The 72,089-nt window shown below is 45.2% G+C and overlaps 2 protein-coding genes across 3 annotated transcripts; one reads left to right on the top strand and one right to left on the bottom strand.

Annotated features, from left to right (window-relative positions):
- The first annotated feature begins 19,318 nt into the window (after positions 1–19,318).
- Positions 19,319–60,022, top strand: TSGA13 (testis specific 13). 2 transcript variants are annotated; one of them, XM_075342604.1, is made up of 7 exons: positions 36,310–36,646; positions 37,594–37,685; positions 37,952–38,040; positions 39,263–39,472; positions 40,318–40,388; positions 41,167–41,294; positions 59,447–60,022. In XM_075342604.1, the coding sequence occupies exons 3-7, from the start codon at positions 38,014–38,016 to the stop codon at positions 59,617–59,619; spliced, it is 609 nt and encodes a 202-aa protein (XP_075198719.1). In that variant the 5' UTR covers positions 36,310–36,646; positions 37,594–37,685; positions 37,952–38,013; the 3' UTR covers positions 59,620–60,022. The 2 variants fall into 2 exon arrangements, with proteins under 2 accessions (XP_075198718.1, XP_075198719.1); XM_075342603.1 differs by lacking the exons at positions 36,310–36,646; positions 37,594–37,685 and adding an exon at positions 19,319–19,491.
- Positions 60,023–60,176: 154 nt separating this feature from the next.
- On the bottom strand, positions 60,177–63,981 carry TUBAL3 (tubulin alpha like 3). Its single transcript, XM_075343514.1, has 4 exons — positions 63,934–63,981; positions 63,580–63,796; positions 63,215–63,363; positions 60,177–61,151 (listed from the first exon to the last, which is right to left on the bottom strand). Exons 1-4 carry the CDS (start codon positions 63,979–63,981, stop codon positions 60,177–60,179), a joined length of 1,389 nt encoding a protein of 462 aa, XP_075199629.1.
- Positions 63,982–72,089: the final 8,108 nt, after the last annotated feature.

Here is a 72,089-nt window from a genome sequence, read left to right as displayed (position 1 = left end):
AAAAAGCATGCTGGGGTTTTGTTTATGTCTGTCTAGTCTGCCTATGCCCATAGTCACTAATGCAGCTTCATACCAGGCTGTTGAACTGTGCACAGACAACAACCTGGATGGTTCCTCAGTCCTCAGGAAAAATCCTTAGTTTCCATAAAGAATTTCAAATTTTGATTCTTCTGACCACAGAACAGTTTTTCATTTTGTCTCAGTCCTTTTTAAATGAGTTTTGACCCAGAGAACACAGCAGTGTTTCTGGATTGTGTTGATATATGGTTTCTTCTTTGAATGATCATGTCACTCCCGTGGCTCATTTCAGTAATAATGCCCCTTATTCTGTGTGCCATCCTATAACACTTTCCGCGGTCCTGGACCCTTCCACTAATAGAACTGTGCTGCTAACTACAGACCAGTCTCTAATCTTCTCCTGGAACGCTTGGTCCACTGTCGGCTAATCCGCTATCTATCTGAAAACTCGCTTCTTGATCCCTCTCAATCTGGTTTCCGCTATTTACACTCCACCAAAACATCCCTCACCAAAGTCTCCAATGATCTATTAACAACAAAATCAAATGGTCACTATTCCCTATTGTTTCTCTTAGATCTCTCAGCTGCTTTTGATACTGTGGATCACCAACTCCTCCTCACCATGCTCCACTCTATTGGCCTTAAGGACACCGCTCTCACCTGGTTCTCCTATCTCTCCAACTGCTCCTTCACTGTTTCCTTTGCCGGTTCTTACTCTGCTCCTCTCCCCCTCACCTTCGGGGTTCCTCAAGGCTCAGTCTTGGGTCTCCTCCTCTTCTCTCTATACACCGCCCCTATTGGACAAACCATCAGCAGATTTGGTTTGCAGCATCATCTCTATGCTGATGACACTTAATTATACATCATTTCCAAACACATCACCCTTGCTTTATTACGAAATACCAGAGACTGTCTGTCTGCTGTCTCTCAAAGCATGTACTCTATCTGAAACTGAATCTCTCCAAAACTGAGTTTCTTGTGTTTCCTCCCTCTACCAACCAACCTACACCCGACATCTCAATTACCTTCGATGATTTAATCATTATTCCCAAACGGCATGCTCGCTGTCTTGGGGTTATATTTGACTCAGAACTTTCCGTCATTCCCCATATACAATCACTCACTCGCACATGTCACCTGCATCTAAAACCTCTCCAGAATCTGACCTTTTCTCACCTTCAAAACTGCAAAAACTCTTACTGTCGCACTTATTCATTCTTGTCTAGACTATTGCAACTCTTTACTGATCAGTCTCCCTCTGACCAAACTTTCTCCTCTCCAATCCAGCTTCAATGCAGCAGCTAGGGTCATATTCCTGTCCAGCCAATTCACTGATTTCTTCACCTTGTTCCTGTCACTACACTGGCTACCTATCAGCTACAGAATACAATACAAACTCATATTTCTCACCCACAAGCTCTCTACAGTTCTGCACCACTTTATATCTCATCCCTTATTTCTGTCTATTATCCTACCCACCCCCTCCATTCCTCAAATGATCTAAGACTAACATCCTCCATAATACAAACTTCACACCTCCCTCTCCAAGACTTTTCTTGTGCCGTGACAGTTTTCTGGAATGCACTACCCCAAAGAATGAGACTAATATCCAGCCCCCAAGTTTTTAAGCGTGCATTAAAAACACATCTCTTCAGACAAGCTTATTATCATAACTTACGAACGTAAAGCGGGCTTTACACGCAACGACATCCCTAACGAGATGTTGGGGTCACGGAATTCGTGACGCACTTCCAGCCTCGTTAGCAACGTCGTTCCGCGTGAAACGCAGGAACGACCGTTAACGATCAAAAATACTCACCATATCGTTGATTGTTGACACGTCGTTCTAATCCCAATTATCGTTGCTGTTGCAGGACGCAGGTTGTTCGTCATTCCTGCAGCAGCACACATCGCTATGCGTGACACCGCAGGAACGAGGAACATCACCGTACCTGTGGCCGCCTGCAATGAGGAAGGAAGAAGGTGGGCGGGATGTTTGGCCCGCTCATCTCCGCCCTTCCGCTTCTATTGGGTGGCCGCTTAGTGACGCCGCTGTGACGCTGAACGAACGGCTCCCTGAGAAAGGAGGCGGTTTGCTGGCCACAGCAAAGTCGCTATGCAGGTAAGTCCGTGTGCTGGGTGTTAGCGATGTTGTGCGCCACGGGCAGCGATTTGCCCATAACGCACAACCGACGGGGGCGAGTGCTTTCACCAGCGACATCGCTAGCGATGTTGCTGTGTGTAAAGCCCGCTTTACTCGTCCCTGTCCCGCTTTCTAAATGCTATTCTCAACCTTCTCCCTCCTATTTCTGTCCTCACATCCTCCATACAACCAATAGCACGTAAGTGCACCTAAAAGGTTACTGTCTAATGACCGGCTCATTAATCTCTACATGAAATCAATAAATTATCATAACGGTGGCCGGACCAGATACTACAAGTACGCTTTACCTTTTGTGTCCCTCTCTTTCCCCATAGATTCTGAGCTTTCGAGCAGGTCCCTTATTCCTACTGTAGCTGCTGAACTATGTGCTATTTTGTTTTGTTTTTGTCTGTACAAGCCCCCACCTGATTGTAAAGTGCTTCGGAATATGTTGGCACTATAAAAATAAACGCTAATATTATTATTATTATTATTATTATTATTATTATTATTAGTGCCCTCTGTTCTACTCTAGCACATTTAAAAAAAAGCCAAAACAATTCTTCTTACCTCCCCCTGCTCCTACGATGTGTCATTCTCTTCTATAGCCAGAGCAGAAGCCAACAGTTCACTTTGGCGTGCCTGCATGGGCAACACATGACATCCCTGCAACGCATCACATGTGACTAACAAGCTGACATCATCTCCTGGCCACTGATTGGCCAAGGGCATGTATTGTTGTGCAGAGCATTTGCGAGTCTCTGCATCATAACACATTTCAGCTTAATGTGGAGCATGGATGCACATTCAGGTGAAATAGGTGCTTGCCCCTCTCCCTGCATAGGCCCAGTCACACTCTGTGAGACTACGATTGTTACGCCTCTGGCTATAACATTTCCAGATCAATGAATTCTTGTTTTCTTTATATTTTACAGTGTCCGAACTTTTCTGGAATTTGAGTTATAAATCCAATGTTCTCATTTTATGAGAGGTGATTCTATTATTTCAACTATCCAATGTACAACCACAGAGCTTACATTCTTTGAAGAGTGCAGCATAGTGTAATTTAAAAAACAGAATGGATGAGAATAAAAATTATGGCCTTGATTTATGTCTAACTTTTTGCAACTTTTTAAACGCAAAAAGTTGCATATTTCACAAAAATTGTGCCAAAATATCTCGCATACATAAAATCACTTCAAGGGGATGCCGAAATATATTTGTGACAAATTTTGCCATTTTAAAAAATAATCGCAAATAATCAATGAGGTGAAATCATCTGAACCTTTGAAACCCTAAACTCAGCCCACAATAGCGATCAATAAATAAAAGTAAAAATACAGGCAAACACATAAAAAACACACGTGCGCTTCAAATCGCTGCAGAAAGAGTCCGTAATGAAAAGACAAAACAAGCCGATTCCATGTGCTATGACTGCAGCCCCTGCCGTAGACAGAGCAGGAGCTGCATGCAGAGCGCACGAAAGGAGTGACATGTCACTTCTTAGAACGCGCGCTTCGGGCAGCGCACGTCTCCTGCATAATCTTCATAGATTGTGCTGGGGACGCAGGACGCATGCAGTTACGCTGCGGTGCAGATCGCAGCGTAACTGCATTTAATTACGCAACGTGCGCACATAGCCTAACTCTCAAACATACCACAATTGAAAAATTGCAATAAATACGAGTCGATAATCATTATAAATCCCCAAAATACAAGAATTTTTCATTTCAGCTTGTTTTAATATTTCCTTTTGCAACTGCCAAATAAAAACCTCTCTCACTTTTTCAATGTCATTTTGATGTTTAGCACCACATAATTATATACAGTTGCTTATCCTTCTTATTTTTTTTACAGTAGTGTTATTGAAGAAATAAATGTTTTAATGGAGCTTTAACTTGTTGCTGGATCTCATTATGTACATTTTCCGATTCTTAATATATGTTCACACAGAGCTTTTATATGGTGTTTAAAGCAGAATCTGCTACAAAATCCACATGAAAACCCCCTTCTAATACTTTGGGTATTTTTAAGAGAATCCGCATAATCGATATCCAAAAACATAGATTGATCATGGCATTTGAATAACTTTCATTTCAAGGGGAAAACACAGCTATAGTGCACATGGACGCAACATGTCAATTCTTGAGGCGCTAGTGCTTGAAAACAACGCTCCATATTTTGAATTCTGGATTAACTGAAGCAGAAAATACTTCGTGCACAGAAACCAAACCAAGGGTATGTGTACAAGATGTCTGTTTCTAGCAGAAACCGCCCAAAATCCTTTCAGATAACGGTCAAGAGATTGAACTTATGCGGTTCTATAAAACAAGGACTTGCTGAACCAGATACCAGACCAGATACCAGAACAGACCAGACTTGCTGAAAAGATAATAACTGTAGCCTACCTAAGAGCCAGAAGCCGTGGCCTGTGCTAGGGGATAATAATAATAATAATAATATAATAATAATAAAGTTTTATTTCTATAGCGCCAACATATTCCGCATTGCTTTACAATTCAGAGGGGACATGTACAGACAATATGAGACAACAAAAAAAAAAACAAAAATTAAGATACCAGGAGGAGTGAGGGCCCTGCTCGTAAGCTTACAGTCTATGAGGAAATAGGGGAGGCACAAAAGGTGAATGGGGGAGAAAAGCTTGTTATATATGGTCCGGCCATCGATTTAAAAGGGTATGCAAAACCAGCTGCATGAACCCATCATTGGGATTTCTGCAAGCCTCCGGTCCACAGGTCACTCACTCTTCCCCAGTGGTCAGTCACTGGGCAGTGGTTAGGATACCCGGAGGCAGGAGACCCTTAGTTAGCCTAGTTGGGTGAGTCCCCTGTCTGCCGACGCCACCCGATGCTGCATCACGCACCGTGACCCGTGCAAATCCCATTGAAAGCTGCACACCTTGGCAAAGGGGTAATTCCTGCTCCTCTTTGGCTGCCAGTTGTTGCAAGTTCCTTCCACTCGGTCACCTCCTTCACCCCCCAGGAGGGCTGAGGACAAAATAAGTAGCCCAAGCATGAACTTTCTGCATTCTATAGGAGCCCTGGCTTGGCACTATTAAGAGGCACTGCTGTCCCACTGAGACACCTCCTTGATCGAGAATCACAGCCTGCATATTCTCCATCTCATAAGCCTCTTTCTCTAAACGGACAATAAGACTCTGCTGACATCTGGTGGATGGTAATTAAAATGTAGCCATTTTTCCTCCTCGTTGCCATGTGACTCATTAGTATTATAAGATCTCCGGTATCAAAGGTAAGCAACAGTGGTGTATCTAGACTTTCCAGCACCCATGGCAAGAATTTAGTTTGGCAACCACCACCAAGTGGTTTGGGTTGTCGTCATGTGACCAATCAGTCATATATGTTTTGCACACTTACCGTCACGTGATAACGAGCTGCTCTTAATAATTATCTCAATATTCAATGAGAAACGTAGGAAGAAAATCTAATTGTCACGTGCAAGTATAAAAATCACATATGAGTGGAGTGGCCATGTGGTCACTGCTGGAACCAAAGAGCAAAGCTGAATCCTGACAGGAAGTATATTACACGATGTTAGAACTGGGGATTCTACACTGCTTTCATTTTATAAGTAAAGGGCTTACCCAGGTTGGAGATGAAAGCCTGCAGTGACTCCAGGTGACTGCAGGCTTCTGAATTCTTGCAATGCACGCACTGCACATTTTCAGGATTCTCCAATGCCAGTGATGAGAGTGGACGGTCATGTGAACACAAATATGCGATCTGTTTATTTCTGGCCACATTCTGATTTGACGTGTCCGGCCCCAGTCAATTAATTTTTATTGGGCGAGGCCATGCATGTCTGTTCAGCACGTGACCACGTGTATGTAAATCGCATACTTTCAGCTTCATAACCTTCCACTTTCACCGCTGGCACCAGAGAATCATCACAGTGTGCAGTGTGCACACTGTGAGAATTCAGAAGTCTGCAGTCACAGAGTGATACAAAGAGTGACTGCAGACTCATCACTAACTTAGACAACCCCTTTAATGCTCCTAATGTGCCGCCCCTGCGACAGCCGACGGGCTGCTCGGATCCGGAGTGGCTCGAGGGGTCTCTGGACCCGAGGCAGGGTCGCGCGGCCGCTCGAAATGAAAAAGGGGGAAAAATATTTACAAACGTGGTGGAAAAATTGAGTAATGTTCGTGACGCCACCCACGGGTCGTGGTAAAAGTGGGATACCACCGCTGCTGCATTTGGGAGGGAGTGCCCGGGAGTGATGGAATGGCAGCTTGTGATGTTAACCCCTCCGTAGACAGGGGGAAGGTGTCCCGGGGCTCGGTGTTGGAAGGCTAGGGACCCATCGGGAGTAAAGGGGCACAATGTACTCACACAGTCCAGAGATGCTGACACCGACAACGGGTAAACCAAAGTCCTGAATGCACTGCAGCCTTTGTTTGAACACACTGGGTCCGTGCCCTTTTGGCGTTGCTGGTTGGTCTGAAGCTTTGTCCCTTTTCACTGTGTTTACTCTTTGTGGATCCCTTTTGCCTGAAACTACTCAGGTCCCGCTCACCCGCGTGGCTAGCAGAGTGAGCTTGCTCTCAGGGTTCACGCTTGGGATTTTCTGGACGGTTTTGGGAAGTCCTATCCCCCTCGTTGCGCTAGTACCCCAATTTTGGAGCGGGTGGAGAACGGCTCATGAAGACTCCGTCCTCGTCGGGTGAATTACTGGGCTGCATAAAGCTACTTCCCAGCCTAGGGTCCGCGTACCCCGTCGTGCCCTGGCCCCTGCCCAGTTGTAGCACAAGGCTGCCGAACTGCCCTCCGTGGCAGTACCGTGCCCCTTGTCACTACCCCCTGCGACCGGGGTTCCAGCTCCTTCCAGGCTAGGCCAACGTCTGGCACCTGGGACGGCTACAGGAGTCCAGCTCCGCAGCGTGACCTTTTCCTGTCACGGCTCACTGACTACTCTCTGACTACTCCTTGACACTTCTGGCCCTCCTTCTACCATCCCTCCATCTGGGTAGCCCTATTCCACTCAGGCCGCCCAATGGGTGTCTGGTGAGTGTGGTGCAGAGTGTTCCTCAGGATTTGTGTATACCTGTTCTTAGCAACACCAAAGGGACAGGACCCTAACCAAGGAGGAGCGGATACCTGTAACGCCTGCCTGGATCCACAGACTCAGATGGGCTGTAAAGGGGAGGCTAGAGGGAAGCCACTCACCAAGCAGGACCCCCAGAACCCTGAAACCCTTTAACCCCTCTACAGGGATTTGGAATTACACAGGGAACTGGAGATCACTACCTGTGGAAGGCTGCAGTCCGATGAGAGTAGTAGTCAGGCAGGGTCAAACCAGGAATTGTGGAACAGGGACAGAATCGGCAGGCAATGACGTAGTCAGCAAACGTAGCAGAGGTCAAATCCGGATCGGGCAGCGAGGTACAAAAACAGTAGGCAGGAGGGTAGTCAGAAAACACACAGAAGTCAACACACAGGAGTCACCAAACAGAATAGGACGTAACAGGAGCCAGGAAAATCAGAACTATCTCTGGCAGTGGTCATGTGACAGGAGGGGGAATAAGAAGGTTGTGGTGTCTTCCCGTTGGCTGTAGCTGAACGCTGGCAACTTCAGCTGAAAGACACATGCCACCCACAGTCAGCCAGCGGTACTGCAGATCCCAAGCTAACCCAGCCCAGTGGATGATCGGAGCCTGCGCCCACCGCTGGCATCGACTCCTCTCCCATCACCAGCACCATCTACGGCAGGAACATAGCGTCGCCTGGCGATCGGAGCAGAAGTCGCTGGAGCAGACTCCAGCGGTGACGTAACAATACCATGCAGAAGGGCAGATTACACGGCACCCTTGTGACGACCTGATAGGCCATAAACATAAACATAAAAATAAAAAAGCATAGTAACTAGGGATGCTCGAATTCCTCAAAAATTCGGCTTTGCAAATATTTTCCGAATAGGTCACCACTATTCGACTATTCGTGAATATTCGATGCGCAATGTAAGTCTATGAGAAACCCGAATAACAACTATTTGGAATTATTTGGGCTTCCCATAGACTTACATTGCGCATCTAATATTCACATAGCTGTGACCTATTTGGAAAATATTCGCGAAGCCGAGTATTTGAGGTATTCGATCATCCCTAATGGTAACCTTTAACTTGTCAGACAGCACAAGACTTTATTAAAGATATTGCCCACTACTTTAACATTGATGGCCTTTCCTTAGGATAGGTCACCAATGTCTGATTATAAACAAGCCAGGCACTCCAAATTGATGCAAAATGATGAGTTGGATCCTACCATCCTCTATCAGAAGTGCCGTGCCCTTTAACATTACCAATGTCTGATTAGCCAGGGTCCGACACCTGGCCAATCGCCTGTTCTAGGAGCCATGCTGGCCATGGCAGGTGGCCAGAAGTGCTCAGTCATCTGCTACGTCTTCTGATAGCAGCAGCAGCAGCCTCCTATTAAACTCAATGAGGCAGATCGGCAGCATCTGGCCGCGGACACTATCAGAGGATGGAGCAGATCCGGAAATAAGCATTTCCAGCCACCTGCACGAAGAACAGCTGATCAGCGGGGGTCCCATTGCTCTCACATCAGAAGTGATGCGCAAGTGGGACCGAGGCCTAATGATGATACATAGTCAGTATCACAAATAAACATTTACATTAAGGTACCTTATAGATGATGTTGCCTCTGATCAGAGTAATTTCTTTCTGTTCTTAATCTTGTCCTGATGCCATGATTACTTTTTACATTCACAGCTTGTCTCTGCAGATTTCCATCTTCTCTGGTCTTCTGCAGCACATCCCAACACGATTCCTTGAAAAATAGCAGAATTATTGGGATACTCCTATATAAAGATCTCTGTCCTTCACTATGCCCCAGAATATTTAAATAATGGCCCCTCACTGTGTTATCTGCAGAAAATATGACCCACACACTGTCCCTCTTATGGTACATGCTCTCCACACTGACCTCACACTGTCCCCTGATGCTATCCTCTCTCCATACTGCCCCCCTCCACTACCCAATCTCTGTTCTGTGCCCCTTCATATTTTTCTCATACCTTACTGTCTCCTCACTACCTCCTGTGTGTCCATATACTTTTCCCCCACTCCCCATACTGTGTCTGCACCCATCCTGCCCACTTGCTCCTCATACCATGTCGCTCTTTATTCTTTGTCCTCAAAATTTCTTTCCCCTTTTTACTCCTTATACTATGTCTGTATACATTCACCCAATCGCTCCACATACTATGTCTGTATACATTCCCCCCTCACCCTTGCTCCCTATACTATGTTTGTATAAATCACCCCCCCCACACTCTCTCCCCATACATCACCCCTTACCCTCACTCCCTATACTATGTCTGTATACATCAGCCCTCACCATCTCTCCCAATACATCATTCCATACCCTCTCTCCCCATACATCACCCTCTCACCCTCGCTCCCTATATTATGTCTGTATACATCCCCGTTCACCCTCTCTCCCCATACATCACCCCTTACCCTCAATCCCTATATTATGTCTGTATACATCACCCCTCACCCTCTCTCCCCATACACCATCCCATACCCTCTCTCCCCATACACCATCCCATACCCTCTCTCCTCATACATCACCCCTCACCCTCACCCCCTATATTATGTCTGTATACATCACCCCTCCACTCTCTTCCCATACATCATCCCTCACCCTCTCTCTCCCCATACATCACCCCTCTCCCTCCCTATACTATGTCTGTATACATCATCCCTCACCCTCTCACCCCATACTTCTTCCCTCCCCATCCTCTCTCCCCATACTGTGTCCAAAGATGCTTCACCCTCCCCATCCACTCTTCCCACCACAGTGTTCACAGATAATTCCCTCTCCTCATACTGTATCTATAGATACTGCCCCCTCCCCACCCTCTGTCCCCCCATTCTGTGTCCATAGATACTCCCTCTCCCCGCCATACTGTGTCTGTACATACTTCCCCACTCACCCCATACTATTCCTCTTTGGTGTCATCAGTTCCACTGGAGCACTTATCACCAGCGTTGTCAGTCGCCTATGCCAGGTTAAAGAGTGATGTGACCTGATCACACTACAGATGTTGCTCTAACCCGGAAGTCAGGGCCAGCGGTCACCGGTTCAATTGTCCTCACATCTGACAGACAATAGTACAATTGTACAAAAAGCAAAAAATAGTAAAATTGATCGCAGGGAGCCACACGCTGCACTTTCTCTAAGTCTCTACTGTCAGCTTGACAGCCAGGCTCAGAGAATGGTTGGCTCCCAGTACAGGGCGGAGAAACACAGCTGCCGGTGAGACTTTCACAGCGCCACACCAGGCGGCCGGCCCGATGGCGCCCCCTGACAGTTGCACCCAGAGTACATGCCCTGCCAGCCCCATCTAGATACGCCTCTGAGGAGCAGGTGTGTTAAATTTGGTGTTATCGCTCACACACTGTTATAATGGTCCCTATGCCATGGCATCTCATGGCAATGAATTCTATGAGGATCTTAAAAAAAGATTTGTTGCTCTACATAATGATGGCTTAGGCTGTAAAAAAAATTGCTAACACTCTGAAACTGAGCTGCAGTACCGTAGCCAAGACCATACAGCGGTTTGACATGATAGGTTCCACTAAGAACAGGCCTCGCCATGGTCGACCAAAGAAGTGGAGTGGAGATGCTTAGCATCATATCCAGAGGTTGTCTTTTTAAAATAGAAATATGAGTGCTACCCGAACCCATTAAATTCAATAGGAGGTAAAAGTGATGGCTGTAAAGAAAGAAAATAAAAAACGGTTAAAGCATTATAAACTTACCAAGTCCCCGCGGCTGCAGCGCTATGTCCGGGGCCGACAATTATCCCTCATTCATATTCACTGCTTTCCCCATCCACTGCCTTCTCTGACTGGTTGCCGTTGGACTACCCCCCACCCTCTGAGACAGCATCTGCGATTGGATGGAATCACACACAGACACTGTGTCCTTATACTGGTTATAAATAAAACAACTGGCATAGGGTCCCTCCTGTATTGATGCCAGCATAGATAAAGTCTACAGCTACAGACTGCAGCCCAGGCCGTGTGCTTAACTTGGCTGTGTATCAAAATAGGAGTCACTACATGCGGCTTTTCTTTTATTATATAAATAAATATTTTTAAAAAATGGCGTCCGGTCCCCCCCAATTTTGATACCCAGCCAAGATAAAGCCTGACAGCAGCTACGGGTTGGTATTCTCAGGCTGGGGAGATCATGCTTATTGGGTGCCCCAGCCTAAAAATAGCAGCCTGCAACCGCCCGGGTTTGTCGTATCCATTAAATGCGACAATCCCAGCACTTTACCAATTGCCTTGGTGTGGTAGCAATCGGGGTAATAAGGGGTTAATTGCAGCTCACAGATACCACTAAGCCCTGGATTAGTGATGAGTCGGGGTCTACGAGACCCCCCACTACTAATCTTATAAGTAAAAGAAATAAACACAAACACACAGGAAATACTTTGTTTAAATATACACCCTCTTTCACCAATTTATTAACCCCCAAAACATCCAGGTCCGATGTAATCCACATGAGGTCCCATGAAGACTCCAGCTCTGCTACATCTGAACTAACAGCTTGCAGCAATAGAACATGACTGAACGCTGTAAGCTTCAGGCAGAGAATGAATGAGCCGCTCGATCAACAGTGATGTCAACCAGGCTAGTTGCGGTCACAGCTGGAGGTTCCCATGGCCCTTCACCTATGGCTTCAGATAACCTGATCTCATTGGACCTCAATGAACTCTCATTGAGTTCACAGACCTGCATCTCCCGGCAGAAAACTGCATTTTTTTTGCCAAGAGATGCAGATTTGTTGCTAAAATTTTTACATGATATTTCTGCACCCAATCTACACCTCCTGGCAAAAAAATGCATCACTGCCGCATGCAGTATGATGTGGTAGTGATGCGATTTTTTTGTTAAGAGCTGTAGATTGGGTGCAGGAATATGGTGTAAAACTTTCAGCACCAAATCTGCATCTCTTGGCAAAATAATGCACAAAAATGGTTTTGACACTATTTTGGTGCAGTTTTCTCACAGGAGGTATAAATTTAGTGCTGAAATGTCTGCAGCAGATTTCAGCACCAAATTAGCACCTCGAGGATTTTTTTTTTTGCTTTACCTTTTACAGTGGCCAATCACAATTATGCCAATACTTGACATGGATGCAATGGGCAGGGAGAGGATGGTTATTGCCATCCGAACATTTACCGCTCCTTGACAAGACCACCGACTTTTGCCGTAAATGTTTGGATATCCAATCCCAATCTGGCTAAAGAACGTACAATTTTAACATGTTCCAATCTTTGCCGCTCAGGATCGCTCAGCTCTAGTATAGAGTCCCAACTCACTTATACTCAACTTTCCCTGAGGCCAGTCCCATGTGTTGGAGATGTGGAGATGAGGAAGGTGACCTGTTACATATTTTTTTAGTCCTGCAGATTTCTCACACCTTTTTAGGAAAAAGTACAAGTAATAAAACATACCTTACGTTGGACCTAAACCCTGCTCTTGTCCTTCTCCATCACTGCCACATTCCCCTAAAAATATATAGTCATTCTATACTGTGGAACGTAATTGCTACTGATCGAGCGTGCATCCCTCTGCTTTGGAAAAAAAATTCCAATCTCATTCTGACAATCTCCCTCTGGTTTTCCAAAGTGAATGAAGTAATGTTAATGGAGGAATTCACCTCCACCGTTAATAATTCCTATGACCGTTTTTACAAAACCTGGTTTTATTGGTTGGAATTTCGGACTTCTGCTGAATACCAAGCTCTTCTTGGGGATAACTGAGCCTATAAGCATAGGACCCCTGGCATGAATACCTTTCCTTCCTCTTCTCCTCCCTCGTCCCTCTTTTCCTTGTGCGTCCTAAGTTACGGTATTTTTCTTCTCCCTGCACTTTTTATTTCTTCTTATGGCTCTGATTTTTTATTCAGTTTGTGTTGTCATAGATTTTTTTTTTTGTTATTTTGTCTCTTTATTGTACAACTGATACTAATGCCTTGAACTGCCTTAATGATCCTAATGTTAAAGGGAACCTGTCAGCAGATTTGGGGCCTATAAGCTGCGGCCACCACCAGTGGGCTCTTATATAAAGCAGTCCAATATGCTGTATATAAAAACCCAGGCTGCTGTGTAGAATGAAAAATCACTTTATAATACTCACCAAAACGGTGCAGACTGGTCGGATGGGTGTCTCCGTTCTTTAGGTCCGGAACCTCCTATTCTGGCCATCTTTGTCCTCCTTCTTCTGAAGTCTGGGTGCATGACGCGTCCTACCGCATTGAGATCCTGTGCATGCGCGCTACAATACTTTGATCTGGACTCCTCAGGGCAGATCAAAGTGCGCCTGCGCAGGACCTCAATGCCAGCTTGTGTGCATGATGTAGAACACGTTATGCACCCAGGCTTCAGAAGAAGGAGGATAAAGATAGCTGAAAGAGGAGGCGCCGGAATCGGAGAACGGAGACACCCATCAAAACGGTCTGCACCGCTCCACCCATTAGGAGACTATTATAAAGTGATTTTTTTCGTTCTACACAGCGGCCTTGGCTCTTGTATACAGCATGTTAGAATGCTGTATCTAAGAGCCCACTGGTGGTGGCCGCAGCTTATAGTCACTAAATCTGGTGACATGTTCCCTTTAAAGACAATGCTCTCTACTCTTCATGATCGTTTACATTGATACTTTCTAGGGTTTTTTTGTTACTGCCTTTCAATTTCAGCACATTCCGTTCCTTATGTCTGTGTTATTTATTTTGCAATTTAAATAAATGATAAATTAAAAAAATGTAAAAAAAAAATTGAAAAAAAAAAACCCAGGTACACACCGACTGAAGAACTTTATAAAGTCAACATTACTTACAGACCACTTCAAGGAAGTCTGTCAGCAGGTTTTTTGCAATTTAATCTGAGAACAGCATAATAGGGCATAAGACCATGATTACAGAGATGATTCACTTACTAGGCTGTGTGCTGTAGTTTCAATAAAATCAGAATTTTATCAGCAGGATTTATCAGCAGATTATCACTACAGGACTACATCTTGTGTGCCAGATAGTCAGGCTAATCTGTGTAACTCCACTCCCACCACTGATTAGCAGCTTGCTAGCAATGTACAACATACACAGGAATCTGCCAGACAAAGGTGTGGTGGAGTTATACACAGCCCAGAAGTCTTAGCTCTGCTACATGTACATAAGAAAAACTACACCATTGCACTCAATGCTGGAATCAGGCTTTCTTGTCCTATATTATGCTGCTCTCAGATTATATAGCAAAAAACTGCTATTAAACAAAAAATTTCTAATTGTCAGTTTCACTAGATTACCAAATATCTCAGAAAATCGGATTAAAATACTGATTGAAATTTCTCACTCTTGTATATCAGAAAAATCACTGACAAATGAGTCTTTACTGAATTTTTAGGTAACCAGTAGAAATGTTGGAAATTGTGAGACCCATAATATCCCCAGTGTTTTTATTATGTTAAAGGGACTCTATCAGCAGGTTTCTGCAATGTAACCTGAAGACAGCATGCTGCAAGAGTTAAAACAGAGAATTCAGCCCTGACTCTCTTATCTCAGTCTGCCTTTTTTACCTGCAATGTTAGTATAAGCCTCTTAACTTTATCATTAGTGGGTCTGAGGAGCACATGAGCTCTAGTCAGACTCAGCCCCTCTGTGATTAGCAGGTTCTGTATATGGAAATGTACACTGAAAGCCTGGTGTGGGTGGGGGTAGCTCTCCCAGCACTGCTACATGCAAAATCTCAAATCTTTCACAGTGTCAGAATAACTGCAAGCACTAATCTAAGTGATACATTGTTGAACTCAGGGTCTCTTTTCCTACATCATGAAGCTCTTAGATGAGGTAGCAAAAACCTGCTGACAGATTCCATTTAAGAGGGTTGTCCCCTTTCATAAGGTTTTATGCTATAAACTGTGGTACTCATTAAAAAAAACCCCCATAAAAACCCCCTGAGTATTACCTACCCTCCTGGGGTCCGGGTCCAGGTTTGGCTTCCCACTGCTGCCTAGGCCTTTGTTGGTTGTCTACAGTGCTGAACCAATGTTTACAGCTCTGCAGCCAATCAGTGAGTTCAGCAGTTCATGCCGTCCACACAGGCAGGGTCACTAAACTCAGGGATTATCTTCAGCCCTATCGATGTGATGTCAGCGCTGCAGGCAAACAGTCTGGCAGTAGTGGAAAGCTGGCACTGGACCTGATGAGGGTAAGTAATACTCAATTTTTTATAACTAGTATAGCTTATAGCAGACATTTTTCTATAACGATACAACGCTCCTAATTGTAAAATCTGTTCTGAGTCAAGATGACTAATGAGGATTCTTGAGAAGTGTACACGATCACTGAATTGTGTACAGAGATATTAATAGAATAAAGACTGGCCGAATTGTTTACCCACACTTGGGTCCTATGTACGTTGCTACGAGGTCTGGGAGGTTACATTGTATATATGTCTGAAACCCCTTTAAGCCATAGTGTTACCAGATAATAGAGGAGCACAGGTGGCAGAGGATGTACCGGAATTATGAAATAAGCCACAAAGCCATCCTGATAACAAATGGAGTCAGAAAAGTGCTCTGAAGTTTATTCATGGTTGAGCAAATCAGGTCCAACTGCCAGTGGTATCAATGCGTGCCAGTTGTCATACCAACATTAAGTGGTCTAAAAGGCAGTAATATGGAGTGGGTAAACCAGGGCTCTCACTCGGACCCTCTATTTTTCCACACTCTGACTCCAGCTGTTTTCTGCTGGAGATTTTTATTAGAAGTTAATCTACAGTACTCAAAAGCAGCCACTAAGTAGTAGTGATTAGTTGGAGCCAGTAAATAGTATTGATTAGTCATTTGCGACCAATCAGCGACAAAGAATGGCTGCTGGTTGGGAACTATGGGAGCCAGCACCCCAGCGAGAGCCACTAAAGTCCCTTAATGGCCCTCACTGGGGAGGGAGGCTACAATGACAGTGCTAGGCAGATGAAACCCCACCCTCCTAAACCAATGCTCGCCAGCTCATTGATTTAGTTGGTTGACTGTAAGTAGGCAGGTTTTATAGCAACGGGTTTTATCTTAAATGTATAATCACCCGTGGTGAACATATTTAATAGGGATTAATTTAGGATTCAAAAGGGCAGTCTTTTTGGGGGGTGCAGCCAAGTGATTCAGATCACCAAAAAAAGCCTGACTACCCATCATTCCTAAATAGTGTGATGGCCGGGTGGTGTTCTGTTTCATACCTAGTTTACATCTGGTCTTTGATGACATGTATTGCAATACACACTGTTCTGCAATACACGCTGATAGCCAATCAGAGGCTGGCAGCTGATGCCAGCATGCCAGGCAATGGTGTCTCATGGCAGTGACATAATGTGTCACTATAGCAGGCATGCCAATGTCAGCTACTGGCCTGTGTTCCGGCTATAGAGGAGGACGCTATGCAATGTGGAATCACAGGAAGGGGAGTAGGTTTTTTTTTTAATGCTGTACACCAACAGAATGAGGGCCAAATATACCAAGAATGGACTCAGGATGGAGGACACATATATCAGGATAGAGGACGCATGTACCTGGAAGGGGCTCAGGATAGGGGACATATATACCTGGAGGGCGCCCAGGATGGCAGACATATATACCTGGAAGGGGCCCAGGATAGGGGACAAATATATCTGGAAGAGGCCCAGGATGGGGGACATATATACCAGGAAGGGGGACATATATACTAGGATGGGAGACATTATTACATAATAAATGGGGAGAGGGGGCAACATGTATGTCCTTAAAGGATTTAAAAAGCTAGAAGAGCCCATACATCTGACCAACATGCAGAAGGGGGAGAGAAGGGGGTAAGATCCAGAACTTGCTCTGAGGCCCATCAGACTCTAGTTACAGCACTGGTGGAAGAGGTCACCATCATCTATTGTAAATAGTGGTTCCTGTTTTATCGTCTGTATACAGAATTGCTCTCAGTCATTCTTCCTATGATGATAATGAGATGACTACTGAAAATGTAACTGTACAGAAGAGGAATTCTGAGGCTAATATTAGTGACAATTGTGAAAAATAAATATCAAATCTGGGCTTAAACAATAGGTCATTTTCTGGTGACAAATTCCATTTAAACATGGATATGAAAACCATCCACTGAACCTTAACCAGTAGAGCCACTAATTATGATTGTGTTCCTTCCCAGTCTTGTCAGGTTTAAAACAGGCTTACAGAGTATTGATCAAACTGTAATATATCTGGCAAAGTATAGAGTGAAGATTTATATATTTACATGTGACTTAAAATAAAGTGGCCTTAACACATGGCTATAAAGAGTGGAGATCTGATTTTGGAGGCCTATTCACTGAAGTTGCTATGTTGATGCATTTGTTTTACGGTTCAATAATTCACAACCTGGGCAAAGCACGAATGTCTTTGTATGCGTGGCACTTTTTGAGCAAACATTGGCAGGGCACTGACATCCATCCATCAATGACATTTTAGACTGCGCTTTTTATATTCCTGTGAGACACAAGGCTGGGATGTATTTCACTTACTGTGTTGCTATAAAGACAGCAATTAAATTTTCTTCGGAAGCTGACAGTAAGTATAGTTTTATTTCTCAATTATTACAAATAAGGCTAGTATAAAGATTAAATAGATGTGCTAGAAATTGCCTATAATATGAGATTTTAGAATCTTCTAGAACTTATCTGCATTTTTACAAACCTGCACTCCGAGGTGAGAGATCGCTGGCCCTCGGATTACAGATTGCAATGTCCGTAACCAATTAGTTTTAGTTATGTCATTTCTACAGTAATTGCTTTTGTATTGAAAAATGTTCTTCTCTGAAGTTTCAAAGCACTCTGATTAGAGCAATAGCTTATATAATTGAACTTTTGTACAGTACTTTGCATTATAATTGAAATCCCAAGTGCTGATCTTGAGGACCATGACTTGGAATTTTTTTACATAAATCAAGTTTATATAGAATTAAGAATATAAAGGTAAATGTAAATGGGAATAGTTTCTAAATGAGAACAGACAGCCTGTTAGGGGCTGAATTGAAATAACATATAGGGATGCAATCTGCAATCTATTCAACATTAAGGACTAGAATACAGGGGTCTAGGGCAATTCTCATAATACATATAGGGCAACAACTTCAAAAGAATATGAAAACACAAGAAAGATAAGAAGTCTTCGAAGAAGCGTAAGACGTGAAACACGTGTCGGGACGCTGGTCCCCACGTCCAACCCTGGTTTTTCACTACATTAGCATGGGTGAGTGTCCGTAGCAATGACTGATCGCTTTGATATGACTTTTTAGTGCATATTTTCTGCACCTACCTTTTACTCTATCTATGAATAGTTCAACTTACCCTGTTTATCTATAAATTATTACCCCGGGGAATGTGGGGTCCTTCCATTCCCCCTCTGCACTGTATCCATGTTTTTTTGTAACCAATTATTTGTTTTGTCCTGAAGCAATTGTCATAATAAATAATTATACAGCATATATTATTGGCTTCATGGGATGATTATGTTTTATTCCTTGGCAAAATTGAAAGACTTCTTATCTTTCTTGTGTTTTAATATACTCAACATTGTCTGAGCAAACGTTAGCAAATGTTTTGATACAGTTTTTAAAGCTATAAAGTCCTTTAGAAAAATCTGGTCCATATACAGTAGAGGAGAAGACCCTTCTGTGTTACTCAAAGTGGAGGGTTACTACGAAAGAACAGTATATGCTCTGGGGGAAGCAGTCAGCATTATCCATATGAGCAAATTATATTTCTCTAGGCGTTAACAGTTGTCTACCAGGGAATCAAGCAGCAATACCCATGGCAAAAAGTTGGTAGAGAAACCTGGTTGTATACCACCAGGCACAATGGAGGCGTGGTGTACAATATATATGCTTCAAGTGTGTACAAGGTCTGACACAGACTAAATTATTTTGTAGGTATTTTCATGTAATTCGAACCAAGTGCCATTAAGAGTGTTCATAGCCAAACGATTTAGCAATATAAAGTCGAGTGTTTGCACCTGAGGTATGACAGTGATGGGTAAATGCCCATTTTCTCCTAGGAAATCTTCAGTATTGACATTGGTAAAGAGGGATTCATCACACACGTTGGACAGCATGTTGGAAAAACAACAGGAACCACTTCTCTCAACTACTGAAGATGATGAATGGACAGTTCAAAGTGGAAGAGATGAAGTTGTCGAAGAGAAGCCAGCTTTAGAACCCCATGTTTTACTTTTACAAAAGTGAGTAAATGTTTTACAACTCATGTCTCATATCTCAAAGATGTTTTTGATGAAAAATCAGTATGAAAACAATAATTGTATAACTGTTATCTCTGCAGATGTAATGACATGAGAACCACATGTTAATACAAAGTGTCATTCAGACATATGACATTTTGAAGATTTTCTTTCAATACTGCTTATTTCTTCATGCCTTCTGCAGAATAGAATAATCAATAGATTGAATAGTGAATTGGATTTCTGTTGTGGTTCAGTCCAAACTTATGAATGCGATTTATGGAATGCATAGTCTAAACTTTGTCCAATTCTAACTTCTCATCATTTTCATTTCATGGCAATGGAATTTATAGTTCCTGAAAAGTTTATTTCACTGAGATTGATGTTATTCATCTTGTAACGGCCAGTGGTCCAGATCGTATGAAAGATCTCCCTCTTGGTTAATTGTCATTCTTTCCCTCTTGCTCTTCGATTACAAGTGCATCTTAATAAATTAGAATATCATCAAAAAGTTGATTTATTTCAGTAATTCATTACAAAAAGGAAAACACATATATTATATAAAGTCATTACAAACAAAGTGATCTATTTCAAATGTTTATTTCTGTTGATGTTGATGATTATGGCTTACAGCCAATGAAAACCCAGAAGCCATTATCTCAAAAAATTAGAATATTATATAAGACCAACTGAAAAAATGATTTTAAACTCAGAAATGTTGGCCTATGGAAAAGTATGTACAGTAAATGCACTCAATACTTGGTCAGGGCTCCTTTGGCATGAATTACTGCATCAATACAGCGTGGCATGGAGGCGATCAGCTTGTGGCACTGCTGAAGTGTTATGGAAGGCCAAGTTGCTTTGATAGCAGCCTTCAGTTTGTCTGCATTGATGGATCTGGTGGCCCTCATCTTTCATCTTGACAATACTCCATAGATTCTCTATGGGGTTTAGGTCAGGTGAGTTTGTTGGCCAATCAGGCACAGTGATACTGTGGCTATTAAACCAGGTATTGGTAATTTTGGAAGTAATCACAAGTACCAAGTCCTGCTGAAAAATGAAATTTCCATCTCCTAAAAGTTGTTGCCAGAGGGAAGCATGAAGTGCTCTAAAATTCCCTGGTAGATGGCTGGTCTTCTTAAAACACAGTGGACCTACACCATAAGATGACATGGCTCCCCACAACATCACTGATTGTGGAAACTTCACACTAGACCTCAAGCAGCTTGGATTGTGGCCTCTCCACTCTTCCTCCAGACTCTGGGACCTTGATTTCCAAATGAAATGCAAAATTTACTTTCATCTAAAAACAACACCTTGGACCACTGAGCAACAGTCCATTTCTTTTTCTCCTTGTCCCAGGTAAGACGCTTCTGTTGTTGTCTATTGGTCTTGAGTGGCTTGACACAAGGAATGTGACAGTTGTAGCCCATGTCTTGGATACGTCTGTGTGTGGTGGCTCCTGAAGCACTGACTCCTGCAGCAGTCCACTCATTGTGAATCTCTCCCCAAAGTTTTGAATGACATAATCAACATCAACAGTAATAAACATTTGAAATAGATCACTTTGTTTGTAATGACTATATATAATGTGTTTCCCTTTTTGTATTGAATTACTGAACTAAATTAACTTTTTGATGATATTCTAATTTACTGAGATGCACTTGTATGTGTATTATTTGGAAACAGACTATTAGATGTTTTCTACTCTGATTTACTACAAGTGTTAGTAAACTGGAATTGTATACAGTAAGTAGCAATTCCAGTCTGGATTTTTAGTGCTGGACCTTAACTCTATTATGAAAGATATTTTCTTCGTGGCGTTTCAACATTTGTGTGATGTACAATATAAAATTATATTGTGGTACTGTGTTAGCCAGAAAAATCAATATGGGGGCTGCCCCCATGCATCGGTGGATTCCGCGCCTGCAGTCCACACTACGTTCCTCCTCACATATGTGCTACTGCGGAAGGTCCAATTTTGGGCCGAAAACGTTCTTGTTGTCAAGCACATTAATAAATATATCTTTCATCACATTCTGGGAGTGCCTTGTTACTTCTTGTTTACATGGCCTTGGAACCTGAAGTGCACCCCAGCATCCTTTGAAATTATACGAAGGAAGTGCCATTTTCTTCTTTAATCACAGGGTGGGGCGCTGTCTGACAACAACTAATCAGAGACGCAAGGACTGCTGGTGGGTGGGTGAAGCAGTGCATATGCATGAAGAAAATGAGCTGCTGTGCTAAGACTGGTAAGTATCAGGGTGGATTGATTTAAATCACACCGATTTAAATCATGATTTAAATCACGATTTAAATCAAAAGATTTTTTTCTATTTAAATCGGATCGATTTAAATCATGATTTTAATCATGATTTAAATCACTGATTTAAATCAAAAGGTTTTTTTTTAATATAAATCACGATTAAAATGAGAAGTGAGAGCAGTGTGCATGTGCGCCCATAGTTACACGGACGAAACTAGGGGCAACGATCTAACGCCAGGGTGAGGGGGGGACCCCAAAGTAAGTAAAAATCTTTTTTGTTTTACTATATGGCAATAGGTAGGTGTTTAAAAGCAGCATGTCTTAATTGTATAAACTATTAATAGCCTCCACATTTTGTTCATACTGCCCCTTTAATTCCACACTTCTAGCTTGGTTTCAGTTTTGGTTTAGTTTCTTTTTCCCTGCATTCAGTTGACATGCCCAAACTTGTTGATAATAAATCTAGCTACTCAGCTACTGACTGCATCGGCTTCATCCGCAGGAGTAGAGAGATTGTTTTCTTCATTTGGTTTTGTGCACACAACAGTCCGAAACCGCTTAGGAACTGCTAAAGCAGGACAACTGGTTTTCCTATTAAAAGTCCTAAATAAACAGTAGGCTTAAAGGACTGATGTATTCACTGAAGATGTTTGCTTACTTCAAACGTTAGAGATAGGCTATTGTTAAAAAGTACTTACTCTCTGTAGTTCAATTCTGAGTGTTTAATAGTGCAAATAAAAATTATTAGGTTTCATAATCAACTGTTTTAATATTTTTATTTGTGTAAAACAATTAGATTTGCAAAAAGACAAAGTTTTGCTTGTGTACAACTTGATTAAAAAATCTGATTTAAATCAAATGATTTAAATCAAAAAAATCTGATTTAAATCAAAAAAATCTGATTTTTTTGATTTTTTTAAAAAAATCAAGATTTTTATCCACCCTGGTAAGTATGAAGCATTTGCTCCAATCCCCCTATCCCTTCTACCACCATTTTTAAGCGCCTGATTTGGGTCCCCATAGATTTATATGGGGACTGGCATCTGGCCAGATTTACAGGATCAATACTGGTCCTGAACCAGGTTTGTTTGTTTTTTTTAAACCCGGTTTTAACCCCTGATCCCGGGTATCTGCGAGTCCACCCATCACGAGTGGACAGTATTACTATATTCGGAGGGGACATTAATGTTGTATTTCAGCATAAAGGACATTACTGCTGTATGCAAGCACAACAACAAAATGTTACTATTGAATGGTACTCACATAAGAGAACATATGCATTAATACAGTTACGGAGCAACAGGGAGGAATATTTCTACATTGAGATTGTGACAAAAGGAGGCATTATTACTGTTAAACATTTTACTTTGTAGGATACTCAATGTGCAGAAAACCAGGGTGGCACTATGGCACTTCTCTTCTTTATCTGGTACAGGGTAGACATCATACCGGGGAGTGGCACTTTCACTCCCTGGGAAGAACTACAGAAGAGGGGGTCAGCACAGGTTTATTCCTTGATGGGTCTATCATAAAGGCCTCCAAAGATTCATGTCCTTTGTACATAGCAAGGGCATCTTCTATCCTTTCAGACAGGCCCTAACAGAAATGAATTCTAAGGGCATGGTCATTCAACTTTGTGTCAGAGGCCCATCTCTTAAGAAAATTCCTCTGTTGACCAGATTCCGTGCCGAAGCCTATGTAGCTTGGACTCAGTAAGGGAGACTCGGTCATGGTTATCATAAATGAGACCCAGGGCCACAAGAAACTAATTTACCGACCAAGAGGACTGAGAATCAGTTGGAAGGGAGAAGGCCCGGGACAGGGGATCTCCTTGCGGGAGAGGCAAAAATCCCCACTCACTGGTCCTCACTCTCTGAGGAGCAAGGGTGAAGCTTGAAATAGAGTTTACAAACATTCCCGATAACCACAAATTTATACCTCCCCCTAGAAAACCTGTCCGTGAAAGCTATCTTGGGCTTAGGTTGAGTCTGGTTGCAAGATGAGAGCAGCAGACTGGCAATCTGCTGCAACTGCTACATAACCTGTAACCGCAGATCCGTCACTTCCAGAGATAAAGTCGCATCTGCATTCATATTGAATCCTGTAAAATGTTTTTGACTGGTGATAATGTCACGCCGATGCGAGATAATGCCTGGCATGTGGCGCAACACAGAGGGAAAACCAGAGAAGATGCAGATGGAAGACCCAGGGATAGGAAGAGGGAAAAATGGGTCACCACCTCACATTCACCTGTGACTGATCCCTGAGCTTTCTAATGTCTCTAGACAGGTCTTTCCCCCCATTCAATGTCACATGCCTAGGCTCTCGCTGACCCTGAATTTACTCTGGCTAGTGAGTAGGCCAACGAGACACTAGTCCCACTATTACAATAAAACAACACAAGAAAGGAAAGACAAATGGGTGGTGAAAGACAACAAAAACACTCTTTGGCTTCCTAACCAGGAAACTTTACAGCTGCAGCTAAAACTATACCTCAGCTTCTCCAGAGAAAGGCTCCTCTAAAGTGAACCATATAGAAAATTTATCACTGGCATGGAGTAAAACCAGGAGTGGATATGGATTGCGGAAGCTCATGAGGACAAAATGCTGCAGCTGTGATTAAGGCTAAGAGTAATCTCAGCCAGCAAGGAAAGAGTCCCTGGTCCTTTTAGCATCAAATGAAAGTAAATCCACCACAATACAAGATGTCACCTGTGGTCGCAACACACCTATGACAGTAGAAGTGGGGGAAAAAGTGGGGAGGGTGCTTCAAAAGGCATTAGCTTTAGATCTCTGTGTTTCAGTTCACAGAGAAGGGTCATGGTTGGAAGAAGTATTAAACTGGGAGGAAAAGTCAGCTCACCCACTGTATAGTCCGGAGTCATTGGACAACTTGGTGCTACGAGGGTGAAGAGAGAAGAAACGTATATAAATGCAGCTTCCAGCGACATCCAATAAAATCCAAATTAATATTTCAGAATATTAAAAACAATCGCAGCTGCATCACCTGCATGGAAAAAGCAAATGAGTTTCAGATGGCCACGTTCTTAATCATTGCATAAAAAGATGGTGAAAAAAGAATGGCATTATATATAATTTCCTGTTTGATCACATAGGGAAAGAAACCTATCACAACTTGCATAGAATTACCAAGCACGAGTGAATGAATTGCATATGTTAATAAGCATCACAATATAAACAATAAAAAATACCAAGAAATAATTATACACAGTTGAAACCAGAAGTTTACATACACTATCTGAAAAGGCACATACACATATTTTTCTCACTATCTGACATGCAATCAGAATAAACTATTCCAGTTGAGGTCAATTAGGATTACCAAAATTATTTATATTTGCCAAATGCCAGAATAATGAGAGAGAATGTTTTAAGGCATTTTTATTACTTTTTGCAAAGTCAAAAGTATATATACCTTTCATTAGTATTTGGTACCATTGCCCTTAAATTTATGACTTGGGTCAAACTTTTGGATATCCTTCCACAAGCTTCTCACAATAGTTGGTAGGAATTTGAGCCCATTCCTCTTGATAGAACTGGTGTAACTAAGGGGTACTTCACACACAGCGAGATCGCTACTGAGATCGCTGCTGAGTCACGTTTTTTGTGACCTCATTAGCGATCTCGCTGTGTGTGACACTGAGCAGCGATCTGGCCCCTGCTGTGAAATCGCTGCTCGTTACACACAGTGCTGGTTCGTTTTTTTATTGTTGCTCTCCCGCTGATAAGCACACATCGCTGTGTGTGACAGCGAGAGAGCAACAATCCTGAATGTGAAGAGAGCAGGAGCCGGCGTCTGACAACATGCGGTAAGCTGTAACCAAGGTAAACATCGGGTAACCAAGGTGGTTACCCGATATTTACCTTCGTTACCAGCCTCCGCAGCTCTCACCTGCCAGTGCCGGCTCCTGCTCCCTGCACACACTAAGTTAAGCGGTGTGAGCTGGTAACTAAGGTAAACATCGGGTAACCATACCCGATGTTTACCTTAGTTACCAGTGTCCACAGCTTCCAGACGCCGGCTCCGTGCAAGCGCAGCGTCGCTTGCACGTTGCTGCTGGCTGTGGGTTGGTCACTGGTCGCTGGTGAGATCTTCCTGTTTGACAGCTCACCAGCGACCATGTAGCGATGCAGCAGCGATCCTGACCAGGTCAGATCGCTGGTCGGATCGTTGCTGCATCGCTAAAGTGTGAAGGTACCCTAAGCCATGCTTGTAGGTCGCCTTGCTCGCACCTGCCTTTTCAGCTTTGTCCATAAATTTTCAATAGTATTGACATCAGTGCTTTGTTATGGCCACTCCAAAACAATGACTTTGTTATCCATAAGCTACTTTGTAACCAGTTTAGTAGTGTGCTTCAGGTCATTATCTAACTGGAAGACCCATTTCCACCCAAGCTTTAAGTTACTGGCTTGAGATGTTGCTTCAGTATTGCCACATAATCATCTGTTCTCATGATGCCATCTATTTTGTGAAGTGCACTAGTCCCTCCTGCAGCAAAACAACCCCACAACATGATGCTGCCACCCCTGTGTTTCACAGTTGGGATGGTGTTCTTAGGCTTCAAAGCTTCTCCCTTTTTCCTCCAAACGTAATGATGGTCATTATGGCCAAACAGTTCAATTTTAGTTTCGTCAGACCACAGGTTATGTCTCCAAAAATTAAGGTCTTTGTTGTAGTGTGCATTTGCAAACAATATTCTGGCTTTTTTATGTTTCTTTTTTAGTAATGGCTTCTTTCTGGCAGAGTGGCCTTTCCGCCCATGTTGATACAGTAGTCATTTTACTGTGGATTATGACAAAATATTACCAGTTTCTGCCAATATCTTCACAAGGTCTCTTGCTTTTGTTCTTGGGTTGATATGCACATGTCTGACCAAAGCACGTTCATCTCTGGTACACAGAACCCATCTCCTTCCTGAGAGGTATGATGGCTGGACATTCACATCTGGTTTGTACTTGCATATAATTGTTTGTACAAATGAACAAGGCACCTTCCAGTATCTGGAAATTGCATCCAAGGATGAACCAGACTTTTGCAAGTCCACAATTCTTTTCCTGAGATCTTGGGTGAGTTCTTTTGACTTTCCCATGATGTTACACAAAGATGCAGTGTGATTCAGGTGTGCATTAAAATACATCCACAGGTGTGTCTCTAATTAACTCAGATGTTGCCAACAAATCTATCAGATGCTTCCAAAGACATGACATCATATGGGCTGTCCCATATTGTTTAAATTAGATGTAGAAATTTAGCACTCAAGATCAATGAGAATAGTGTTTTTTATTGTGAAGAACTTGTAGGACCAGCACAAGTACAGACATTTCGGTCAAAGGCCTTCATCAGTGTACGTGCAGAGGATCCTCAGAAAGTATAGCAACTTGGCAAACGGCGTAGCTGAGTATGACAGGGTGTCCACCGCTTGTTTGCCAAGTTGCTATACCTTCTGAGGACCCTCTTGCACACTGATGAAGGTCTTTGACTGAAACGTCTGTGCTTGTGCTGGTCCTACAAGTTCTTCACAATAAAAACCACTATTCACCTTGATCTTGAGTGCCAAGTTTCTACTTCTACTTGAGATGGTTTTGGACCCTATTTGAGCACCACCCTAGAAGTGCCGTGTGTATCAACCCATATTGTTTAAAGGCACAGTAATCTTAGGCGGGCTTTACATGTTGCGACATCGCAACCGATATATCATCGGGGTCACGTCGTTAGTGACGCACATCCGGCGACGGTACCGACATCGCAATGTGTAAATCCTAGGTGCGATGATGAACGAGCGCAAAAGCGTAGAAAATCGCTGATCTGTGTTACGTCGTTCATTTCCATAATGTCATTACTGCTGCAGATACAATATTGTTTGTCGTTCCTGCAGCACCACACATCGCTGTGTGTGAAACCGCAGGAACGACAAACATCTCCTTACCTGCGTCCACCGGCAATGCAGAAGGGAGAAGGTGATAGAACAAAATAGGGACGGCACCACCATTAAATATATATAGGTAATGGAAGTGTGCTTCAACCCATAAATAGAATCTGGAACACAACACTTACCCCTGATGAAGCCACATATGGTGGCGTAACGCGTGGGGCAGGCGCACCCATACCACCTCCCTCACTATTTACTTACCTGGTATTGTATTAGCTCTCTTTGATCTGTACCATATTTATGTGAATCCTACAATTGGTGACTATGTACTGCTGTATACTGTCCTTTGGTACTGCTATTTTGAGCTTGTATGCTTTATATTAATTCATGAGGTTTTGGTTGGTGATGTGCCAATTTGCTCATGGGTAGATCATTCTTTTGATCTTTCCCATTTTTAAATGGTCTTAACAATATTTCTCTGTGTTACTAATAAACTTTTTCACACTTTTTGCATGCAACAAGGGACTCCTCTTGCTTGATTCCATTATTCTGGATTTTCCAGTATATGTTTGGTGTAGTTGTGCTCACTCTTTCCCATGTGTTGTGTTCCAGAAGGGAGAAGGTGGGCGGGATGTTGTGTCCCGCTCATCTCCGCCCCTCCGCTTTTATTGGCCGGCCACTTAGTGATGTCGCGGTGACGACGCTGTGACGCCGAATGCACCTCCCCCTTGAAGGAGGGATTGTTCAGTGGTCACAGCAACGTCGCCGACCAAGTATGTGCGTGTGAAGCTGCCGTAGCGATAATGTTCGCTACGGCAGCAAGCACCAGATATCGCATGTACAACAGGGGCGGGTGCTATCGCGCTCGACATCGCTAGCAATTGCTAGCGATGTCGCAGCGTGTAAAGCCCGCCTTAGTGTATGTAAACTTTTGACTTTGCAGAAAGTAATAAAAAATGCCTTAAAACATTCTCTCTCATTATTTTAGCATTTGGCAAATGTAAATAATTTTAGCAATCCTAATTGCCCTAAAACGGGAAAGGTTTATTCTGATTTCATGTCAGATAGTGAGAAAAACATGCATATGTGTCTTTTTAGATAGTGTATGTAGACTTCTCATTTCAACTGTATAATGGTAGATTAAATTTTGTTTAAGACTCATGCCCCGTAGTACTCATGTTTGTAATAAGTAGGTCCACCTAAAACTCTTGATTTAACAATTTTTTCCTATGGTCACCTCCTCTAATGAGTTGGAAGAAGTCATAGCGGTATGCAGAAGATGAAGAAGAAAAGTGGACATGTATTACTTCAATTGTAGACATGACTAATTACCGTGATTTTCCAAAAATAAGATCTCCCCCAAATATAAGCCCTAGCAGGGATGTTCAGCATTTTATGTGCAAGGCTTAAATATAAGCCCTACCCCGAAAATAAGCCCTAGTCGTGGTTCAATTATGAAGTGTCCATGCAGCTAAAAAAGTTGAAGATACTGCAGGTTACTTCATTATAGAAAGCAGACACCCCGCAATCACACTGGACACCGAGAGGTAGGACCTGCAGCGCTTTTTGGGGGGCAAAAAAAAGTATAAGACAGTGTCTTATTTTTGGAAAACCACTGTAATAATTGGAGTTACCTATACACTCAAAATATATACTAATTACAGTGGTCTTCTGTGTGATGTCATTAATCTTAAAATTAGTGTTAGTACTGTGATTTTTATAATGATCAGTAGGTAGCATTATTCTCTTCCTATGTGGTGATCAAGTAGAATCTGGTTATGGTGTTGTTTTTTGTCCCTTGTATGTATTATTGGTGTATTGGTCTTGACAAAGTGGATTGTTTTCTATATGGATATTAATTGTTCTCTCTGTTAATCAATAAGGATAAGATTATTTCCATTAGATTAATACTTTACAGATGAACCCCTCCCTGTCTGGTACCATGCTATTACACAGTGGTAAAGACTGACTTAACTTGTTTTCACTGGACAACTCTTTTATCACCTATTCATTGGATATGTTGGTGGGGACCCGAGTTTTGGAAGCCACAGCAATTGGAAGGATGTAGTACTTTCATTGCCATAAGACTGGATCGGCATGTTTGACCACTACTACTTTCATTCTCGATGTGGCTATCAAGCTCTGCACTTGGCTTTTTCTGGTAACCCCATAGAGCAGGGGTGGGCAATTAATTTTCCCATAGGACCGCATGAGAAATTGGGATTGGTTTAGAGGGCCGGACTAATATAATTACCTCAGTTCTACCCAATATATTACATCACTACACCCCCTCCATATACTACACCTGTAATAAACTACACCACTACACCCCTATATACTACACCTGTAATATACTACACCACTACACCCCTATATACTACACCTGTATTATACTATACTCCCTCCATATACCTGTAATATACTACACCCCCATATACACCTGTATTATACTACACCACTATATAATACACCTCTGATATACTACATCATTGCACCCCTATATACTACACCTGTAATATACTACATCACTACACCCCATATACTACACCTGTAATATAGTACACCCCCATATAGTACACCTGTAATATACTACACCTCCATATAGCACACCTGTAATATACTACATCACTACACCCCATATACTACACCTGTAATATAGTACACCTCCATATAGCACACCTGTAATATACTACAACTCCACATAGTACACCTGTAATATACTACATCACTACACCCCTATATACACCTGTAATATACTACATCACTACACCCCATATACTACACCTGTAATATAGTACACCTCCATATAGCACACCTGTAATATACTACAACTCCATATAGTACACCTGTAATATACATCACTACACCCCTATATACACCTGTAATATACTACATCACTACACCCCATATACTACACCTGTAATATAGTACACCCCCATATAGCACACCTGTAATATACTACAACTCCATATAGTACACCTGTAATATACTACATCACTACACCCCTATATACACCTGTAATATACTACATCACTACACCCCTATATACACCTGTAATATACACCTCCATATAGCACACCTGTAATATACTACACCTCCATATAGTACACCTGTAATATACTACCCCTCCATATAGCACACCTGTAATATACTACAACTCCACATAGTACACCTGTAATATACTACATCACTACACCCCTATATACACCTGTAATATACTACATCACTACACCCCATATACTACACCTGTAATATAGTACAACTCCATATAGTACACCTGTAATATACTACATCACTACACCCCTATATACACCTGTAATATACTACATCACTACACCCCTATATACACCTGTAATATACACCTCCATATAGCACACCTGTAATATACTACCCCTCCATATAGTACACCTGTAATATACTACCCCTCCATATAGCACACCTGTAATATACTACCCCTCCATATAGTACACCTGTAATATACTACCCCTCCATATAGCACACCTGTAATATACTACCCCTCCATATAGCACACCTGTAATATACTACCCCTCCATATAGTACACCTGTAATATACTACCCCTCCATATAGCACACCTGTAATATACTACACCTCCATATAGTACACCTGTAATATACTACACCTCCATATAGTACACCTGTAATATACTACAACTCCATATAGTACACCTGTAATATACTACATCACTACACCCCATATACTACACTTGTAATATACTACACCTCCATATAGCACACCTGTAATATACTACACCTCCAGATAGCACACCTGTAATATACTACATCACTACACCCCCTATATAGCACACCTGTAATATACTACACCTCCATATAGCACACCTGTAATATACTACACCTCCATATAGCACACCTGTAATATACTACACCTCCATATAGTACACCTGTAATATACTACATCACTACACCCCCTATTTAGCACACCTGTATTATACTACACCCCCATATGTCACACACCCTGCTCCCCATACAGCCTGCACCCCCATATCACACACACTACACCCCCATATGTCACACACCCTGCCTGTACCCCAACTTACCCCTCTCAAACACTCTGCACCCCTTCACATCCTTCTGTCAGTCTGCAGCTCTCATATGCCACTCACCCTGCAACTCCATCTTCCCACATATGCCACTCACCCTGCAACTCCATCTTCCCACATATGCCACTCACCCTGCAACTCCATCTTCCCACATATGCCACTCACCCTGCAACTCCATCTTCCCTCATATGCCACTCACCCTGCAACTCCATCTTCCCTCATATGCACTCACCCTGCAACTCCATCTTCCCTCATATGCCACTCACCCTGCAACTCCATCTTCCCTCATATGCACTCACCCTGCAACTCCATCTTCCCACATATGCACTCACCCTGCAGCTCCATGTTCCCACATACAGGGCTGTGGAGTCGGAGTCGGAGTCGTGGAGTCGGAGTCGGAGTCGGAGCTCATTTTGGTGGAGTCGGAGTCGGTATAAAATGCACCGACTCCGACTCCTAAAATATATAATAAATTGGGGACAGGAGTGCAATGCAGAATGTGCTGAATATTTTACTAAATAACAACATTTAGTATAATGCTTATATTTAAGTGAAAAATTTATTGTAGTACAATGTGAACATCAGACATTTAATTGTTTTTATGATACAATAATCAAGATATTTGGATAGAACATAAAATATTTATTGGAATACAACTTTAGAACACAAAAAAACTAATAAATTGTAAATATGTAATATATATAATATATATATATATATACAGTGTATATACACACACACAAGATATATATGTAATCTACTGTATATTACATAGTGTATTACATATTTACAATTTATTACAGTTTTTTGTGTTCTAAAGTTGTATTCCAATAAATATATTTTATGTTCTATCCAAATATCTTGATTATTGTATCATAAAAATTATTAAATGTCTGATGTTCACATACACATATTCATGTACTACAATAAATTTTTCACCTAACTATAAGCAATATATGTAGGAGTCGGAGTCGGAGCCGGAGTCGGAGTCGGTGCAAGAGAATTTGAGGAGTCGGAGTCGGAGTCGAAGGTTTGGCTTACCGACTCCACAGCCCTGCCCACATATGCCACTCACCCTGCAGCTCCATGTTCCCACATATGCCACTCACCCTGCAGCTACATGTTCCCACATATGCCACTCACCCTGCAGCTCCATGTTCCCACATATGCCACTCACCCTGCAGCTCCATGTTCCCACATATGCACTCACCCTGCAGCTCCATGTTCCCACATATGCCACTCACCCTGCAGCTCCATGTTCCCACATATGCACTCACCCTGCAGCTCCATGTTCCCACATATGCACTCACCCTGCAGCTCCATGTTCCCACATATGCACTCACCCTGCAGCTCCATGTTCCCACATATGCCACTCACCCTGCAGCTCCATGTTCCCACATATGCCACTCACCCTGCAGCTCCATGTTCCCACATATGCACTCACCCTGCAGCTCCATGTTCCCACATATGCACTCACCCTGCAGCTCCATGTTCCCACATATGCACTCACCCTGCAGCTCCATGTTCCCACATATGCACTCACCCTGCAGCTCCATGTTCCCACATATGCACTCACCCTGCAGCTCCATGTTCCCACATATGCACTCACCCTGCAGCTCCATGTTCCCACATATGCACTCACCCTGCAGCTCCATGTTCCCACATATGCACTCACCCTGCAGCTCCATGTTCCCACATATGCACTCACCCTGCAGCTCCATGTTCCCACATATGCCACTCACCCTGCAACTCCATGTTCCCACATATGCCACTCACCCTGCAGCTCCATGTTCCCACATATGCCACTCACCCTGCAGCTCCATGTTCCCACATATGCCACTCACCCTGCAGCTCCATGTTCCCACATATGCCACTCACCCTGCAGCTCCATGTTCCCACATATGCCACTCACCCTGCAGCTCCATGTTCCCACATATGCCACTCACCCTGCAGCTCCATGTTCCCACATATGCACTCACCCTGCAGCTCCATGTTCCCACATATGCACTCACCCTGCAGCTCCATGTTCCCACATATGCACTCACCCTGCAGCTCCATGTTCCCACATATGCACTCACCCTGCAGCTCCATGTTCACACATATGCCAATCACCCTGCAGCTCCATGTTCCCACATATGCCACTCACCCTGCAGCTCCATGTTCCCACATATGCCACTCACCCTGCAGCTCCATGTTCCCACATATGCCACTCACCCTGCAGCTCCATGTTCCCACATATGCACTCACCCTGCAGCTCCATGTTCACACATATGCCACTCACCCTGCAGCTCCATGTTCCCACATATGCCACTCACCCTGCAGCTACATGTTCCCACATATGCCACTCACCCTGCAGCTCCATGTTCCCACATATGCCACTCACCCTGCAGCTCCATGTTCCCACATATGCCACTCACCCTGCAGCTCCATGTTCCCACATATGCCACTCACCCTGCAGCTCCATGTTCCCACATATGCACTCACCCTGCAGCTCCATGTTCCCACATATGCCACTCACCCTGCAGCTCCATGTTCCCACATATGCACTCACCCTGCAGCTCCATGTTCCCACATATGCACTCACCCTGCAGCTCCATGTTCCCACATATGCCACTCACCCTGCACCTCCATGTTCCCACATATGCCACTCACCCTGCAGCTCCATGTTCCCACATATGCACTCACCCTGCAGCTCCATGTTCCCACATATGCACTCACCCTGCAGCTCCATGTTCCCACATATGCACTCACCCTGCAGCTCCATGTTCCCACATATGCACTCACCCTGCAGCTCCATGTTCCCACATATGCACTCACCCTGCAGCTCCATGTTCCCACATATGCCACTCACCCTGCAGCTCCATGTTCCCACATATGCCACTCACCCTGCAGCTCCATGTTCCCACATATGCCACTCACCCTGCAGCTCCATGTTCCCACATATGCCACTCACCCTGCAGCTCCATGTTCCCACATATGCACTCACCCTGCAGCTCCATGTTCCCACATATGCACTCACCCTGCAGCTCCATGTTCCCACATATGCACTCACCCTGCAGCTCCATGTTCCCACATATGCACTCACCCTGCAGCTCCATGTTCACACACATGCACTCCCCCTGCAGCTCCATGTTCCCACACATGCACTCACCCTGCAGCTCCATGTTCCCACATATGCACTCACCCTGCAGCTCCATGTTCCCACATATGCCACTCACCCTGCAGCTCCATGTTCCCACATATGCCACTCACCCTGCAGCTCCATGTTCCCACATATGCACTCACCCTGCAGCTCCATGTTCCCACATATGCACTCACCCTGCAGCTCCATGTTCCCACATATGCACTCACCCTGCAGCTCCATGTTCCCACATATGCACTCACCCTGCAGCTCCATGTTCCCACATATGCCACTCACCCTGCAGCTCCATGTTCCCACATATGCACTCACCCTGCAGCTCCATGTTCCCACATATGCACTCACCCTGCAGCTCCATGTTCACACATATGCACTCACCCTGCAGCTCCATGTTCCCACATATGCACTCACCCTGCAACTCCATGTTCCCACATATGCCACTCACCCTGCAGCTCCATGTTCCCACATATGCACTCACCCTGCAGCTCCATGTTCCCACATATGCCACTCACCCTGCAGCTCCATGTTCCCACATATGCACTCACCCTGCAGCTCCATGTTCACACATATGCACTCACCCTGCAGCTCCATGTTCCCACATATGCACTCACCCTGCAGCTCCATGTTCCCACATATGCCACTCACCCTGCAGCTCCATGTTCCCACATATGCACTCACCCTGCAGCTCCATGTTCACACATATGCCACTCACCCTGCAGCTCCATGTTCCCACATATGCACTCACCCTGCAGCTCCATGTTCACACATATGCACTCACCCTGCAGCTCCATGTTCCCACATATGCACTCACCCTGCAGCTCCATGTTCCCACATATGCCACTCACCCTGCAGCTCCATGTTCCCACATATGCACTCACCCTGCAGCTCCATGTTCCCACATATGCACTCACCCTGCAGCTCCATGTTCCCACATATGCCACTCACCCTGCAGCTCCATGTTCACACATATGCCACTCACCCTGCAGCTCCATGTTCACACATATGCACTCACCCTGCAGCTCCATGTTCCCACATATGCACTCACCCTGCAACTCCATGTTCCCACATATGCCACTCACCCTGCAGCTCCATGTTCCCACATATGCACTCACCCTGCAGCTCCATGTTCACACATATGCACTCACCCTGCAGCTCCATGTTCACACATATGCCCCTCACCCTGCAGCCCCCTTCCCCCTCATGTCCCCTCTTTTCTCATTACCAGTTATCATGTGTCCACATCTTCTTCAGCATTCAGCATGTCTTGCTTTCTGCCCGGCATCCTGTGTCTCCTCCCACACAGTCACATGGGGGTGACATCATCGCAGGTCCTACAGTGCAGGATGAATTATTCCGTCTGCTGTGCTGCTTCTTCTCCTGCCCGGCGGGAACTTTTGAAATGACACATGCAGCGCAGTACTGACAACGTCAGAGCGCGCGTGTGTCACTGACAATTAGTGCCGGCAGGGAACAGAGGAAAGACTCCTGCGTTCCGCTGCCTGCACTGACTGTGCGGACCTGCACAGGATCTCTCCTTGCTCGGCACGCTGCAGCCCGGCTCCACTACACCGGCTGAAGACGGGCGGGCCGGTCACAGAGAGCAGGCGGGCCGGATGTGGCCCCCGGGCCGCCCCTTGCCCAGGTCTGCCATAGAGGATGAATGAAGCAGTGGTCAGACATCCCATCTTTTAGCAAAAGAAAAAAATTAAAATCCTGCAATTTTCACAGTGGGTATTGAAGGTTTTTTTCCAGCAAGTTTTCAGCAGAATCCTTATCATTAAAGGTAAGATTCCAATGACCTGTAACTAGAGATGGGAGAACCTGCAGATGTTTGAATTCGGCAGTCCAGCTGGACTTAAGAAAAAAGGTCCGGTTCGAGACTGGACTTGGACTTGAGCCTGGATCTGAAACCCTATATAAGTCTATGGGGACCCCATACTTATTGATGGAAAAAGGTGTTAGTAAGGGCTAGTGGACTGCCAAAGGAAGCAAACTGGGGATTAAAGCAGGACAATTATTCTGAGTTTCCGGTGGCTGTCACACTGCTTCCAGGTCTGCTCATTAATCTTATGAATATTCACTGCTTTCCCTTTCCACCCTCTGTGACAGCCTCTGTGGTCAAAAGAATCTGGAGAATCATCACCTGAGGGGGGAGAGATATTTGAGAGGCAGAACAGTTACTACCTGCCAGCAAGTTCTTAACCTTATAGTTGGGGGGGTAGTAAGAGTCCTGGCTAAGGCTATGTGCGCACGTTGCGTATTTGCATGCAGTTACACTGCGATCTGCACCGCAGCGTAACTGCATGCGTCCTGCGTCGCCAGCATAATCTATGAAGATTATGCAGGAGACGTGCGCACGTGGCGTATTAGAGCGCAGCACTTCGGCTGCTGCCCAAAGCGCGCGTTCTAAGAAGTGACATGTCACTTATTCCATGCGCTCTGCATGCATCTCCCGCTCTGTCTATGGGAGGGGCTGCACTCAGAGCGCATGAAATCGGCTTTTTTTTTTTCATTACGGACTCTTTCTGCAGCGATTTGAAGCGCACGTGTTCTGTTCAAATCGCTGCAGAAAGTTCTGCAGGGACAGAATGCTACGTGCGCACATAGCCTAACCCCTTTGACACAGAAGCACAATTTAAGCAGTAGCTAATTTCTGATCATACATTTCATTTTAGCTAAATTAAAATAATATAGACAAGATATACTCTACAGAAACTTAATTCTTTCCAGGTTTCTCGGTGAACAATTGGCTCAACAATTTCTTGACCCTTCCTATGAAGTTCCAGTAAATGCAGTCAAACCTTTACTTATTGGAAAAATTGGTAAGAACTGTTATTATTTCCATTGTTTTTAGTTTACAAAAAGCAATATTTGGTTACAGAAAAAAAAAGAGAAAAAAATGTTTTTCAATAAAAAAAATGGTCTAAAACAAAATAAAAATTCACCCATAACACTCTAATACAACTGTCGTATGATTTGACTTTGCTTTGCAGTTTGGTACATTTTCCAGTCCAGATCTTCTATCCCTGGCAAAATATATATTGTTTGAACACAGAATTTTTTAAATATCACATTTTATATTTTAAAGGTCAGAGTGGCAAAGATTACTGGAGACTTCTTCGGGAACATTCTGAAGCAGAACTGCAAAAAATGACTATTTCACAAGGGACACTAAAGGTAATTATTATATTGTGGCAAGTCAATTTTGAGGCAAGAAGCAAACATGCTGCTTTTTCCTGTATCCCGACCCTATTAGGTTATTTACTTAAGGGGAGCGGAATGTGTTACTCATTTTGTTCCAGACTGAAGTAAGAATATATTGTGCAAACATGCAGTATAAAGACAGATACCGACATGTTGGGAAATGTTCGACATAAATTGTATACCTTAACATATATAAGTTTTATGGTGAAGGTATAAGGCTGCTTTCACACTTACGTTGAACGGCATCTGTTGCTATCCACCGCCTTGAGGAATTACGGTAACCGTTGCAGGAAACCGTTTTATTCCTCATAGACTTCTATTAGCTACGGATAGCAACGGATGGCCTTGCCGTCAGCCGACGCTGCATTGCATCTGCCTGGCGGATGGAACGCTGCATGTAGTGTTTCTCTGCGCTTGGCGGAGTGTAAAAAAAAATGCAACCTGCAGGATTCCGTCGGCGTCCGTTGTTTTATAATGGACGCCTATGTTCACTGATTCCGTTAACGCATCCGTCTTTACACAACTGCGCATGCCCAGATATGTAAAGTCAAGAAAAAAAACTATAACTGATTGCACTATTTTGTACGATCCGTTGCATCCACTATATGCAACGCATCCGTCACACAATGCAATGCAACGGATGACGTTCAACGCAAGTGTGAAAGCAGCCTTACTGGCCACATGCAGCCAAAGCTCTTCCCACCATAATGACTAACTGTTGCACAATTTTGTTTCACAATCATGCAGCTATTGGCCACACAATTTGACTATACTCTTAAGCCCCACATACCCTTTAGACTAAGGTCAGTCAATAGTCTTATGTGTATGATAGCTCTGGACAATTTATTGTCAGGGAAAACATCCCCCCGGAATGTCCAATTTTGGACTACTAATCATATTGCCTCCCTAAGATTAGCTATTGCTAGACAATGTCTGGCAACTGCTCTCAGAGAACACAATCACTTAGCCAAACAAGAACTCCTGGGTGTGGGAGTGCCGACTAATATGGCTGCTGGCCGAATCACCTTTCTGCCAACAGCCATTTAATGTGTATAGTGGACTTAAGGCTCATAGGTACATCATAGTTTATTATTGGAGGAAACTACAACTCTGACAGATTGACAAACCATCAGTGTCTATCAGATCCTATTGAGCTTGAGTTTAAAGCAGATGTAAACATCATTATTTATTATAGTGCTCATTGTTTGCCAAGATACCATCTTCAAAATTTCTGCATCGGATTCAAGATTTCAAAAGAACACTGGAGATAATGTACAGAGCATCGAAGATCAATCAAGACAAAGCTGTCCTTATCATTAGCAATAACTCTGCAACTGACTTTACTAAATGGCAAAAGAGTGAGACACCCATGCAGTACTTCTGCAAAGAACTCATCCAAAACCAGGTATGTACTTGCTCTAAAACCAAACTCATTTCTACTCATTCTTTGATTGCTTCTTGGAAAGTCCAATTCTCCTTACAGAAGGCAAGCTAGAAGCAGAATTTTACACCTATTGTCTGGGACTATTATATTAATGTCCTTAGCAAAGGTCAGCAATTCCAGATTGATGGGGTCTAGCACCCCTCTGATCCCCTGTTAGCAGGCCCAAGCCTACCGGAAGTACTTAGTGCACAGAGCCTGAGCTGCTTAACACCACAGTATAGTGGGCATTCTTCGGTACTGAAGCTCAGCTCCCATTGAAGCAGAGACATTCGAGGAATAAATCGAGTGATGCAAGAGGCAGAAATCTACAATACAGCAATGTATGGGCAGCACAACTATGAAGGAACAGAATTCGCTTCAATTTCGATCCAGTTATACAAATGCTGTAGATCTGATTTTTCTGTGATGCATTTTTTTTTAAACCATATCTATACTTGTGTAAATTCTGGCTGATGACCGGTTCTTGCAGCTGGTTCTGAATCCCCTATTATTTTTATGGCCGTCCCATATATGACAAGTTTTTTCCCCCAATTCACCGTTTATGCCTCCCCTATTTCCTCATAGACTGTAAGCTTACGAGCAGGGCCCTCACTCCTCTTGGTATCTGAATTTTGAAATTTTGTATTGTCTCATATTGTCTGTACATGTCCCCTCTGAATTGTAAAGTGCTGCGGAATTGTTGGAGCTATAGAATTAAAACTTATTATTAATAATAATAATAATAATAATAATAAAAAAACAAAATAGTATTTTATGTTTTTCCACAATCTACAAAAACAATATTTTTCTCTATCATTTTTTTGCAGTGTGGAAATAAGGAAATTAACACATTCAGTGAACAAGCGGCAAAACCTGAGAAGAAACAATATCGGTTAGGGTATGTCCTACATTAAGTTCTTAAAACCTTTTCTGGTAATATTTTGATAATTTGATTAAATATATGAATAATTTAACCATCTAGTAAGCGCTTATTGGAAACCAAAACCTTCAGTCACTCAGGATCCTACCAAAGTAAAAAACTGTGTTCCGCTTTATAGAAGTCAGACGAACACTGGGGTACAATACATGTATAAGGCTATGGTGCTGTCGTACTAATGCGTAGAACACAGAACTGTAATAGGGAGAGAGGTCAGTCTAACAATTCTGGCCAGGATTTTGGAAAGGGTTACAGTAGACACAGGTGTATCTAGCCTTTATGGCACCCAGGGCAAGAATTCTCTTTGGTGCCCCCCCACCCCGTCGCGGTTTTAGTAGTTTAGTAGTCGTTATGTGACCGCTCATTCATATATGATTTGCAAGAAAGTTCAAACATTTAATCAGCTCACTCCAAGAAGGTCTTGTTACAGGTGAGCGCAGAAAGTCCAGTCTGTCTAACTAGCTTGATATGAGTCAATACCAAACAGGCAAGAGGGAGGTATCCAGCACTCATGGCAGTAGGAATCCAAAAAAGTAGATTAAAAACATCACATTTATTTAGTAATTTTTTTAAAATGGAAAAAAAGATCCACGACCTGGAGGTAGACAGTCTTCGCGTTTCAAGCACACAGGCTCTAAATCATGACCAAAGTGTATTTAACTGAACAGTAGACGAGTACCAATTATATAATCAGGAGAGAAAGGAATCTGCTAATACATAAATATGCCTGTTTTCCTAGATTTGTTACTGAAGATACATGCAAGAAATTTAAAGGAGAATTTTCTAAACACTTCAGAGAAAGAAAAAGTCAAGTCTTGGAAGGCACCATCTTTCCAATTATAGGCTACCAACTGCCTAGTAAAAATGGTAATGAACACCGTAAGAAAAAAAACAATAAAGTCACAACACACATAGTGAAACAAATAAAGGTTAAAGAAAACCTGTCAAACTGATTAAGGATGATAACTGAACCGAAAAAATGGAAGCTAGAAGGCTTGGATTGCTAGCTATTATACAATCATGGCCGAAAGTGTTGGCACCCTTGAAACTGTTTTAGAAAAAAAAGTATTTCTACCAGAAAATTATTTCAATTACACATGTTTTGTTATACACATGTGTTGTGTGCGTTTTCTTTATACAACACAAATAAAAGAGAAAACAAGGCAAATTAGCCAGAATTTCATAAAAAACGTCAAAAATGGGCTGGACAAAATTGTTGGCACCCTCATCTTAATATTAGGTTGTACTCCCTTTGGGATAAATAACTGCAATCACTCGTTTCTTATAACCATCAACAAGCTTCTTACACCTCTCAGCTGGAATTTTGGACCACTCTTCTTTTGCAAACTGCTCCAGGTCTTTCATATTTGAAGGTGCCTTCCCTTAAAAGCAATTTTAAGATCTCTCAGGTGTTCAATGGGATTTAGATCCAAACCCATTGCTGGCCACTTCAGAACTATCCAGCTCTTTGTTTCCATCCATTTCTGGGTGCTACGTGTAGTATATTTGGACTCATTGTCATGTTGGAAGACCCATGACCTAGGATGCAAACACAGCTTTCTGAAACTGGGCATTACATTTCAGCCCCAAATCCTTTGGTTTTCTTCAGATTTCATGATGCCTTGCACAAAGTCAAGACACCCAGTGCCCGAGGCAGCAAAACAACCTCAAAACATCTTTGAACCTTCACCATATTTGACTGTAGGTGCTATGCTCTTTTCTTTGTAGGCATCATTCCATTTTCAGTAAACAGTAGAATGATGTGCTTTACCAAAAAGTTCTCTCATTTATCCACAGGGCACTTTCCCAGAAGGATTTTGGCTTAGGGGTACTTCACACACAGCGAGATCGCTACTGAGATCGCTGCTGAGTCACGTTTTTTGTGACCTCATTAGCGATCTCGCTGTGTGTGACACTGAGCAGCAATCTGGCCCCTGCTGTGAGATCGCTGCTCGTTACACACAGCTCTGGTTCGTTTTTTTATTGTTGCTCTCCCGCTGATAAGCACAAATCGCTGTGTGTGACAGCGAGAGAGCAACAATCCTGAATGTGCAGGGAGCAGGAGCCAGCATCTGACAGCATGCGGTAAGCTGTAACCAAGGTAAACATCGGGTAACCAAGGTGGTTACCCGATATTTACCTTCGTTACCTGCCTCCGCAGCTCTCACGCTGCCAGTGCCGGCTCCTGCTCCCTGCACACGCTAAGTTAAGCGGTGTGCGCTGGTAACTAAGGTAAACATCGGGTAACCATACCCGATGTTTACCTTAGTTACCAGTGTCCGCAGCTTCCAGACGCCGGCTCCGTGCAAGCGCAGCGTCGCTTGCACATCGCTGCTGGCTGGGGGCTGGTCACTGGTCGCTGGTGAGATCTGCCTGTTTGACAGCTCACCAGTGACCATGTAGCGATGCAGCAGTGATCCTGACCAGGTCAGATCGCTGGTCGGATCGCTGCTGCATCGCTAAAGTGTGAAGGTACCCTTACTCACGTACATTTTAGCAAACTACAGTTTATCTTTTTAGGTCTCTGTGTCAGCAGTGGGGGTCCTCCTGGGTCTCCTGCCATAGCTTTTCATTTTATTCAAATGTCAGATAGTTTGCACTGATACTGATGCATCCTGATCCTACAACAACTTGAATTTCTTTGGAACTTGATTGGGGTTGCTTATCCACTATCCAGACTATCCTGTGTTTCAACCTTTCATAAATTTTTCTCTGCCATCCATGGAAAGGAGATTAGCTACAATGCCATGGGTTGTAAAACGTCTTGATTATGTTGTGCACCATGGACGACAAAGGAACACCAAGATCTCTGGAGATGGACTTGTATCCTTAAGATTGCTAATATTTATCAACAATTTAGGTTTTCAAGTCCTTATCTTTCTGTTCTCCATGCTCAATGTGGCACACAAAGACACACTATACAAAGATTGAGTCAAGTTCTCCCCTTTTATATTATTTCAGGTGCGATTTTCTTTTGCACACATCTGTCCTGTTACTTGCCACAACTGTTTTTGAACGTGCATCACATGCTTAATACAAAGTTGTTTACTCACAATTTTGGAAGATGCCAACAATTTTTCAGCCACGACCCATTTTTAATGTCCTTGTGGAGGGAAGGAGGTTGTCACTCAAGATTTTACAGTACATGGCTCCATCAATTGTCCCACTGATGCGGTGAAGTAGTCCTGTGCTCCTAGCAGAGAAACACCCCCTAAGCATAATGTTTCCAACTCCATGCTTGACAGTGGGGACGGTGTTCTTTGAGTCATAGGCTGCATTTCTCTTCCTCCAAACACGGCAAATTGAGTTAACGCCAAAGGGCTAATTTTTTGTCTCATCTAAGCACAGCACCTTCTCCCAATCACTCTCAGAATCATCCAGGTGTTCATTGGCAAACTTCAGATGGGCCTGCACATGTGCCTTCTTGAGCAGTGGGACTTTGCGGGCACTGCAGGATTTTAAGCCATTACGGTGTAATATGTTACCAATGGTTTTCTTGGTGACAGTAGTCCGAGCTACCGTGAGATCATTAACAAGTTCCCCCATGTAGTTTTAAGGGTGCTTAACACGCTGCAACATCGCTAACGATATATCGTCTGGGTCACGTCGTTAATGACGCACATCTGGCGCTGTTAGCGACATCGCAGCGTGTAACACCAATGAGTGACGATCAACGAGTGCAAAAACGTGAAAAATCATTGCTTGTTGACACGTCATTCATTTCCTTAATATCGCTGCTGCTGCAGGTATGATGTTGTTCGTCGTTCCTGCGGCAGCACACATCGCTATGTGTGACACCGCTGGAACGACGAACATCTCCTTACCTGCGTCCACCGGCAATGAGGAAAGAAGGAGGTGGGCGGTATGTTCCGGCTGCTCATCTCCGCCCCTCCTCTGCTATTGGACGGCTGCCGTGGGATGTCGCAGTGACGCCGCCCGAACCGCCCCCTTAGAAAGGAGGCGTATCGCCGGCCAGAGCAACGTCGCAGGGAAGGTAAGTCCGTGTGACGGGTGTTAGCGATGTTGTGTGCCACAGGCAGCGATTTGCCTGTGACGCACAACCGACGGGGGCGGGTATGCTCGCTAGCGATATCAGTACAGATATCGCAGCGTGTAAAGTACCCTTTAGGCTGATCTCTCACCTTCCTCATGATCCTGGATACCCCACGAGGTGAGATTTTGCTTGGAGCCCCAGGTCAATGTCGATTGACATTCATTTTGTATTTCTTCTATTTTCTTACTATTGCACCGACAGTTGTCTCCTTCTCACCCAGCGTCTTAGTTATGGTTTTGTAGCCCATTCCTGCCTTGTACAGGTCTATGATTTTGTCCCCGACATCCTTAGGCTGGTTTCAGACGCCCATGTTTAATCAGGTACCAGTCACACGCATGGTTATGGTCATATGTGTGTCATATGTGTGTCTCACATCTGTCTCACGTGTAGCACACGTGTGACATCCCTGTTTGCATGCGTGTGACAGGTACCGGAGAAAACACGGGTCTGTGAAATAAAAATATTTTTCATATTTACCTGCTTTCTCCGGCTCTGCTGCCTCCCGCTCCTAACTGACACTCATTATATTCATCGATTATTCACCGCACTCAGGACCTGGAAGCCAGAGCATTGCGGGGACAGCGAGGGATACAGCACCGCCAAGGACAGGCAAGTATTCTTCAGCACAGTGACATCCAGGAGGTCATCAGAGTTCCCAATGAACTCTGACATCCTGAGGACCCCCGCGCTACAGCTTCATGGGTTCATCAGAGTTCACTGGGAACTATGATGAGTCCCCGATGCTGTCCCCGCAATGTTCCGGCTTCTAGGTTCTCAACACACACACACACACACACACACACTCACACATTGAGCACATATATACACACATAGCAGACACACATGAATACACCGAGCGCACACACACATAGCGCACATGCATGTGTATACACACAGACACACACACACACATTCTGCTGTACACTCACCCAGCGATGCAGTCCCCGGCACTGAAGTCCCCAGCGCTACTCCACAGGGCACTGAATATTCAGTGAGTATAATGAGCGGCGATAAGGAGCGGGAGGCAGCAGAGCCGGAGACAGCATCGCTGGAGAGAAGTAAATATACAAAATCTTTTTATTAAAAAGACCCATATTTTCTCCGGTATGTTTTACACTGATGTCACAAGGATCACATCAGTGTGCGATCCGTGTGACATCGTGCTGCCGGAGATGCCTGCGTGTGTGCATGCGGGGTTATGAAAGGTCACACGGTCCGTGGGCAAACACAGACGTGTGAGGCACATCAGAGAATATTGGAACGTGTGACATCCGTGTTAAAAACGGATGTCACACGTACCTAAAACACGGATGTCTGAAACCAGCCTTAGAAAGCTCTTTGGTCTTGCCCATGTTGTAGAGGTTAGAGTCTGACTGATTAATTGAGTCTGTAGGCAGGAGTCTTTTATACAGGTGACAAATTAAGACAGCCGTCTTTAATGCAGGTAATAAGTTGATTAGGAGCGTTTAAGTGGTCTGTAGGAGCCAGAACTCTTAATTGTTGGTAGGGGATCAAATACTTATTTCTCTCTCCCAAATGCAAATAAATGTTTATAATTAATTTATACAATGTGATTTTTTGCATTTATTTTTTTTATATTCTCACTGTTAAAAGTAACCTACCCTTAAAATTTTAGACAGTTCAAGTCTTTGTCAGTGGGAAAACTTAGAAAAGCACCAAGGGATCAGAAAAAATATTTCCTTCGCTGTAGGTGTCTGTTTGGTCTCATTATGTCAAAATGTGAAGATCATGATGATAAGGACTGTTTAAATACCAATTCTAATTGAACCCTGAATTTATTGGGTGATTCATGGATCAAACACCTGTTATGAATTTTGCCATTAACGCCTTGACGACTAGCCGATTTTGCACTTTACCTTTTTTTTTGCCATTCTTCTTCCGAAAGATATAACTTGTTATTTCCAGGACGCCACATGACAGCACTGTAGGAGTTGCTCCTTTGACCTTTACAGGGACAGGAAAACGCAAGAGGTTAAAAGCCCCTCCCCATCCCCCTTTCCTCAGTGTTTTTCCTGTCCCTGTACAAGACGGACGCAAGTCTTACCGTCGGAGGTACGGGGTCCAGGCAGATCGGGGGGGTTTGCTCTCTCCTTCCTGCCGGTCAAGCAGCCCCTGGCCGACACCTCTAAAGGAGAGGTCCCTCAGCCAGCCGGTGGAGCGAGATTTCCCGGCAACAAGCCGCTTCCCTCAGGTGAGGGCTCTCGGCATCCCGCTGTCCACTGCAGGCCATGTGGCACTTCCGGGTATGCGCATACCATGCGTTCCAGCATGACACGCACGCTGACGCATGCGCCGTGCGGAGATCGCCGCATTTCCGGGTCAGGAATATGGCGATGCCCTGGAAGGCAGTAGGTGATCCGGGACGGAGCACTGAAGGCGGGAACGGACCCTGACGTCGCCCAAACAGGTAATAAAACCGTGGGACCGGGGGATGGCTCACTATTCTCTGTATTCGCTTGTAATGGATGAGGATGACAGGTCGGATGCTGGAGCCCCTGCAGAGTCCCAGGGTCACGATTCTTCCACGACACGCACCGGCACTATTCCTAAGAAAGTTCAGAGGAAATCAGCCAGGATAAAAAAATGTGCAGTCTCTCATTCACATCTGTCAGAGTCCTGTACTAAACAGCTATGTGACCCTTGTATAGCTGAATTGGTCTCCAGTGAACAAAATTCCCTGCTGACGGACATGAGAGCTATGATACACGAGGAAGTGCAGTCGGTCATTGCCAGTACATCATCCCACCTGGAATGTCGAGACACGCCTCGCAAACGACAGCGGCAGGACATGGGGATCTCTTCAGAAGAGGGAGAGGTGTCTTATGACTCTGATTCTCAGTTAGAGGAGGAGACGGCAGGTCCGACACCAGAGGAGGGCCGTCGGTATCTTTTTTCCTCCTGTGATACGGATGACCTGCTTCGAGCCGTCAGAAAGACAATGATGGTGGAGGAGCATGAGAAACCGAGGTCTGTCCAGGACGAAATGTTCGGAGGACTCAGGTCTCAACGCCATCGAGTATTCCCTGTCAATCCCCATGTCAGAGCAATGATAATGGAGGAATGGCAGGAGTCTGAGAAGAAGTTAGTAATTCCCAGGGAATTTCGGGCTCGCTTCCCATTCGAACCGGATGATATTAAGGATTGGGAGGATGTACCTAAAATCGATGTACCGGTGGCTAAGGTAGCTAGAAAGACTGCTATCCCATTTGAGGACTCGTCCGGGTTTAAAGACCCAATGGACAGAAAGGCAGACGGCCTTCTGAAAAGGGCATGGGAAGCTGCAGCAACCACTATCAAGACTAACATTGCGGCTACTTCAGTGGCCAGGTCCATGTCCAGGTGGTTAGATGACCTAGAATCCCTGATTGTGGATAGGGCTCCCAGGGAGACTGTTCAGGATTCTATATCCCTCCTGAAACTTGCCACAGGATTTATGGCAGATGCTTCAGCGGAATCGATTAGATTTTCTGCTAGAAATGAGGCATTAACTAATTCTGCCTGCAGGGCCATATGGTTAAAAACGTGGTCGGGGGATTGCGCCTCTAAAAACAAATTGTGTGCTATCCCATTTTCAGGTGTGAGAGTTTTTGGTCCCGCTCTAGACGACATACTAGAAAAGGCATCTGATAAGAAAGGGGGATTCCCCGAGGAAAAGACTCGTCGGGGCCCTCCTACCCGTCGGTTTCGTTCCTTTAGAAATCCTGACTACAAAAGTAGGGGTAAATCAGGTAGATGGAGTTATTACAAAGGAGGAAAAGAGAGGAATCCCTCCTTTGACACTAGAAAAAAACAAAATCGATCCTGACGCCAAGGTGGGCGGACGTCTGGCGGGGTTTCAAACGGCGTGGGAACGTATCACGTCCAATCCTTGGGTTCTCCAAGTGGTCTCAGGAGGTCTCCTGATAGAATTCTCTCGGGTGCCCCCCAACAGATTTCTTCTCACACGATTTCACTCCCCAGACTCGTCCTACCATCTCTGGTCCGAGGTCCAAAATCTGTTACGTACCAGAGCAATATGTCCGGTTCCTCCTCGGGAACACGTCAGGGGCCACTACTCCAGTCTCTTTACCGTCCTAAAACCGTCGGGAGATGTGCGCACCATTATCAATCTCAAGCCCCTGAATCGGTTCGTTCGCTACAAAAAATTCCGTATGGAATCCATCAGATCTGCCATCCCACTCATCAGTCATCATTCGGTTATGGCCACAATAGACCTGTCAAGCGCATATTATCATATAGCTATACACCCCGCCTGTCAAAAATTCCTGAGATTTGCTTTGGAAAAACAGGGTGTAATCTATCATTACCAGTTCCAGTGTCTTCCTTTTGGCCTGTCATCCGCTCCCCGAACCTTCACAAAAGTTATGGCGGAGGTTGTGGCCCACCTAAGAACACTGGGTGTCACCATCGTTCCATACCTAGACGATCTCCTCTTCATTGCAGCCAACCCAAGAGAATTGTCCCACCAGGTGGAGCTCGCTCTATTCCAACTCCAGTCTCTGGGGTGGCTGGTGAACATTCACAAATCGAATTTACTGGCGGAATCCAGAAAGATCTTCCTAGGCATACTTCTGGACTCGGATGCCAGAATGTCATTCTTACCGGCCCTGAAGGTGAGGTTACTCCAACGCAATATACGGGCCTTCCGAAGTCAAGAGAAGTGCACTATCCGGGAAGCTATGAGGGTGTTGGGTCTGATGACGTCCTGTATCCCATGTGTACGGTGGAGCCAGTTCCATTCAAGACCGCTTCAGCAACTGATTCTTTCAAGACCAGTGGGTCGCCACTGCTCGCTGACCAGCCGAACCACCTTGAACCGCAAGATCATCCTTCCGGTGCGGCTCCGACGCATTCTGCAATGGTGGTCAAACAAGGAGCATCTCTCGGTGGGAGTTCATTGGGACTACTCGCCATCAGTTACGCTGATTACCGACGCCAGCCAAACAGGTTGGGGGGCACACGTGGGCAAGGTTTCTTTCCAGGGAACATGGCCAAACCAGTTGATGGCCTACTCTTCCAACTACAGGGAGTTGAACGCAGTCTGGCAGGCCCTCAGCAGCAGACAACACCTATTCCTGCATCAACATGTCCGCGTCCTCTCGGACAATGTAACAACGGTGGCGTTTCTCAGACACCAGGGTGGCCCGAGACATCACCAGTTGCAAGCCTTGGCGCACCTCATCTTCCGCTGGGCCAAGACCTCTGTTCTGTCCATTTCAGCTGTCCATCTGAAGGGATCCGACAATCATCTGGCGGATTATCTCAGCAGACACCGGATCGACCCCGCAGGTTGGTGTCTCAACGACTCTGTGTTCCAGTCACTAATTGCCCGGTGGGGGACGCCTCATTGCGACCTATTCGCGTCCAGCAGCAACTCGAAGTGCAAGAACTTCTTCTCTCTCAATCCCAACGACCGACCAGCAGCAGTGGATGCGATGTCTCAACCTTGGGTCATGGAACTGGCATATGCCTTCCCTCCTCTTCCATTGATTTCCAGAGTCCTTCAGAAGATCCGACAGGACAGGGCCAAGGTCATCCTCATTGTTCCATTTTGGCCGAGAAGGAGCTGGTTCTCGCTCCTGAACAACATGGCGGTGGACGAGCCCGTTCTTCTTCGCCTACAGGAGGATCTACTCAGCCAGGGTCCGGTGTTCCACCAGGATCTTCCCAATCTTCATCTGTCGGCTTGGATCCTGAGGGGCGATTCTTGAAGAATAAGGGCTTGTCCGCAGTGGTTATTACTACCCTACAAGCCAGTAGGAAGCCGGTTACCCAGGCGATTTATCGGCGGATATGGACTCGGTTTTGTGCCTTCCTAGGTGAGGAACCGAGGGACAGTGCCCGTCTGGATATTCCTCGGATCCTTGATTTTCTTCAAGAAGGTTTCCGCCAGGGCCTGAAACCCAGTACAATAAAAGTCCAGATCTCGGCGCTCAGTGTGTTCTTCGATACTTCCCTCGCTTCCCATCCTTGGATTGTCCGTTTTGTCAAAGGACTTCAAAGATTGCGGCCTACTATTTGATCCACAGTTCCTCCATGGGATCTGGGTCTAGTTCTCAATGGACTCTGCGATGTTCCGTTCGAGCCTCTGGATAATGTACCTATTCAGCAATTATCCTTTAAAACGGCTTTTTTGGTAGCCATTACCACTGCGAAGAGAATTGGAGAACTGCAAGCTTTATCCATTTGTCCTCCTTATCTCCAGAACCTGCCCGACAGAATCATTTTGAAGCTTGATCCAACGTTCCGGCCGAAGGTGGTGTCCACGACTAATCTAGAACAAGAAGTGGTCTTGCCGGCGTTCTGTTCCGACTCTTCCACCCACCCAGATGAATCCCTTCGCTCTTTGGATGTCAGAAGAGCGGTGCTGGCTTATTTGGAAGCTACCCGGAGCTGGCGAATAGATTCAACCCTTTTTGTGCAATTTGCGGGGAAAAACCGAGGGAAGACGGTGTCTAAGACAACTCTGTCTCGGTGGGTTAGGTCTACTATTTCAGCTACTTACCAGTCCGCGGGTCGGGACCCCCCTACTCACCTTAGGGCTCACTCCACCAGAGCTCTGTCCACTTCATGGGCGGAAAGGGCGGGGGTTTCCTTAGAACAAATTTGCCGTACAGCGACGTGGTCTGGTCCCCACACGTTTTGTAAGCACTATAAACTGGATCTTCTCACTGATCAACATACATTGTTCGGTAGGAAGGTTCTACAGGCTGTGGTCCCACCCTCATATGGATTACTTTGGCATTCTCCTACAGTGCTGTCATGTGGCGTCCTGGAAAATAGGAATTACTACTTACCAGTAATGATGTTTCCAGGAGCCATCATGACAGCACTCTTATTTCCCTCCCGTCTGGTTATGTACCGTGTTTGTTGTACGTTTATGCATTAATTAAATGGTGTTATCTCCCATCCTGGTGTGGTACTTGAAAAATCACTGAGGAAAGGGGGATGGGGAGGGGCTTTTAACCTCTTGCGTTTTCCTGTCCCTGTAAAGGTCAAAGGAGCAACTCCTACAGTGCTGTCATGATGGCTCCTGGAAACATCATTACCGGTAAGTAGTAATTCCTATTTTTTCTGTCAATCTGGTCATGTAAGAACTCATTTTTTGAGGAACAAGATGTACTTTTAAATTAAATCAGGAGTTTTACCATATAGTGTACTGGAAAATGGCAAAAAAAAATCCAAATGCGGAAAAATTGCAAAAAAGTGCAATTGCACTATTGGTTATATTTTATTTTTTACTGTATGGTAAAAGTGAAATGTCAGTGTGATGGCTAAGGTCGGTGTGATTTCATAAACACCAAACATGAATAGGTTTATATTATCTAAGGGTTAAAAAAAAAACAAACAAAAAAAACAAACAAATAAAAGACCATACCTCTGGAAGCGTACGTTAGATTTAAAACCTGGAATATTCAGATGCTGGGAGAATAAAAGAACAAAAATTTGCCACTTTTGACCTGTGATAGGTTCTCTGAAATTTTAATGCACTTGTTGCACCCAGGGATATGGGGAACTCGGTTGCGGGCAATGTCTCTCTTGGGGATGTCACGGTGGTGGCCATTGCCCGGTTTCGTGCCCTGGGCCCTTTTTATAATGGGGATATTTATAGGGGAGAATATGATAATGTTCACTTGTGACGTCATTTGCGGTGTTGAGGCTAAGTGTAGGGAGCCGCCGCTGCTGAATGTCTCTACTGGGTCTGGTGGTATTAGCAGCTAGAATGGTAGACCCTCCGCAAGTAGGGTTTTGCCCCAGATGGTGTATGGTGCAGTGGGCATCGGAAGAAGGTAGTCCACACAGGTTCAGTGCAACTGGTTTACTTACTTTCTGCAGATGTTAACTGGTTGCTCGAGGCCGGCTGGTTTCGCCTCCAGGTCCCCTTCATCCCAGTCTACTTTCTCTGGTAACTTCTTCCCCTGCACCTGTCTCTGGTAAGTGGGTCCCTGTGGTATAGAACACTGGGGGTCTCCGTTCTGTGGTTTGTCCACTTCTGTCCGCCTGACCGTAGCATGAACCCTGTGGGGTTGGAGTCTCCGGTCCTGTCCCCGGGTTCTCCCTTTGCTACGGAGTCTTCGGATTCATTAGGGTCAGCAAGGTCCTTGATGGTACCCTTTGCTGTGCAGGTGTTAACAGGTCGGCTTGAAGCTCTTTCCTGTCCTAGGGTCCTGTACCTAGTCGGTGCATAGTTCCACGAGTACTCCACTGGCAACCACTTCTCCTGGGTCACCGTTAACCCGAGGCAGGACGTCACTTTGCTTCCACCTTCACACTCCTACAGTTCCTTATCCTCTCCACAGTCACTGCTGTTCTTACTACTGACTGCTCTGTCTCACTGTCCAATACCCTTCTGACTTCGTGTTCTCCCTGTCCAATCTGCCCCTCTCACCTGGTCAACTAGTGGACTGGATTGGCTCCACCTCTAGACAGCCATCCATGGGTCCCACCCTAGCTGGATACCATTGTATGGGGGTTGTTGGATAAAAACCAGGACTACCTAGGTTTTTGTTGGTACCGACTCTGGGGTTCTAGATCACTAAGGGGGTAGGCCCTGCATCCTTGTGAGGATGCAGAGCTTTGTAGCACCCTGATTATTTCAGAGGCTCTACACACTACATTTGCCTTAATGACTAAAATCCAAAATGGAATGAAGTCCATTTCCTCTTCGTAGCCAGGCTTTCAGTGCCGCGACTGAATGGCTTCAGAACACTCCATTTGCACAGCCCCTAAGTACCAGAAACGTCTGCAAATTACCAAATTTTGGAATTACACTCCACTAGGAGCTCATCTACCGCTGTTATGATTTAGTCTCTGGAAAACATCCATTGTGTAAAATGCAGTGACTGTTGCAGAATTAACCCCCTTCCCGACATATGATGCCCCCTATACATCACAGTGGAAAAGGTGGTTGTTGAATGAGGACACTGTTTGAGTCATTATGATCGCACAGGAGCTGTGCCCACGAGACCACCACCAGGAGCTTGGCTTATTTGACAATCGAAACCCGACTCAGGAGCAATGCCTGCACCGCCCCTGGCTATTTATCACCCTAAATGCTGCCATCAATAGCAATCACAGCATTTAGGAGGTTGAGAGAGGGAATACGCTCACAACATAGCTCCCTATATACACATGTAAACATCTCACATATGGGGGTGGTGGTTGGGGGGGGGGGGAATACCCCACTATGCAAGACACAGCTCCCGTTGCCTAGCGCCCTGCACTAGTCTCCAATAACCTTACACTCCACATGTGATGTTACAATCACCACATCTGCTGTTCCTCACTCTGGATTGATGGAAGACAGACAACAGACCCTCCTTCTCAACCAGTGTATTTGCTATCTGCTGCCCTGGGATGCAAATAACAGTGACACCTGGAAGCAACAATGTCAGCATGCAGCCTACAGTCCACTGGCTGGACTGGAATAGCCAGAGGTGGCTTATGGGCACACTTGGCCCAGCCCTGGTTTAGAAGACTGAATTATGGTTTTGAACTGTAAATATCCCTATACCATATAAACAGGGGAGAGATATTTTAAGACCACAGGGCCAGTAGAATCAGATTTACAGCAGCCATGAGCTGGTGTAGCTTTTCATTATAACATCCATGGCAATTTTTGGGAGTTTGGTGGCCCTGTTTTGGTGCTCTTACAGTACATAATTTGTAACGTTTTTCTTGCCAGAAACATGCTAGAAGTACAAAATAGGAAGGATATACAAGTGTGGCCATAAGTGATTGATCTAGTAGTTAGGCTGGATTACCATTCGCATTTGACATCTGATGTGCTATTATGGCACCCTGGACAAGCCAGGCGGTTGGCCCCACCCACCGAGGAGTTCACAGTCCTGGAGGCGGGAAAAGGAAGGGAGTTGAGATGAGTTTTGAGTTTGAGGAGTGAAGTGATAGCGGAGCAGACTGACCGTGTCCGGGTGCGTGGCCCGGGCACATACAGCAAGGTTGGCAGACTGTGGTGACTGTCTGCAGGAGGGACTGATTGACGTGAACCGTAAGGACCGGGGACGGGCGGTGGCCCGCCGGTACCGGATCAGGGAGCGAAGAGAAGCCAGCACCATTCGGCAGGGCCTACGGACCCCGACCAGGCTTGAAGTCGCCGTAAAACCGGTCAAGTCCGTTAGCGAAGGGAACCTCCGGAGGTTTCCCAGCAGTCAAGACCCGATTGAAGGCAACCGCTCAAACCGTGAAGGGAAATACAGTCACCGCCAAGGCTACAGTTCCCAGGGCCAGAGCTTGCGGGCAAAAGGGGCTCCCTCAGCCTCCATCCAAGCTGGGGAGCAGGTTACCGGTGGGAAGCCACCAGAACCGAGAACATAACACAGGTGCAGGGAAAGGCAGTCACCACCAACCTACCGGGAGAAGAACTACTGCAGCCATCTGTGGGACCCGTCCATCCAGCCGTTTGTTTTACCGGAGACTTTGCATTCATCATTGGCTGAGTGAGTACCACCGTGCCGTGCGGCACCGCGCTGCCCCTGCACCTCACCAGGCCCTGTAACCCACCTGCCTTTCCTCCCTCACCGGGCCCCAGGACAACCAACCCCCCTACCCACGGAGGGGAAAACCAACATCCAAGTTACTCCCTGTCATTGCTCCTAGGATCCCTGTCCAGAGCGGTGGTGTCACAACCTCACCACAACCGTGTGTGGCGTCACGGACAATAAATCCCCAAAACCATTCCCTTTTCACTCACAGGCGAGGAGCACCGCTTGAGTCCCCAGGATCCGGCCCACCGAGCAGCAAGCGAAGCAGCAGCGCCGGACACGAGCGTGGTGAGCGCAGTGTCCCCGCCCGCGACACTATGCTAATGACCCTCAGCTCAGACTGTTGCAAGAGTGAGCCAAGTCATGTAATTGTAATTGATCCTGCAACAAATCGGGTCTTACCCAGTATGGGAATTAGGTTTAGCGCTAAAACCAGACACCTGATAAGGAGTTGTGCCAGTCACAACTCCTTTCTGCACATGTAAGGTGGTGGTCAGCAGCGGCCCCAAAGTGTAATAATATCATAAACAAAAAGGGAAGGAATATGGGCAAAAGCCGAGCTATAATCACAGAATCCAGAAGATTTAAATAAATCCCTTATTTTTACAGGTCTACGCGTTTCAGAGATACATCCATCGCCTTCATCAGGACAAAGGGAATCATACCTTTGTCGAGATGGATATATCTCTTAAACACAGACTTGCGAAAATAAAAAGGGATTGAAGGGATATGAATTGTTTAGGAGGGATCGTAAAAAAAGGAAAGGGGGGTGGAGTCTGTCTATATATAAAGTCCAGTTTAAAGTCCAGACTAAGAAGATATCCAAGAGGGAAATGAAGAGGTAGAGTCTCTCTGGGTGGAGATACAAGGAAGGAAAACTAATAAAATCCTCATAGGGGTTTGTTATAAGCCACCAAATATAAACAGGAACCACTGAAAATTTATTATTGAAACAAATAGACAAAGCAGCAAATCACAATGAGGTGATTATTATGGGGGACTTCAACTACCCCGATCTAGACTGGGAAACTGAAACCTGCGTATCTCAGAAAGTTACTGACAGAAGCCGGTTTCCTAAGGATAATTATCTGTCCCAACTTGTGCTGGGCCCAACTAGAGGGGCAGCCCTTCTGGACTTAATTTTAAGCAACAGGCCAGATAGAATAACAGACGTACGAGTGGATGGGCACCTCGGGAATAGTGACCACAATATAATACAATTCCACTTGTCCTTCAGTAAGGTGCCTTGGAGGGGAGTGTTTACAAAAACGCTGAATTTCAGGAAAGCAACGTTTGATCAGCTTAGAGAAGACCTTCGCCAAATTGATTGGGACAATGTCCTCAAAAATGGGAGCACAGAAAATAAGTGGGAAATTTTTAAACCGGTATTAAACACCCACTGCGAGCTAGCCATGCCATACGAAAATAAAAAGGGCTAGGAACAGGAGAAAACCAATGTGGCTAAATAAGGATGTAAAAGGGGCAATGAATAATAAGAAAAAGGCATTTAAAAAGCTAAAACAAGAAGGCAGCGAAAAAGCATTAAAAATATATAGAGAAAAAAAAAAAGTGTAAAAAACAAATACAATTAGCAAAATTAGAAACTGAGAGACTCATTGCTAAGGAAAGCAAAACAAATCCCAAACTATTCTTTAATTATATAAACAGAAAAGAAGATTAAAGTTGATGGTGTTGGCCCTTTAAAGAACAATGAGGGTAAGATCATAGAAAGCGATGTGGGAAAAGCAAATGTTTTAAATACTTTCTCAACTGTGTTCACACAGGAAAAGCATATGCCATGGAAAATGCAGAGTGATCATGTAAACACTTCATTAAGTATGACCTGCCTAACCCAGGAAGAAGTGCAGAACCGACTTAGTAACATTAAAATTGACAAATCACCAGGCCCTGATGGCATTCACCCTTGGGTATTAAGGGAGTTAAGTAATGTGATAGACAGGCCTCTCTATTCCTTATATTTAAAGACTCTATAGAAACTGGGTCTGTTCCACTGGATTGGCGGCTAGCAAATGTGGTACCAATATTCAAAAAAAAAAAAAGGGTGTAAAAGGGAACCTGGAAACTATAGGCCGGTAAGCTTAACATCTGTTGTGGGTAAAATGTTTGAAGGGTATTTAAGGGATACCATTATGGAATCTCTCAATGTTAATTGTTTAACTCCATATCAACATGGATTTATGAAGGATCGTTCCTGTCAAACTAACCTGATCAGCTTCTATGAGGATGTAAGCTCTCACGTGGACCGAGGAGAATCATTGGATGTCATTTCTCGACTTCGGTAAAGCATTTGACACTGTCCCACATAAAAGACTGCTAAGTAAAATGAGAAAGCTTGGGCTCGGGGAAAATGCGTGTAGATTGGTAGGTAGCTGGCTTAGTGGTAGAAAACAAAGAGTGGTTATTAATGGCGCATACTCAGATTGGGCCAGGGTTACTAGTGGGGTGCCACAGGGGTCTGTATTGGGCCCCCTACTCTTTAATATATTTGTTAATGATCTGGTGGATGGTTTACAGAGTAAAATATCAGTATTTGCAGATGATACAAAACTATGTAAGGTAGTTAACACAAAGGAGGACAGTTTGCAACTACAGATGGATTTTAGTAAATTGGAGAATTGGGCTGAAAAATGGCAAATGAGGTTTAACACAGACAAGTGTAAGGTTATGCACATGGGAAGGAGAAACAGATGCTACGATTACTTACTAAATGGGAAACTGCTGGGGAAATCAGACATGGAAAAAGACTTAGGCATCTTAGTCAATAAGAAGCTAAATTGGAGTGCCCAGTGTCAGGCAGCAGCCACCAAAGCAAATAGGGTGATGGGATGCATTAGAAGAGGTCTGGGGGCACGAGATGAAAACATCACTCCCTCTGTACAAATCACTCGTCAGACCACACTTGGAGTATTGTGTGCAATTTTGGGCGCCGGTGCTCAAGAAAGACATTACTGAACTTGAAAGGGTTCAGAGGCGGGCTACTAAAATAATAAATGGAGTAGATGCATTACAATACACGGAAAGGTTATCAAAATTAGATCTATTTACTCTAGAAAAGAGAAGACTTAGGGGAGCCCTAATAAACATGTACAAATATATCAGAGGGCCATATAGAGCTCTCTCCCATGATCTGTTTGTACCAAGGACTATGACAAGAACAAAGGGGGCATTCTCTTCGATTGGAGGAAAGAAAATTCCTACATCATCATAGAAGAGGGCTCTTCACAGTAAGAGCAGTGAGGCTCTGGAACTCTCTTCCTGAGGAAGTGGTGATGGCCAACTCACTGAATGAATTTAAGAGAGGAATGGATGCTTTTGATAGCAAGAGTATAGAAGGTTATAAATAGCATAATCTTACAGGTAGATAGAAGAGCGACCAAGATTATTAGAGGAATGGGTGGGCTGCAACACCAAGACAGGTTATTAAACTTGGGGTTATTTAGTTTGGAAAACAAAGGCTTGGGGGGGGGGGGATCTAATCACAATGTAAAAACATATGAGGGTACAGTACAGAGACCTTTCCAAAGATCTCTTTACACCTAGGCCTGCGACTGGAACACGGGAGCATCTGCTACGTCTTGAGGAAAGAAGGTTTAATCATAATCACAGACGAGGATTCTTTACTGTACGAGTAGTGAGACTATGGAGCTCTGCCGCATGATGTTGTAATGAGTGATTCACTACTAACATTTAAGCAGAGCCTGATGCCTTTCTTGAAAAATATAATATTACCAGTTATGTATATTAGATTTTATGACAGTGTGTTGATCCAGGGAACTAGTCTGATTGCCGTATGTGGAATCAGGAAGGATTTTTTTCCCCATTGGAGCTTATTTGACACATTGGTTTTTTTTTTTGCCTTCCTCTGGATCAACATGTCAGGCTACGGGTTGAACTAGATGGACTTAGAGTCTCCCTTCAACCTTAAAAACTATGAAACTATGAAGTCTTCTGGATTCTGTGGTTATAGCGCTGCTTATAACCGTATTCCTTCGCTCGTTTATGAGCAGCAGAAAAGAGGGAGAGTGATCTCTGCATCTCCTCCATTGCTGGTGTGTGTGTGTGTGTGTGTGTGTGTGTGTGTGTGTGTGTGTGTGTGTGTCAAACTGTACACTGATGTCACCCAAGCGCAGTCCGATGTTTCACTCGCACCCATAGACTTGTATGGATGTGATGGAGCTGAGACTCAAACAGTTGCAGGATGCTGCGAATTCCCCCCCCCCTCAGTCTGATTAGGGAGAGTCATAGGCAAGCCTCTTACAGAGGTCATGAATATGGTGTACTACCTGGCTGCAGGCTAAGTAGTCCTCTAATGATAAGCTATTGCCTATTAAAAATCACTGCTTAAAAAAAAAAAAAATATAAAAAAACCACAGATTCAGTTCATGAGTTCAAATACTAAATTTTTATTTTTTCCATTACAGAATCAGCTTTTGGCAGAATTACAGAACATGCAGCCACAACTCACTTTTGGGAGACCTTAACTTACACAGCACTGATGGATTCTATGCCTTCCTTAACAGTGTCGGGAAGAGGAGACTTTAGGCATGGACAACCAACAATGTGGATTAACAGCACAAATGCAAAAAAAGACTAATTTTATGCAAGTGTATAGCAAGTAGTGCATGTAGGAATAGAGACTGGCTGGTATACAATTTTATTACTTTAGTGGATGCAACTTATCCGTCTATTTTACTGGACAGGAAAGGCCAAGTCCACAATATTTTGTCCAAACAGATGTATGAACGTAGGACCTTAAGACACACTAGCCATTCTTCTATATACATCTTTAAAGTCATAGTGAGAATTAGAGCACACCCAATCTGTCTTCAATTCTTTTGATCTACAAGGACATAGGGAAGATCCTGTAATGTTTTAGGGCAATCTGAGTAGAGGCAGACCCGTAGATACACATTTCTTACAAACCACCAAGTACATAATATGCTCTAATTTTTTACAAGACAAAAACCTGTATTCTTTTATTATCAGCAACATCTTTTGATCTTACATAGCGTTATATACAGAATATATAAAGGCAAACTAGTTTATAATTCTCAAATACTACTTTGACTTTAAACAATGGAATAGCCAACCACCAATTGGAATTCCATTCACCTTGTTCGCTAACTACAAGTTCTCAAAGCCTATAAAGGCTCAGTACTCATCCTCCTCCTCTCCACCATCCACAGAATCAGTCCCTACTTCTTCATAATCCTTCTCCAGAGCAGCCATATCCTCTCTTGCTTCAGAGAACTCCCCTTCTTCCATCCCCTCTCCCACATACCAGTGGACAAAAGCCCTCTTCGAATACATGAGGTCAAACTTATGGTCCAATCTAGCCCAGGCTTCTGCAATTGCTGTAGTATTACTCAGCATGCAGACAGCACGTTGAACTTTGGCCAAGTCCCCTCCTGGGACCACAGTAGGGGGCTGGTAATTGATCCCCACTTTGAATCCAGTAGGACACCAGTCAACAAACTGGATTGACTTCCTCATTTTAATAGCTGCTATGGCAGCATTTACATCCTTGGGCACCACATCACCCCTGTACAACAAGCAGCAGGCCATGTATTTACCACGCCTGGGGTCACATTTTACCATCTGATTTGAATATTCAAAACATGCATTAGTAATCTCTGGCACCGACAGCTGTTCGTGATAAGCTTTCTCTGCCGATATTATGGGGGAGTAAGTTACTAGTGGGAAATGTATTCTAGGATAAGGCACCAAGTTAGTCTGGAATTCTGTCAAGTCAACATTTAACGCACCGTCAAATCTCAAGGAGGCAGTAATAGAGGAAACTATCTGCCCTATCAGGCGGTTCAGGTTGGTATATGAAGGTCGCTCAATGTCCAGGTTACGGTTACATATATCATAAATCGCCTCATTATCTACCATGAAAGCACAGTCCGAGTGCTCTAGAGTCGTGTGGGTTGTCAGAATTGAATTGTAAGGTTCCACAACGGCAGTAGAAATTTGTGGAGCAGGATACACTGAGAACTCAAGCTTTGATTTCTTTCCATAGTCAACAGAAAGACGCTCCATCAGCAAAGAAGTGAAACCAGAACCAGTACCTCCTCCAAAACTGTGAAAGATTAGAAATCCTTGAAGGCCGCTGCACTGGTCCGACTGCACAAATAAGAGACAGAAATTAGTTAAGATGGACATACAAGTAGATATTTGCGAGAGCGAGAGAGCGAGAGTCAGCTCAGAGTGATTGTTCTGACACAAACAAAACACGGATGTAAAACGGACTATATACACAGAACAGATGTGGTTGTCACATGGATGCATGAGGAAAAAAAAAAAACAGGACAGGTCGTTTTTTTTTTTTTTACGGACTGCAAAAAACAGGACAGTCGTATGAATGTACCCTTAGCCAGGGGCGTCATTGCGACCGGGCCCGGGCGGTTTGGGGCCCGCAGCTGCCCAGCAGATCAGCAGTCAGCTCCCTTCTGTGAGGAGCTGCGCTGTTCTGCCGCATACCACGCGGCCCGCTATATGACCTGGTCACCGCCGCTGAAACCGGGCCCCCTGCCTGGTGTCAGTGGTGATGTCACTGCGCTCCCGTCGCCGCTTTGATATTGCATAGAGCGACGCCGGCATCACTCTATGCACATCAGTCTTCCCTCCTGCCTGCACGGTGACGTCCCTCCTGTGCGACTGCTGTGTGTGGTGAGAGCACAGAGCACAGGAGGATGCCAACCGGAGCCACGGGGGAACGAGGACAGAAGTGACGACGAGCAGCAATGAAACAAGTAGGACAGAGGTGAGGTGGAAGGAGAAGATCTGAGTACTTGGGGTTTTTTTTTTTTTTTTTTTTTTTTTAATCAGTGAGTGCACGGGGAAGCTGGTTGCAAGACACATGGAGTCATGGGGGGGGGGGGGGGGAAGGGGGGGAATCCATTTATACATTGAGGACTGTGGTGCAGTATAATATATTGAGAACTACGGGGTGAATTATAATACATGGAGGTGCATTCTAATATATGAGGCATTATGTGGGACCCTTTATACTATATGGAAGGCTATGTGGGGGCCATTCTAGTATTTGGAGAACTATATACGAGGGGGGACTAAGATACAAGTATGGGATGGGAATATGTTGTGCTGAGGGAAAGGCTTTCCCTCAGCACCCAGCTTTCCCATGCTCTGATACGGGACAGCTGTGTGCTGAGAGAATGATGTATAGCAGAGCATGGTAAAGCTGGGTGCCAAGAGCAAGATGGATATCAGAACATGGGACAGCTGTATGCTGCTGAGGTTAAGAGCCAAGTGTCAGCATCATTATCCTGTACCCCGAGTATCAGTGTCATTATCCCGTACCCCAAGTGGCGGTGTATGTGGAGGGGGGGGGGGGGGGACGCCGGTTCAAATTTTGCACCAGGGCCCAAACTCTAGTTACGCCACTGCCCTTAGTTATAACCCTGCTCTACATTCAAACTGCTAGATCTGCTGCAGTGATTTTATCAAAATAACAGCAAGCAGCCCTATAAGTGACACATCGATGGAATCGGGGTGGGGTCTTTGGCTCTATGCTACGCTCAGATTTGCTAGCAAAAAACCTGGTGACCGATTCCCTTTAATCAATTAAGAGACATTCTGAAGCAGGGCCTTTACCTCCTGTTTTGACACAACCCGAACAGCAGATAGATATACTATTAGTCAGACATAAATTTAGGGGATTTTTTTGTTTTGTTTTTAAGGAAACAGTATGTCAATTCTTTCAGCGGTTTTGTAGCTTCTGATCACTGAAATCAATGATTCCACAAAAACGCAACTGTATTCCCCCGCTTTTTTGTGCCAAATGAAAAACTATTTAAACCTGTTGTGTAGACAAATTATACCCCAAAACCTGCTTTACGGAAGCAGCTTTTTTTTTTTTACTGTTAAGAGCAGGTTTTGACACACACAACTCCTTTTTTGATACTGCATCAAACTCATGGAGCATAGCCGAACAGCTTCCCATGGGAAGGACTTCTAGAATTAGAAGAACCATGGCATGCGATATGGACCCAGAAGTAGCACTTCATGGGAAATACACATGTTCCTAAATATGACTGGTCTTGTGAAGCAAAATCTCAGTACCATGGTTTCTTGGTGGCAGAATGCAACTTTTTTTTTTAAGCTATTAGAGTTTTGGCTCCTTTAACTACATAAAGACAAACCCCCCAGATAGTCATTTAACTTACCATTTTGCGTAATCTATCCAAAACACCATCAACAATCTCCTTTCCAATGGTGTAGTGACCTCTGGCATAATTATTGGCAGCGTCTTCCTTGCCGGCAATCAGCTGCTCTGGATGGAACAGTGTGCGGTAGGGTCCGGTTCTGATCTCACCTAAAAGATTAAAGGATTGGGGGGGGGGGGGGGTGATGAGGAGAGAACTAGTTTTACCCATTTTTTTTTTTTTTTTTTTTTACATACAAAACAATGCAGTTTTCAATGTTTCCCAAATTGATATATCAATATATGTTCATGCATCACCCCCTCCCCATCCCTTAGCACACAGTATTAAGCATAGCAAATACAATTTTAAACCCACATGAAACTTACCAATAACACTTGGTTCCAAGTCAACAAGCACAGCTCGAGGCACATGCTTTCCTGCTCCAGTTTCAAAGAAGAAGGTCCCAAAAGATGCATCTGCATTGTTACTCTCCTTAGGGATAATCCCATCTGGCTGGATTCCATGCTCTAGACAGTAAAGCTCCCAGCAGGCATTGCCCATCTGCACTCCTGCCTGGCCAATATGTATAGAGATGCATTCCCTCTGTGACACAAAAACACCTGCATTAGACAAAAGCAATACGGAGAGTCTCCACCATGGAAGACCACTAGAGCCACCCGTATATAGCTGCTTTGCTCTCCTTTGGCGTCTGTATACACAGCGCAGTATTTGATACGTACTTGAAGCTCAATCAGCAGTGGTAGTACTGGAATACAACCACAAGACATCTATGCCTACGTCTATTTAACTGAACCCTCCATGGAAACATCCAGCTACCAAGGCTAACATGAAGGATTGGAGGAGCAGCAGAAGACACAACAGAGCAAATTTCTTCATCTCTACAACTATAGGAGGCAGAGGTTTCTACAGGTGTATAGATACAATGGGGATAAAGGAATTTCTCTTTAGGTGAAAAGTACAAATATCCACCATGTCTTATAAAGATACATTCAGACTAATATGGACATTAATATAAAGGAAAGTATTAACCCAACACTCACCATGTTATAAAGCTGTAATAAACCAGTATCCTCCAACAAACAAGGAGACCACACTGTGCCTGCTCCAAACTGAAACACTCAGCCCTTGGCCCAAATTAAACCCTTTTAGGTGTGGCAAGTGGGAGGGCTCAAGTACTTAATGTCACCTGGGCCTTAAAAATGAAGCATTTTGGTCCTGTGAACACATTGAGTATTTGGTCAGTGGTTTAGGCCGGTTTCACACATCCGGCTTTTCGCCGGTTTACCGGATCCGACGCTCTCCCGTACAGTGACTACAGTACAGTGACAGCGCAACAAGTGCCGGTCACATGCTGTCATGTGACCGGCGCATGTGACCCGGAAGTTACAGCGCTATCACTGTACTGTATTGTCTGTACGGGAGAGCGCCGGATCCGGTAAACCGGCGAAAAGCCGGATGTGTGAAACCGGCCTTAGGGCCCACTCACACTTGCGCTATTTTGACGCAAACGAAATCCGTCACTAATGTAGTACAGTTCATTTATTTACAGTGGAAGCGCGACATCGTGTGGACACAAGCGGGTACTGCATGACACACACACGCGCCATAGTAACGCGCTTCCACTGTAAATAAATGAACTGTACTATATTAGTGACGGATTCCGTTTGCGTCAAAATAGCGCAAGTGTGAAACTAGCCTTACCTTGATATTTGAAGGGCTGTTTCACACATTCGGCTTTTCGCCAAATTGGTGGATTCGGCACACTCCAGTACAGTGTATACAGCACAATGGCAGCGCGACAAGCTCCGGTCACATGCTGTCATGTGACTGGAGCATGTGACCCGGAAGTTGCCGCGCTGCCATTGTACTGTATCACACTGTACTGGAGTGCGCCGGATCCACCAATCCGGCGAAAAGCCGGATGTATGAAAGGGGCCCTATGGCCCCTTTCACACATCAGTTTTTTGGCAACAGTCACAATCTGTCAAATTTTGAAAAAAACGGATCCAGCGACTGATGCTGCTGGATCCGTTCTTTTCTCATCGACTTGTATTAGCAACAGATTGCGACAGATGGCCTCGACGGATCCGTTGGAAAATGTTTGTCCGTCAGACGGAGATGACGGCCAAAATAACGTTTTTTGTGTACGTCGAAAAAAACGGACAGCGACAGATCCGTCACCATTCGTTGTTTCATAGAATGGAAGCCTATGGGCGCAGGATCCAACATCATCCGTCCATTCCATTCTACCAAACAACGAACGGCGACAGATCTATCGCTGTCCATTTTTTCAACATACACAAACAACGTTACTGTGGATGTCATCTTCGTCCGACGGACAAACATTTTTCGACGGATCCGTCAAAAGACGGATGAAACGTGAGGCCATCCGTCGCAATCCGTCACTAATACAAGTCAATGAGAAAATAACGGATCCAGCGGCATCAGTCGCTGGATCTGTTTTTTTTTTCAAAATTTGACGGATTGTGACTGATGGCAAAAAACTGATGTGTGAAAGGGACCTTAGCCACAATCTGTGACAGATCCATCGATCCATCCAGAAAACGTATTTTGACTGATGGCAAAAAACAAATGTGTGAAAGGGGCCTAAGCCAAAACCAGAAATGGGTTAAAAAAAAAAAAAAAAAAAAAAAAGAGAGAAATGGTGCCCGTGTTTCTATTATACTCTTTCTATCACTATTAAGGGGGCTTTACACGCAACGACGTATCTAACGATATGTCGTCGGGGTCACGGAATTCGTGACGCACATCCAGCGTCGTTAGCAATGTCGTTGCTTGTAACAGCTCTGAGCGACTGTTAACGATCAAAAATACTCACCTTATCATTGATCATTGACACGTAGTTCATTTCCAAAATCTCATTGGTCGTTGTGGACGTAGGTTGTTCGTCATTCCTGAGGCAGCACACATCGCTACGTGTGACACGCAGGGAACGACGAACAACAGTTTACCTGTGTCCTCCGGCAACGAGGTGGGAGTGTCAATAATTCGGCTGCTCTTCGCCCCTCCGCTTCTATTGGACGTCTGCCGTGTGACGTCGCTGTGACGCCGCACGAACCGCCCCTTTAGAAAAGGGGTGGTTTGCCGGCCACAGCGACATTGCTGGGAAGGTAAGTCTGTGTGACAGGGCCTAGAGATATTGTGCGCCACGGGCAGCGATTTCCCCGTGACACAAAAACGACGGGGGCGGATGCTTTTTACACTGCGTGTAAAGCAGCCTTTACACTCCTGGTTTTGACTTACAAATGCTGAGGTAAAATACTCACTAAATGCTCACATGCACATGGCCTTATACATTATGAATTGAGTACTTGTACAAGACACTAAAGGCCGCTTTACACGCTACGACATCGCTCAAGTGATCTCGTTGGGGTCACAGAATTTGTGACTCACATCCGGCCACTTTAGCGATGTCGTTGCGTGTGACACCTATGAGCGATTTTGCGTCGTCGCAAAAACGTGCAAAATCGCTAATCGGTGACATGCCACCCTATTCCCAATTATCGTTGCTGCTGTGTGTATGATGTAGTTCGTCGTTCTTGCGGCAGCACACATCGCTATGTGTGACACTGCAGGAACGAGGATCCTCACCTTACCTGCGGCCGCCGGCAATGTGGAAGGAAGGAGGTGGGCGAGATGTTACGTCCCGCTCATCTCCGCCCATCCGCTTCTATTGGGTGCCCGCTTAGTGACGTCGCTGTGACGCCGAACGAACCGCCCCCTTAGAAAGGAGGCGGTTCGCCAGTCACAGCGACGTCGCTAGGCAGGTAAGTAGTGTGACGGGTGTTAGCGATGTTGTGCGCCACGGGCAGCAATTTGCCCATGTCGCACAACCGATGGAGGCGGGTACGCACGCTAGCAATATCGGTAACAATATCGCAACGTGTAAAGCGGCCTTTAGGGCCCCGTCACACACAGAGATAAATCTTTGGCAGATCTGTGGTTGCAGTGAAATCATGGACATATTGTTCCATTTGTACACAGCCACAAACCTGGCACTGATTGTCCACAATTTCACTGCAACCACAGATCTGCCACAGATCTGCCACAGATCTGCCACAGATCTGCCACAGATTTATCTCTGTGTGCGACAGGGCCTTTAGGCTCTGTGCGCACGTTGCCGAATTTCATGCATTTACGCTGCATATTGCACTGCAGCGTAAATGCATGCGACCTGCGTCCCCTGCACAATCTATGAAGATTGTGCATAATCCATGTGCACGTTGCGTTTGAGAGCGCAGCGATTTGGATGCCAAAATTTTGTTCCACATCGCTACGTTCTAAAAAGCAACATGTCACTTATTCCGTGCGCTTTGGATGCAGGTCCCGCTCTGTCTATGGGAGAGGCTGCATCCAGAGCGCATGAAATCGGCTTTTTTTCTGCAGACACACTGCATTCATTACGCATTGTTTCTGCATCCATTTGAAATTTCTGCAGGGATGTGACGCAACGTGAAATAAGGGTATGTGCGCACGTTGCTTTTTACCTGCTTTTTACCTGCTTTTTTGCTGCTTTTTCTTCTGCGCTGTTTAATGCCAAAATGGATGTGTTCTTCTATTCAAGCAAAGTCTATGGGAATTTGGGTTTCTTGTTCACACTATGTTGTTCAAAATGCTGCCTTTTTGTGGCAGAACTTTGGTCAAAAACTCAGCTTTGCAGTGCAAAACCCAAATAGCAAAAACAATTGACATGTTGCTTCTTTGAAAAGCTGAGTTTTTGACCAAAGTTCTGCCACAAAAAGGCAGCATTTTGAACAACATAGTGTGAACAAGAAACCCAAATTCCCATAGACTTTGCTTGAATAGAAGAACACATCCATGTTGGCATTAAACAGCGCAGAAGAAAAAGCAGCAAAAAAGCAGGTAAAAAGCAGGTAAAAAGCAACGTGCGCACATACCCTAAAAAGATTTTCCCTATTTACCTGTTTTCTCCGGCTCTGCTGCCTCCCGCTTCTGACCCCGGCTCATTATATTCATCGATTATTCACTGTACTCAGGACCTGGAAGCCGGAGCATCGCGGGGACAGCGCCGGGCACTGCACCGCCGAGGACAGGACCGCGGGGACAGGTAAGTATTCTGCAAGCACACTGACATCCAGGAGCTCATCGGAGTTCCCAATTAACTCTGATGACATTCTGATGATCCCCGCGACACCCGCGCTACAGCTTCACGGGTTTATCAGAGTTCATTAGGAACTGTGATGAGTCCCCGATGCTGTCCCCACGATGTTCCCGCTTCCTGGTCCTCAATACACACACACACACACATGTATACACTGAGCACATATGCACACATATGTATACACACAAAGCAGACACACATGGGTACACTGAGCACATACACACACATAGCGCACATGCATGTATACACTGAACACACACACTGAACGAACACACACACACACAAACACACACACACACACGCTCTGCTGTATACTCACCCAGCAATGCAGTCCCCAGCACTGAAGTCCCCAGCGCTGTCCCCGCTTCCAGCTCCACAGGGCACTGAATATTCAGTGAGTATAATGAGCGGGGACAACATCGCTGAAGAGAGGTAAATATAGAAAATCTTTTTTATTAAAAAGACCCCTGTTTTCTCCGGTATGTGTAACACTAATCTCACAAGGATCACATCAGTGTGCGATATGTGTGACACCCGTGCTACCGGCGAAAAAATGGGCATGCCTGCGTGTGTGCGTGCATGGTCATGAGAGGTCACACGGTCTGTGTGAAAACACGACCTTGTGTGAGTACAGCATAGAATAACATGGGTACGTGTGACATCCATTTTAAAAACAGATGTCACACGTACCTAAAACACGGACGTCTGAAACCAGCCTAAGGCCTCCTTCACATGCCCGTGTCTCCGGTACGTGTTTGGTCTGTTTCCTCACGTGCCGGAGACACGAGCACACATAGACCCATTAAAATCAATGGGTCTGCGTACACGTGCGTGTTTTGCCATGGACCGTGTGTTTGTGTGGAGCATACATGTGCCCGTGTGCTCCAAACATAGACATGTCCGTTTTTCTCTGGCATCACTGGTGTCACACGGGCCGCACGGGTGTGATCCGTGTGACACGCACTGGAGAAATCACATGTCTGTGAAAAAAAAAATTCTGTACTCACCTTCTCCAGCCCAGCTGTCTCTGCCGCTGCTGGCACTTGCTTTCGACCCCCGCTCATTATGCTCATTGCATATTCACTCCACTGCAGGCCGGCAGCAGCAGCAGCGGAGAGTCAGCAGGACCGGAGACCGAAGATCAGCACCACGGAGAGCAACGCCAGGGACAGGTGAGCAGAGAGTTCCCATTCTCCATGTGTTATCACGGATAATACACGGAGAACACATGTGTGCCATAAATACGGCACACGGAGGGCAATACGCACCTTTGACACGTCTGTGAAAAATGTGCGTGATTTTCACGGACATGTGAAGGGGGCCTAAAGGGCACGTTACAAGCTATGATATATCTAACGATATGTCGTCGGGGTCACGTCATTAGTGACACATATGACGCCCTGGACTAGTCAGGTCGTCCCAGGAAGTCCCACACACACACACACCCTCCCCTAAAAAGGTGACAGCAGCCAAACTATAAAACCTTGTCGCCACCCTCGGGTTTAATGTCCACACCAGGGGGACGGAGCCAGGCAGTTGGCTCCACCCACCCAGGAGTTCACAGTCCCGGAGGCGGGAAAAAAAAACAGAGAGACAAAAGAGCAGACCTGTGCTCAGGCCTGCCTTCAATTCTACACCAGGTGTCTGTGTTGGAGCCCAGTCACCTCTGGCAAGGAGGTAGACGGTGGTGGCTGCCTGCAGGAGCTGGGATTACAGCTGGTAGAACCGTAGGGATCGGGGACGGGCGGTGGCCCGCCGGTACCGAACCGGGGAACCGATTGGAAACCGGAGCACCAGGAGGGGTACTCAGACTCAGTACGAGGCCCAGAAACAACTAGGCTAAGTCAAATCAACTGATTGAGGACTGGACTTTAGGACCTTTCCCACACGAGACCCGACTGAAGACAACAGCCCAACGATTAGGGTAAAGCCACCGCCAAGGCATAGAGACCCAAGGGGCCAGCGTCTGCAGGCACACAGGGCTCTCCCGACACACAGGAAGCCAGGGAGCGGACTACTGTTGCTTAGGCATAGGAGTCATAACTTTCAAACAAGAGGGGTGCAGGAGAAAGGCGGAAACCACCAACCTGTTAAGGGGAAACTGCAGCCGGCTGCGGGCTCCGTTCACCATATTGTTTGGTTTACCAGAGACTCCAGCATGTTTTCTCATAGTGAGTACAACAGTGCCTTCAAGCTGTGCACCGCGGCGCACCGCACCGACACCCCAGCACGTATCCATCCCCTCGCCTCAGCACCTTCCTCGGGCCCCCGGGACCACCATCCCCCTACCCATGGAGGGGGTCAACACCAAGCTGCGCAACACCGTCCCCGGGAGCCTAGTCAACGGCAGCAGTGGTGTCCATCCATTCACCACAACCCGTGGGTGGCGTCACGAACTTAAATCTCCTACAAACCACCACGCCTCCGGCCGTGGATCTCCCCACCGAAGTCCCTGTGTGTACCGCCAACCCCCTTCCAAAGCGATGTGACCCCCGGGTCCGTGGAGAGCTCGAGCCACCCACTGCCGAGCACGGATCCGAGCAGCTCGGCAGCTGTGGCCGAGCCCCAGGGCGGTACACATCGACTCTTCTGGCGTCACGAACAGGATTGAACCCATCCACTTACCTGTGGAAGTGCGCCTTGAAGCTATCGTCAGCGGAGTCCCCGTTGAAAAATTGCAGAATCCGACATCTTGTCACCCTCCTGTGGCGCGAAGTTTCACGCCCAAGCCGTCTTCTCCAAGTGAAAAGGGCGCGAAAGTGACGCCCCGCCCCCTGAGAGCAGAGCGGTGCAGAAGGCAAGCGGAGTGCCCCGAAAAGACCAAGGGAGGGACGGAGGGAAGATGTCCGTACCTACCGGAGATGGCGAAGGGGCGTCAGCTGCGGGAGTGGCGGCGCCTGAAGACGGGAACGTGGCGACCCTCGCTCCGGTCGCAAGAGCGGGGGAGGCCGCGGGTCCAGCGTTCGCCCAGGTAATGCCGATCTCCCTGCCCTACGTGTCCGATGCTACCTGGCTACCCCAGTACGATGGGAAGCCTGATGCCTTGCTGGTGTTCCGAAAAAAGATAAATACGATCCTTGACTTGTATGCCATGACCGGCAGACAGCGTGCGACGATAGTGCTGGGGCAGCTGACCGGCAAGGCCGAGCAGGAGATGGAGACCTGGGCAGACGCGGACCGGGCCTCGGTGACCACTATCTTCGAGAAACTCCAGACCACCTTTGAAACCCGCACCGAGGCTGAGTTGCGGATGCAGTTCTACCAATGTCGGCAACGACCCGCGGACAGTATAAGGGACTATGCCTTGCGCCTGCAGACAGCCCTCCGGACGCTGAGGCGGGTGGACACCATCAGTGAGGCCGACAGCAACAAGATGCTAGTAGAGCAGTTCTTGCAGGGACTGGGGTCTGCCGAAGACAGCAAACAGCTGCGATTATGGACTTTGGAGCACGCTGACCTAGACTTCGCAGTACTAAAGGAGCGGGCCATTAAGGCCCTGCAAGCACCAACCGTTGGCGCTCCTGATGTGACCCCCTGGCCGGTCGAAACCGCTCCCATCTCGGTAGCGCCCCCTCCCTTGGCACTACCGGCTCCTGCCGCACCCGTTGGGACGATGGAAGCGCTGGCCTCGCAGGTCTGAAGCATGAACGAAGACCTCACCCGGATCCTCGCTGCACTCCAGCTACCGACGAGAGCCAAGCCCCAGGAGAAGATCCAGCTCGATGACAGTCC

The sequence above is a fragment of the Anomaloglossus baeobatrachus genome, chromosome 4, assembly GCF_048569485.1.
Source record: "Anomaloglossus baeobatrachus isolate aAnoBae1 chromosome 4, aAnoBae1.hap1, whole genome shotgun sequence".
NCBI lineage: Eukaryota > Metazoa > Chordata > Amphibia > Anura > Aromobatidae > Anomaloglossus > Anomaloglossus baeobatrachus.
This window is presented reverse-complemented; position numbering and strand designations above follow the sequence as displayed.

Excerpts from the sequence above, each read along its gene's own strand:
- TUBAL3 (XM_075343514.1), bottom strand. The coding sequence starts at position 63,981 with ATGTCTTGTGGTTGTATTCCAGTACTACCACTGCTGATTGAGCTTCAA. Across the intron at positions 63,797-63,933 it reads CACTGCTGATTGAGCTTCAA|AGGGAATGCATCTCTATACA; the intron begins GTACGTATCAAA and ends TTTGTGTCACAG. Across the intron at positions 61,152-63,214 it reads TGGATAGATTACGCAAAATG|TCGGACCAGTGCAGCGGCCT; the intron begins GTAAGTTAAATG and ends TTATTTGTGCAG.
- TSGA13 (XM_075342603.1), top strand. Across the intron at positions 38,041-39,262 it reads TTTCACAAGGGACACTAAAG|TGCTCATTGTTTGCCAAGAT; the intron begins GTAATTATTATA and ends TATTTATTATAG. Across the intron at positions 41,295-59,446 it reads CCAACTGCCTAGTAAAAATG|AATCAGCTTTTGGCAGAATT; the intron begins GTAATGAACACC and ends TTTCCATTACAG.